The sequence below is a fragment of the Toxoplasma gondii genome, chromosome V (assembly GCF_000006565.2).
Source record: "Toxoplasma gondii ME49 chromosome V, whole genome shotgun sequence".
In the NCBI taxonomy this organism is placed as follows: Eukaryota; Apicomplexa; class Conoidasida; order Eucoccidiorida; family Sarcocystidae; genus Toxoplasma; species Toxoplasma gondii.
The window spans coordinates 1,476,317-1,532,580 of NC_031472.1; the positions used below are offsets into that span (position 1 = coordinate 1,476,317).

Consider the following 56,264-nt stretch of genomic DNA (forward strand, 5'->3'; position numbering starts at 1 on the left):
GTCACAGCTCGCGAGCTTCCGCTCTGACGATGAGAACGTGTTTGTAGAGAAAACGATATGCCCAGGGCCTTCTGGGCGTGGGGCAAAGAAGAGCGGCTGTCACAGCAATGCCCAGCGAAGCAGCGTTGCCCAATTTCAAGTGATACAATCAACCGCCACCTCTTGCGGCTACGGCCGGGTAATTCCAAGTGCACAAGATAGGACCCGCCAAAGTATGCTTGACTATCACAACAGCTCATACACTGTTTGGTTTTGCTGATATGATCCTCGCTGAAGCGTCCCGGCAGGTTCGATCACGTCGACCTGCGAGGTTGTGTAGGATTGCCAGGTGGTCAGTGACCCACAAGAGACAGCAACAAATGCGTAGGTGTGGTCGGCTTCCCGAGAAACATCCTAGAAGTCGGCATGCACGTGACTCAGTCTGGTTTAGACGAGGATATCCTGACAGGCAGTCCGGCAAGTAATACCATATGGTTTCGCGTCTTCGTCACAGCTCGCGAGCTTCCGCTCTGACGATGAGAACGTGTTTGTAGAGAAAACGATATGCCCAGGGCCTTCTGGGCGTGGGGCAAAGAAGAGCGGCTGTCACAGCAATGCCCAGCGAAGCAGCGTTGCCCAATTTCAAGTGATACAATCAACCGCCACCTCTTGCGGCTACGGCCGAGTATTTCAAGTGCACAAGATAGGACCCGCCAAAGTATGCTTGACTATCACAACAGCTCATACACTGTTTGGTTTTGCTGATATGATCCTCGCTGAAGCGTCCCGGCAGGTTCGATCACGTCGACCTGCGAGGTTGTGTAGGATTGCCAGGTGGTCAGTGACCCACAAGAGACAGCAACAAATGCGTAGGTGTGGTCGGCTTCCCGAGAAACATCCTAGAAGTCGGCATGCACGTGACTCAGTCTGGTTTAGACGAGGATATCCTGACAGGCAGTCCGGCAAGTAATACCATATGGTTTCGCGTCTTCGTCACAGCTCGCGAGCTTCCGCTCTGACGATGAGAACGTGTTTGTAGAGAAAACGATATGCCCAGGGCCTTCTGGGCGTGGGGCAAAGAAGAGCGGCTGTCACAGCAATGCCCAGCGAAGCAGCGTTGCCCAATTTCAAGTGATACAATCAACCGCCACCTCTTGCGGCTACGGCCGGGTATTCCAAGTGCACAAGATAGGACCCGCCAAAGTATGCTTGACTATCACAACAGCTCATACACTGTTTGGTTTTGCTGATATGATCCTCGCTGAAGCGTCCCGGCAGGTTCGATCACGTCGACCTGCGAGGTTGTGTAGGATTGCCAGGTGGTCAGTGACCCACAAGAGACAGCAACAAATGCGTAGGTGTGGTCGGCTTCCCGAGAAACATCCTAGAAGTCGGCATGCACGTGACTCAGTCTGGTTTAGACGAGGATATCCTGACAGGCAGTCCGGCAAGTAATACCATATGGTTTCGCGTCTTCGTCACAGCTCGCGAGCTTCCGCTCTGACGATGAGAACGTGTTTGTAGAGAAAACGATATGCCCAGGGCCTTCTGGGCGTGGGGCAAAGAAGAGCGGCTGTCACAGCAATGCCCAGCGAAGCAGCGTTGCCCAATTTCAAGTGATACAATCAACCGCCACCTCTTGCGGCTACGGCCGAGTATTTCAAGTGCACAAGATAGGACCCGCCAAAGTATGCTTGACTATCACAACAGCTCATACACTGTTTGGTTTTGCTGATATGATCCTCGCTGAAGCGTCCCGGCAGGTTCGATCACGTCGACCTGCGAGGTTGTGTAGGATTGCCAGGTGGTCAGTGACCCACAAGAGACAGCAACAAATGCGTAGGTGTGGTCGGCTTCCCGAGAAACATCCTAGAAGTCGGCATGCACGTGACTCAGTCTGGTTTAGACGAGGATATCCTGACAGGCAGTCCGGCAAGTAATACCATATGGTTTCGCGTCTTCGTCACAGCTCGCGAGCTTCCGCTCTGACGATGAGAACGTGTTTGTAGAGAAAACGATATGCCAAGGCCCTTCTGGGGATGGGGCAAGAATGCGCGGTTTTTCGCTTCAACACGCAGACGGGCGGTGCCGCGGGGTAGGCGCTGAGGCAAAGAACCCGGTGCTGATGCAGGAAAAAGCCTGAGATGACGACGGCCTAGAGACAGCAACATTTCGTACTCCTCGGGAAACGCGAGAGCCACACAGCCTCTGGGTGCTAACACCAACTGCACGGAGATGGAAAGCAAGCGCATGAATGCGGCGCCGTGATCGATAGCCGCATAGGTCCTCGTCAAGGCGTGGGCTCGTGCTGCGACGGAAGTGGAACGTTCAGCTTGTCATGCCTGCCGCCTTGTCGTCCTCGTTGTCGCGCGAAAAAACGCCAGGGAGATAGACCCCTCGTCTTATGCAGCCGCACGCCTTCGATATACCGAAAACAGAAGGGCTCTCCCGCGATTTACCTCAGCCGCACAGGCGTAGTCCCTACATGTGTCTCTCTCCAGCGATTCAGAAACAAGAAGCCCGCTTGTTCCCTCAGTGTGTGAACCGCAGGGGCAGGTACGCCAAGCAAGGAACTTGCTATGGGGGTATACGGCGTTGGTGATCTCCGTAAGCCGGCGTATATATTGGAATAGAGAACGCACTGCATGGCGGTATAGGTCGGCCGTGCCTCACAGTGTTGAGGCTGGTGTCGCGAGCAGATGACGCGTTGGCACAAGACCTCGTGGATACACAGGGAAGACGGGGGCGCACAGAAAATCACAATCTGCCTTGGCGCCTCGTAGCACAGGCCATCTCACGTGCCGCCATCACAAACCAGGCCTTGCGCCGTGTCGTGGTCTCGGCGGCTGTTATCTTCGAACAAGTCTCACTCCAAGTGGGAGTAGTCGGCAGACTTTTCGGCACGCTAACAGACATGGGCGGAACATTTACGACGCTGCGCAAAAAAAGATATCCGCGTCTCTTGTTCGCGTCGCGCCACCCGTGGTCCCCCATCCGCCTGGGAGATCCCAGAACACGGCTATAGACTTTGGCAACTAAGACGGTGCTGGTTTCACAGTGTCAGGCAAGAAAGTGTGTTCCTGGTAATATCCCTTGGACGAGTATTTGTGAGGCGGGTATTGCCGTAAAGGCGATGGGGAAGGGCAGAGCGTGCGGCAGCTGGTCAACTCATCGAGTAACGGCCTGCTGCCGGGAGCAGACCCGACGACGCTCCGCCTGAACCCGCGCGGAGAGAGCGAACTGTGCCAGATGCACAACTCAAAACCATTCTCCTCCCAGCGGTATAATAGCGTCCTCTGTTGGAGATTTGCGAAAGGGTCGTCATATCCTAGAGGCACCTCTACAGAGACGGACAGCTTGATTTCTCGGTCTTGGCAGCGGACTCAGATTGGCTCGCATGACTCCGTTGCCGGCACCAGACGTGGAATGGGAGAACAGTGCCTCGGCTGTCTTCCTAACTGATCGTCGTCAATCGCTGAACAGGGCGGTGTCCCCCGCCGCCAGGCAGATGGTGATCGAGCGTGGTTTAAGATCCTTTTCCTTCTGACTGCCAACTATAGGCGAAGAGTGAGTCCATGATATTGCAGGGCTAGGTTTTTGAAATATATCTATCTGAAAAACGAAGCTGATGGCGACAGGGTGTACCTACGACGCAAAAAGTGAACACCGTCCGGCACGCGGTCTAAAAGAACTGCGGTGTGGGTAAATAAGTTTTCCTCCACGCGCTGCAGTAATAGCGTGCCACAATGAAGCAGACCTCTCTATCAGCGGCCCGTGCTTGTCGCCGACTAACGAGCTGAAGTCACGTAGCTGAGTGGGGTAGTGCTTGTGAGGTTGCGCTGAACTGAACGCAAAACCGTTAGTGCGCCTGGTGCTTGCAGAGGAGCACAAAGATGACGCGGAGGTTTTACGAAGCTCTCCAGCTTCGCCAGAAATTTGACGTTGTGTTATCGTCCTTAGCCGCATCTTCGCGGGAGTGAACAGCTACAGGGAATCGTATTCAGCTGCACGTCCGCAAGTTTGCGTTCGACATGGGCCGGATCCCCCCACCGGACAGTGCCTCAGCCGTTGACACCGTGGTGGCAGCAGCACCGTCGCTTCTTTTGAGCCACGCTCCGAAATATAAGGCCGCGCTGTCCAGCGCCTGACGTATTTCCGACTGCGGTTGACACCAGAGCAAGCGTGCGTTTGACGTGAGCGCGGCTGAGCCACGGGACGCCCTTGCGCGTAGAAAGAACGCTTCATGCTCAGAATCAACATCTCGTAATGATAAACTAACCTGTGGGGCGAACGAGCGATCCAGCTGCTTTGCGTGCGATGCGCTGCTGATCGCGCGCACGCATTCAGCAGCTGTTGCCAGCCTGTTGTGCCGATGACAGGTTTCAAAAATATCGACCAGCAAAATGGAAAAACACTACGGATGATCTTGTGATGGTCGACTACCTCACATACAGAGTGGCGGTGACACTCACCCGAAATCACTACCGTGCAAGCGTATGGCAGAAAGAACGACCCGTTGAGCACTGTTTCCGGGGTACCCACAGCGGCAACTCCACCGATTCGATGTAGAAGGGCGCTGTGGGTTCCAGGAACATTGTAGAGAGGAGGTGTCACGAAACACACGGCAGCAGTTAGCCTTTGGTCTTCGTCCGGCCCCCTCCCTGCATACCGTCACCTGGCATCACCGAAAAAGCCTACAGACGACAACAAGGTCTCAGGGGCGAGTCCCTGGAAGTCCGTTATTCTTTTGAGCTTAAACGTAACATGACAAAATCGGCCGAAAAGCGTCTCAGCTTCACATTTTACGAAACTCCAATACAGGGGGTGTAGTGGATCGGATGCCTCGGCTGCCGCTGTTCTTGGTTGCTCACTGTCATCCGCGTTCCACATTTCCCGGTGAAAGGAGCAACTGGCTCACCAAAGGTGTCTCTTTCATTCGCCGGAGCCTCGGACTACTTCGACCAGAGATGGCTTCTTTTTGATAGGGCCACTAGGAGCCGAGGTGCGGTTGGTCCAAAGTGCTGACCAAGCGCCGTGCGAAAGTACGCGGCTTACACGGGGATATGGCTTAGGTTTCTTTTGTAAAACCGAGACGGGATTGCTTTCTACTTCAGACGCTGTTCAGGCAAATATCAGAGACGACTGTCTTCGCAGCGCCTGCCATGCTGTGAACATCTTCCGGAAGACGAAGGCTTTTGGGGTTCAAATAAAGAATTTTTTTTTTGATGAACAGGCGCTCACGATACCTCCCCAGATTCCAGAAGTCCGAAATGCAGCTGGTCGGTACATGCAGGAGGGTAGGGTGACGGTGTTACTTTGGTGTCTACCATGCTCAGCTGTCAGGGTTATCCGCGTGTGCGACGAAAGGGATGGTGTACCAAGCAGGATCTTCATCAATGTTTCTGCGACACAGCTTTCCCACAACAGACGTTCTGTGCTTTCCTTCCTGTACTTCATCAATGCTTGAGCCATAGTGTATTTTCTAGGGCACTGTCCATATTAGACCACGAATCTCTCTCTGTCTAACGTGATTGTCCGAGACAGTGTTCGGCTCTATAACATGCCACATGCCTGTGCCGGAAGACGCACGCTCCTCATGCTGGTTGCGTATTCCCTGCTAAACAGGGCCACATTGAGCCATAAGTACGAGCAAACCATTCACCGTCAGCTACTGCCTTTAGCAACATGAAACTGAAGCAGCATCAGCAGCAGGGATCTGGTTGACAAGTGGTTGTATGTAAAGCAACATGGGCAGGAAACCTATGGCAATCGTTATTGAGAAGCGAAGCTTAGTTCCAGGCGTACAACACTTGTAGTGACGCTGAGCGATACAGTATACCAGTCTCCTGTGCCTTACTGTGCGCCTCCCTTGTGCATGGCGACTCTCATCTGTTGTATACAAGTTCATTTTGTGTACAACATTGCCATGATTTCTTACAGCGCTGAAAGGCTGCAGGAGGCTTGACGTTTTCTGGTCTTCTGACAGTAGGAGCCATTTCTCAAGCGTGTGAAGTGCTCTTTTACGGACTCCCAGTGTAAAGGTGCAGTCATTTTTAAGCCTTTGTTGCCACCAGAGATGGTTGGTCACCATGTGGCACCCTGCGGGTCTTGAGCAGTCAGCAGAGCCTCAAAAGCGGCCAGTCTGCAACAAGCTTCCACAAGATTGATTTCCTTAAAGCCTTTTGTTCGTGGTATGCCACTGCACACTCTTTTTCCAGGGCGAGCGCTGGTTCTCCTGCTGACCGCTCCCATTCTTGTCGGGTTGTCGGGGGTCGTGTCCGTAGATCTGCCATGTTCGAGAACCTCCTCTTACATCAGAAAAGCCGGTGACTTCAAGAAATGGGTATTTTCCTTCACGGTCTTCCTGTGATAAAGTGTGCCTGCTGTCTGCACATTCGGCAATATCGCCAATTGCTTGTGGCACTATTCCTTTGTGCCAACATATCTAATTTGAGGTGCTCGTCGCTTGCATATCCTCTCCCTTTTCAGCTGTGTGTCAACTAGAATCACAAGACCCCCAGAAATTCCGTCTGACTGAGGCAAGAAAACCACCAGGAGAGCTTCGGCTGGTTTCCCGGCGGGGATCACCGCTCGTGCCTGATGATGATTTCGCAGAGCAACTCGTCAGCTAGGGCCCTTAAGAGTACGGAAAGACTGGGGCTTCTGGCAACCCATTTAAACACTTCCAGTACGGGGTGCCTTGTACGGATTTAAGGCCGTGAAGCAGACGCCGCAAATCCGAGTTGCTGCCTGTGTCATTTGGCAGCTTGCTTCTTCGGAGACTCCGTTACAAGGTAAAACACTACCCGATTGTGGACGACCTGGTGCGTCAGGCGCCATCAGGATGATGAAGTGATACGAGACGACACGATTCCAAAAGATGTTTTTGGTCAACTGGGACTCCCCATGCTGTAGGACTTACTCAAGGACTAATCAAAAATGGAGGCAAAACTCTATGTGATGTCACTGCCACTGTAAAGACGTCGACTCTTCGATTGTGGTTTGTACGGGTGACGAACACAACGTCACAGTCTGCATCACCGGCACGGGAACAAACAATAGCTTGCTTTCACAGAAGTGAGGAAGAGGAGAAGATCAAGCAAAACGACCCAAAGCACTTTTTCGTGGAGTATCTCAGGGACGTATGCCGATCTATTTTCTTGAACGCAGAGCCTTTTGGAAATGGGAAGGGACCCTTTCAAAGATTCTCTACTGTGTCTCAGGCAGGATATTGCCATTTCATCTTGCGAGGAGCCTCGTGTCCAATTGCTTCGTCCCTTCTTCTTAGAAAATGGAATGTAGGCAGGCGGCATAGGTGGGTGATCCTGCCTGGTAGGGGAATGTTTGGTGAATAGATCGAAACGTCAGCTACCGGCAAGTGCCACTGAAACTGTCAGGAGCCTCAGATCCTTCTGTCTGCAAGCGATTGTGCGGCATATGGGATTCTTATTCGTGCACGCAATACTTTGACTTGGACACAGAGACTCTGTCTCGGAAGGGTCATGCATAAAATGATTTGTTTGAATACTTCAGGCGCACCACCCTTGAAGGACTCGCAACACCTGAATGTGGCTTGGGACTGCATTGCTTGTTTCATTGAAAGGTGATATCACTCTCGTCCTTTAGAATTCGAAGGAAAGGTGATGTGAAGCAGACCAGCCTGCTGAGTGCCCTGGCATATCGCTTCAGCAACAGTATGCCCAAACAACGAATTGAATTCTTACTGTTTTCTTCAGGGTGAAGGACGATTGTGGGTCTTCGTATACCTTTTGTGTGGCAGGTGGTGCACGGGCAAGCGTGCCAGACACTGGACATATGAACTATAGGCTATCGTCCGCAGCTTAATAAATCGCTATCCTGGCTTTTACTGTGGATCCCGAACATCCAGACACTACTCGGTTCAGCCAGATGGGTTTTGTCACTATGGGGAAGTGCCATCAGCTGATTTTGATCCCAGCTGTGCTGTTCTGAATATCGAGGATAGGACATACAATGTTAGTGCAAAAGCAGGGAGTGTTCCCTTCGAAAGCATAAGAACTGGGGGTTCTTGAGGCGACTGGAGAAGATATACACACGCCTAGGTTGTGTAGGACCAATTCCCCACCGCGTTGTTTATATGGTGGTAACCGAATGCCGATGACGTTTATTTCCATTTTATAACCCTAACTTGATTATTATTATTTTTTTTTGGTGCATATTTTTGGTAAAGGCGCGCTGAGGTATCAATGGGAAAACACATCAATCCAGCTGGGTCGGATATTGCCCCGTTTGGTGACACTCGTCATACCAGGTCCTGTCCAGCACCTGTGGGCGCTCATTGTATTGCCGATTCTCCTGGTCTGATTGCGGAGTCCTTCTAGACGAACATGAAGACAGTCGACTCGAGGGAGCATACGGCTTCGAAAATGCAGCAGCTCAGACGAAAAAGTATATTATGGTGCATCGTAAGTGATGGTGACCGGTGCATCCTATACTGACTTACGTCGCCAGCTGCTTGGTGGGGATGGGTGCGCGGACATGCGGGATTATGGCCGGTATATCCTGCCAAATAGTGTTACTCAGCGCTCTTCCGTCTGTAGTTCATACGTTTATATGTCAACGTAAATTAATATATGGCCCACTGTTTGGCAGCTGGATCTCCCGATTACATGTACCTGCCAGCAAAGGATTTCACATACTCTTGACCATCCTGGGTGTCGACGATTAATATGACTGAGTCCGCTCCTGCAAGGGTGTCCCGTTTTATCAGTTTTGTATGGTTTGCGGACTGAGGAACCCTTTTGCAAAAGCCGTTTGCTCCCAATCGAATCAACCCTCCGCAGTCGAAGATGTCCAGACGATTCACACAGCTCCTCCCTCAATCACCTGCATTCCCGCGACCGCTACGATTTCCTGTGACAACGCTGTTTTCACTTCGTAACTGTCTCGTTTGAAGGAATTTGTGTATGCCATTAAGACCACTGAGAACCATTCTCAGTCATCGCTGGAAAACGGGCATTGGCAGACACAATTCCTTCAAACGAGACAGTTACGAAATGAAAACAGCGTTGTCACAGGAAATCGTAGCGGTCGCGGGAACGCAGGTGATTGAGGGAGGAGCTGTGTGAATCGTCTGGACATCTTCGACTGCGGAGGGTTGATTCGATTGGGCGCAAACGGCTTTTGCAAAAGGGTTCCTCAGTCCGCAAACCATACAAAACTGATAAAACGGGACACCCTTGCAGAGGCTGACTCAGTCATATTAATGATAATGTCCCTAATGTCACAGTGGGGTCAAGTGCTGTAAAACAATTTGTGGTGTGTGATGCAGGGGTCCTGTCGGTCTGTTTGTTTGCATTTTTTCATGATGCTGACGGAACCTAGTTGCCGCGAAGAACTGAGAACGACAGTGGATCATCCACAGTCATACTCCTAAGAATCAGATGACGTCGGTGTGTCCCTTTACACACTAGGTCAATTTGCACCGATGTAGAAGGGCCTACGAAGGGTGTGAAGTGCGATAGGAATGGACCTTGATGGCTGGAAGCTCGGATATAAGCTAAGTACTAGCGTGCATTGCCTATTTCTACCAGCGGAACTACATGCAGCGGACGTCACAGTGACCGTGAGTGAAGGCGTACCTTGTCATTTGAGGCTGCCTTTTCTTCCCTAGACGCCTATCTATAATTGCTTCGTTGAAGCCTTAGCATCCTGCTGTGCCGCAGACTGACACTCCCGGTAGAATTCCCGTGGTCACCCCATATAAGCGGTTTTCTCGTCAGAGTTCATTTCTTCACTGACTTGACATTACATGTACAGGCGTTTGACGTCTTAGACAGTGCGTTTCCACGCACACAGTCCACTTCTTATGCCAGCTGCAGTGTGCCTAAGAAACCGGCGCTGTATCTCGTTCAAAGGCGGCAGCCTTACACGCCAGCATGGACCACCAAACTGTGGCATCGAGAGGAAACCGGGTAACATCCGTATTACGGGTTTTATATACCTGAGAGTGATACATTATAGGCTGCCACGAAAGCACCATCACGTGGAGAATGACGGCTCTTGATAATGCTGAAGGTCTCTCCCATACGCAAAACAAATGGCTGGTCTGGAAACCTGGTGTGAGGCTATACGCCGTCCACACTGTGCTAGCGCCGTGTGCCACGATACAGTGGCAGACCTGTGCCACGGTCACGAGAGGAAACGGTCCCCCATCCGATATTGACTTCGTGAAGAAAGTGAGTAGGAAGTCAAATCACAGAAGTGGCCTGCGCTCTATACGAGGTGCGTACGAAAAAAGAAGTTCTACAGGTCTACAAGGAGAAAAATATGCTGGGGTCCGGTTCGAAAGTGAATCCTCCACATATCGTACAACCCTAAAACAGCCACTCCCGGAGGGATTCGCGCTGGAATTGACCATTTTTGGCCTGTAGATGGCAGACGTTAATTTTTGACTGGAGGAGTGAAAAAACCTTCGCGAGCCGGTGGAGGGCAGCGTAGAAAGATGCATGCAGAAGAGCCAGCGTCGGAACAGGGGGTAAGTCAGAGCCAACTTCCTCGACAACTTCAGGAGTACTGCTGCGAGCCTGGTGAGGAATTTGCGTCTCGCCGACGGTGAACGCTACAGGGAAGCAAAAATTTCGACGAGCGAAACTGGGGAACTGACCTGTTGTTACTAGATGGCGACAATGAACCGAACGTAAAAAGCCCAGTCACGCCGTCGGTTCACGCGTGTCCGTTTCTTGTCTCTGTCGGGCCCCGCGGGTGCATGCGCAACCGCTCCGGGCAAGACACACGTTTCCATTGTTGCTGGTGTTTTGCGACGATTTCACCAGAATCATCGATCCATGGAGGGCACTGTGTCTTTGTATGCTTGAGGCCATTCAGACGACTTTTTTTTTATTTTGTGGGGCGGGTTCGAGTACACTCACTGTCGTCCTCCCCTACCTTCTTTCGACGCTGTCTAGTTTCATCGCGCTGTGTCTCCGTCGTGTGCGGCGATGGCGTCTCTCTGTCTCCACCGGAAGACTTCACAGTGTATCCGGGAGAGAAGTTTGAGACAGACAACACTTTGTTGCGGCCGGCGCATGAGTGGTTTTCGCTGTTCTCCAGCAGAACCGCCGTGTTGCGGAGCTTCCGGACATGCGCCGGAAGCTGCTGCCGCATCAAAAATGGATGTTTCACGGAAACAGTTTCACGCCGCCGACATCCCAATGAGTTCCCCTTTTCTGCGCCATTCGTCAAGATGGCCATCCGCTTTCTCCGTTCCTCCACTTATCCTTGTTCTGCTGCTTACCGCCCTTCTTAGCCTGGTCGCTCCTTTTTTTTCCTGTTCGTCTGACACCACTGCCGCCATCCCATCGTCTATCAGCAGCGTCCTGTTGCCTGGTTTGGTCACTGCTGCCGATGGTCTTCGTTTGTACACGGCTCCAGCAGCAACTTCTCTCTCGTCTTTCGCTCTCCCTTCCTACCGGTCGGTTAACTCTTATCAACATTCGTCGTCGAGCACCTTGAGTTCACCAGCTTTCTCCGCCGCTTTTAACAGGAGAAAATATGGGGGATGCTTGGGGGCCGCGTTGTTCGATGCCACTGGTCCTAACGTTCTTGATATGTTCACACCCTCTGTTACTTCTCTATCCCCTTGTTCGCATCCGGAGGTCGGTCAAAGCTCTGCTGAACACGAAGCTGAAGTATCGACCGCCCGTTCTCCTTTACTGACAAGATCGATTTTTCAAAAAGGTGTCGCGCGCTTTGAAGTGCAGGAGCAAAGTCGCACATTCAGTCCTGTCCAGAAGGCATCCGTAGAGGCACGCGAGGCGTCTCATGTTCCAATTCTCCCGCTTCTGAAATCTCTCTGTGGAAATCTCCCTCTCCCCTTCTCGTCCGATGACGTCCAGAAGGACGGAATGACGGGTGGAGGTTCGGACGCACGTGAGGATGGGGAGAGTCCTGAGGGGAAAGAACAAGGTAGCGACGGCGACTCGCCTTCAGGAACCCCACTAACGGAGGAGACTCTCGGTATTCCGTGCACTCACCTCGTCCATCCGCTGTATATTCACGATGCTGTTGGAAAAAGAGTGGGTATTCGGGCTTCTGTCGACGCAGCGGTCGGACTGGCTGCTTCAGACTTTCTTGGGCGTATCGCGAAGATGACGGAAGCGTTGCAGAATTTGAGTGAAACGCTCCTTCGCAAAGGTTTGGGACAAGACAGCGGCGGAAGCGAGCGGGAGAAGCACGGCAACAAATCGGAAAAGGAAGGGAGCGTGTTCCTGTCGTTGGCGAGCCTGAAGCTCCCTCTGGAGGGTTCGACTGCCTCAGATATCATCGACGCAGCGCGACAGAGATTTCGAGCTGTAGCCACCTCCTCGATTGCCAAGTCTGCAAGGAGTGCTGAGTCTTCGCAGCCCCCGCAGGAAACTGAAGTGGCAGCTGCTATGGCGGAGGGAGAACAGCGGCTGGAGTCGATCCTCGATTCCTCTCTCCGGGCAGTGTTTCAACAGCAAATGAGCCTTCTGCTTCTGCACATACTGCAAAGGGTCAATTCGTCCACGTCTGCTTCGGTAGGTTTCGCCGGAGAGAAATCCACACTGCGACCCCAGGCTTCCCCGAGCTCATTTGATAAGCAGAACGCGCTTTCGCCTTCAGCCCAATGGATGCAGGAATTTGAGGCCCTGCTCAGACGTGCGGTTCCTAATGTGGATCAGAGACGGCGGTGGGGGGCGAACACTCTGCGGGCGCAGCTGCAGAAACACCTTGCGGATTGGGAAAGAGAGCGTGATGCCGAGAACAGCAAAGAAATTCGTCGAACGCGAAGTCAGCAGGCTCTCCTCCAAGTTCTTCAAAGACAGCAAGAACAGGTGGAACAGCTTCAACAACACATCCAGCAATCTCAGCAGCCTACGCCATTCTCTTTCGGCGCAGCCTACCGGGTACCTGACACCAATCTTCAGCTAGCTGCGGCTGCTAGACAAGGGAAACTACACGTCAATGTCAGTTGTCTCCCTGATGAAGCAGCAGCCGCTGGAGCAGCTGGAGGCATTCTGGGAAACCAGGGCTTTGTCAAGGGTGTTGAGGCAGCCGGTAATTTGGGGCTCAGCGTAAACTTTGGTATGTAGTGCCAGAAGGGAATGCGAAACACAAATAAAAAGGCGACCGTGGGTCCACACGTAATATGCGACGAAACATGTCGTGGGAGCAACCTGAAACGAGACACGGTATCGGACAGTTGATTGTGGAAGCAGAACGTTACACGAGAGCCAGGCCGTTGAAATGTTCCAAGCACAACGAAGCAAACTGAAGGCGGACAACAGAATGTAAAAAGGTCAGATTGGATGCAGCAAAATGAAGCCTGATATGTTTTATGCAAGGATAACTTGGATGGTTTTGAAGCGTGATGTCGATTGAAGGGCGCCATTCTTTCGCCAGAGATAGATTATCTAAAGTCATGCTTTCTCGATGTCCGAAGACATTTGGCCTTCGGCGTGAGCTGGCTTCTGAGTTGGTCTGCTTTTGACACCATTTCGGCTGTTTGTGGAGGAACCGTGGTATGGGTGTATACAGTATCGCTTGAAACTTTTGGATGAGGGCGGGGACGCTACGGCGATGTCTGTTGTAGCCAGTTGGTGGTATCCGCTTCCATATCCGAAAGAACAGGAGATGGTTGTTGGAGTGTTTCTGCTCCATCACTGGAGAGTGCTCTATATCTTTAGAGGACGTGTTTCTGAGGAATGAGCCTTTGGATGTCTTGCCCCCTCTTCCACACACATATTTCTGTCGAGAGCTGCGGGAGGGAGGCGTCATACAAAAGAAGCGTTTTGATGTATAACGTAAGCCTGCGAATTATTTGTTAGCCAGGCCACCAGAAGCTTCATCCCCCTTTCACGGAAAAGAGGAGTCACACTCTGTGTTCATGCTAAGCAGAGCGCGACAGCAGAAGACGCACAATGAACAGTAATCGACTACCTGTTTGACCGCCGTCCTAAAACGATGAAGACGACTGTTATGTGACCGAAGGCTGCAAAGCGAACATATCAGGCAGAGGTTGTGGATATTCTGACCTTAATTTCTAGTAGGTAACTTATACCCAGCCTTCTCTGAGTGAACGGCGATTCAGGGCATTCGTGCAGAATATGACACCATGCCGCCGCAGTTACGCATCCCGGCGGCACGCAGAAAAATAGGCATCTGCAACAGATTGAATGTCGCCTGCGTCTACAATTAGTGGCAGAAGCAGTTGCAACCGAATTGCCAATTTGGTTTTGCTGTTATACCGAACTCTCGATCCTATGAACCCCAGAAGCGAAATGCTATCAGAAGCGCGCTCATTGCTGGGCCACCCGCAGAATGTGTCGCATAAGGAAAATTCCGCATGCACTTTAAAAAGGAGGAAACTTGCAATCGGACAAGTGCGCGTTGCACATCAGAGTAAACCGAAAGCAAGAGTCTAAAACCATAGCCATATGAATTTGAAAATAAACCCGCGGAGGAAAATGCCTCTCCCGCTAATGGAGTTCTACTACTCTTACGTATTCGCTCAACGTAAACTGATCTGCAGAGCCGAAAATATTTTCCACCACCGAATGGAGAATACCGCCACCCAGATTTAGGTGAAACACGAGCAGGACAGAGCGAAAACTACAACATCCACCAGAAGTACACACTTCGATGAAATTGATGACTCCTACGTGCATTCCGGTTCCTAGTGCTTCCTTTTCTCAGTTCACACCGGCCAGACAAGGCTCACTACATCCTACAGCCACCAGACAGAGAATATAGATGCTGCCATAGCGGTACATACGGGAGAGCTACATTGACGCAGCAAAACGCAAATGCTTTATGCTTGTAACACTACCCTGTCAAGCGCGACTGCCGGTTTCCTCATGAAGCAGTAGGCGACTTCCACACAACAGCCTCTGCGTAGATGAGGAAGACAGTCTTCACCGAAGGCGAGACGACGACGCTTTTCCTCTCTAGCTAGCTCAGATCCAGAGTGACGCGGACTAACGCACTTTAGACAGGTATGTTCTTTAATCTCGGAAATGACACACAATGGTTGTGTTTCTGCACACCTGCGTGCTTGATTCGCTCCAGGCCGCACACTGGAACTCGAAAGCAACAATGGTGATATTGCGCCCTGGCGCGCGCCGCTTCCTTAACTATCCCGTTTACTTTTTGACAAGGATGAGAAGCAAAGCCACTGAAATTCCAACAAAATAGAAAAACACGGTTTTTGGCACAGGCGAATTTGCCTCTTCCCTGCTTTCGCCAGTCGCGAAAAATTCCGGTACCTGTCTTATTTCCAGCCCACGGTGCACTGTGGACTAAAAAAGCTACGTGAAACGACTACAGAAAGAAACGTGAAACAACCCTCTGATCCAAGTCTAGTCGCTGTGCGTCGCTACCCTTTTCGACGATGCCGCCGACCGGCCCCGCCTGTTTGCAGGACTCCTTTTCATTCATAAGGTATTTTCCATGGTACTCCGAAGAGCCGAGAAAATCCAGTAACTTCTAAAACACATCTCTGCCTCTGACCTATGCTGTGCGAGTTGCAGCGCGCAGATCAAGTGCCTCCGCACCAACTGTTCACGGATAGACACCCATGCCCAGGATGGCAGAGCGTCTTCGTTCTCCCACTGAGTTGCTTCCATTTCCCCCTCGTTTGCAAGAAACGCATCTCCTGCCAGAAAGCCAAAAACTTCCGCGTAGTGACGACTGCTCAAAATCCTCAGTTGTTGACAGATCCATGCGCCTTCAGAGCGGCACGCACATGAGAAGTGGTGTGTCTTGTGGAGCAGCAGCAGCCGTAGAATTTCGCTCTTCGAGAGAGCCTCTCCGTTGAACTGCTCCCCTTCGTTAATAGCGCTGACAGGTTCTCGCTGCACGCAAGCGTCAACGCCGACTGCGAGACTTGCGCCTGTACTTACACTTGCGACGGCGCTCGACAGCCTACTTTTCGTCTTGAGGCCGAGGAAAAGATCCCTCACTACGAGTCTCTGCTCTCGGATCGCAGGTCGCACAACATCCTGCCACGCTCTATCTTCTCTACATTCTCCCAGTTCATGCTCATCGTGAGGATCCCACGCCTTCTCGCTTTTCGCGGAATTCGCACTTCGCATCCCCTTCCCCCCTACCCGTGACCTCCAAGCAAAGCTGCAGCCAGCACTGACGCTCGCCGCCGCCGTCCTCTGTTCCCTACTGAAGAGACGACGTCCCAGCGTACTCGCGATCTGAAGCATTAAAGATTCGCTGACTGGCATTCTGACACGTCCTGTACTCCACGGGTCGACGGTCTGCTGCAACACCTCGTCCATCGTCCACAGGGTCGACAGACAGGTGAAAGGTTGCCCCGGCTGAGAGTCAGCAGACAGGTGACTGTCCTTTTTCAGGCCGTTCCTAGCCGACGACTGGAAGTTGCTCACTACCGCGGACAGAGATTTCCGAGGGACTCCTCCAAAGAGGGCTGCCTCAATGATGCGGCTGGTCCGAAGCCTCGCTGCCTCCGATTCTCCGGAACACTGGGACTGTTTCCCATTTCTCCCAGAATCCTGCGCCGCATCGACTGCATCCTGGCGACACCCACCGCACGCGCAGCCAGCAGAAGATCCTGACAGAGAGCAAACACCCTGACTTTCCGCCTCTGTGGCGACTAAGTCCGGGTTACCGCAAACCGCTTCATCGGGCGAGGAGCCGCCTTCTGGCGGTTCGCACATCTCGTAGAGAAGAGGCAGAATCGGCTGGGGGAGAGCATGGTGGAGGCTGATCGCCTCGAAGGCATCGTATTGGGAAATGGAGGAGAGGAATGCGGCAGTCACGACGTCTACGTGTTCTTGAACGCTCAGAAAAATGTCCTCTTCTCGCTGGCTCGCCGCTGCAGCTACTCGCAGAAGGCCACCATCTACACCGTGTTTCTCTCCTGCCGTCTCGCTGCCAGAAGCGGTTCGTCTGCCATAGGCGCTGCTTGACCGACCCTTTGCACCAAACTTCGAGCGCCCACAACCTCCGTTCGAAGGGCCTTGCAGTTCACACGACCCGTCGTCTGCGCCTCCGTGACCGCTTGCGACAAAGAATCCCTCGACAACCCGTTCTTCGACAGAGGCACATATATCGGAGTAGAAGGAAAAGGTGGCGAGGCAACGCGCCAGAAGATCCTGCTGTCTCTCTGTGTTGACGCGTGACAGCGGGGGTCCAACTGCCTCTCGGAAAAGAACCAAGTTGCTGTCGCGGTCATCTGGTCGCTGAGAAGTCATTGACTCGTGGCGCTGTTCTGGGTCGCGAGGGAGGTCGAGACCAATTATCCTTGCTTCTTCGCCCCCCAACTCAGTTATTTCCAAGGTCCCGAGCGTCCCCTCCACCCAGGAAGCACCTCCCGTCTCTTTCTCCTCCTGGTCGTTGTCAGTGCGGAGGCAGCACAGGGCGGGGCCCGGCACAGCGTTCCTCCCGTTACTCGTGTGTGTAGAACTGTAGCTTGTTCGAGGGGGCTGCATGTCACGTGAGAAGCACAGTCGGTTCCCTTCTGCGGGGTTGTGGTCTCCTTCTGTTTTCGATTCTGCCGCTCCTGTCGAATCCCCGCGAATTCCGCGTCCGTCTACCATTCTCTGAACATCCAGATCTGCCTTCGTGGGCGTCTGCTGGAACTGCGGGGACTGCTGCCATCGACCGGTGAGGATTTTAACAAAGTCTTCACTCGCCTGCTGCTGGGCAGAGAAAACTGCCGCAGCGGTGCGGTAGGCAGCTGAGCCGGCTTGCGTTTCCAGGTTGGTATCCCTGGCGAGGTCTAGAGTCGGGTCAGCTGTCGTCCATGGGAACAGCGCTCCATTCAGAAGGGAACTCCTCGTCGAACTGGCTGCCGTAGGTACAGCAGCCGACGACGAAACAAGGAGCTGTCCAAAGTCGGAGCCTCGAGAGGAAGAAATATTGAGAACGGCATACGGCGCCGGCGCGGCCACAGCAGCACCCAAGGACACCAGGGGGGGGCCGGAAGCGAGGGGGGAGACTGGACTTCCGATGAAGGACCCTTTTTTTGCCGAACTGGCTCCTCTTGAACCCAGAGTGGAAGGCTCCGCCGCAAGAAGAAGAAGGAAATCTTCGAGACCGGACAGGTTGTCTGGGGGGTCGGAGAGGAAAAGTGGGGAACGAAGTGCCGACTCGACTGCCTCCAACGAAGCCTCTGACCTGCTTGGATCGGCGCCAGTCTCCCCTCGGCCGTCCTGCTGCTGCGGAGGCTGAGACAAAATACAAGAGACCTCGAAACCCACGAGGAAGTTGTGAAGCACGCAGAGTTTGTGGGGAGGCAGGAGACAGCGAGACGTGTAGATCCACAGGAGAAACGGGATCAAGCTCCCGAGGAAGCCTCGGACATACTCGACACATTCTGCCCAACTGAGTGTCGTAAACCGACAGCATCTGCACCTCACATGCGTCACTTTATCTGCCTCTCGCTCTCTGTCTTCCTCGCCGACAGATGGGTCCAGATTCACTCTCCACTCCTCATGTTCAAGCTCCTGTCCGTGGCTTCCGTCGCCGACGATCCTGGCTGCAGGTCCGCCTTCAGCATGCTCCTCGTCGCCTGTGTTTGACAGCCCACCACAGCTGGCGGAAGCGACCTGAGTCAGCAAATCCCTTGCCTCATCGGGGCTTCCCGGCATCGCGGAAACCGTCGCGAAAGAAGCTGCAGCAGACTCCAACGCATCAGCTGCAACGCCAACGGACTGTGCCTGGTCACAAAGTCTCCACCAGGAAGCCAGGGCCTGGAAAAACGTGTCCTGATAGTCGGCTGGGGACGCCAGAATCAGGAGGAGAAAAGCAGAGAAAGCCGTGGGGCTACTTCGCAACGCGCAGCAGAGGGAAACTGCGCGAGCGAGGCGACCGAGCACTTGTCGCTCCCGCCGTTTTCTTCGCCACTGCCTGAGCAGAAGCCGTTGGACTGTTGAGCGAAATGCCTTGGGCGACTTTGCTTTCCTCGGGACGGTGTCACACGCAAGTGAACTGTGAAACTCCCTGGGGCTGCCCGCTCGCGCTCTGTGTCCACCACCTTCCTTCTTCGACTCCAAATCGTTTTCGTCTACGAAGGTTCCAGAACCACTCGGATGTACCGACACCTCGCCGGGGGAATAGCCAGGCAGATTGTAGGACTGTACTTTTGGCGCAGGCCCTTCTGCTTCTCCGCACTCGGATAAACTGTCGGTCCCGGATTCGTCACTAGATTCTCCAGAAGTCTGCGACCCGAGTTGGAACTCCCGCTCCTGCACCTCTCGACACAGAAATTCTGTTTCCCTCAGGAACCGCATGTGCTCTGTCGGATGATGGAAGATGCAGTGGCTGTAGTCTCCGTGGTCCCGATTCGCGTGGAAATCTCGGGGAGCGGCTGCTTCATCTTCTGCTCCACAGGTGTGTCCTGACATCGGAGACGATCGAGGGAACGAAGAATCCGCCACGAGATGTACGAACCTTTGGTGGAGCTCACTCATCAAGGACGACGCCCGGAGGACGGGATTGTCTCCCGACGGAGCCAGAGCTTCGAACCCTCGAGAAGAAGATCGCTTTCCTTCTGTGCTAGCCGAACCCCCGGCAGGCCCTGACACCGCGTTGCCGAACAGTTGAATTACTGCAACCGAGGGGAACGGAGAGAACTCACCTTCGCTGGCGTTGTTTTGGCCTACCAGGGCAGATACCAGGGCGGAGGCAAAGGGGAAAAGCAGCCGCAGGAAGGCTCGGATTTCCTCCGGCTGGCCATCGAGAATCGGCAACGTCTCTGCGTTGGTATGAACGCAGTGGCCGCGAATCCTTCCACAATTTTTTCCACACTGGACAGAAGGCGACGCAAGCCACGAACAGAACGGACTCGGAGCGTCACCATGTGTGGGTGAGGGAAGAGAGGAGCGGTCGATGCTACCCTGGAGCCTGGTGCATGCATTTGAGCACGCCTGTTTCCTGCGATTAGTCTTGTCTGCAGATGGCGCCGGAGAAGTCACGCCGGTACAAGACTCCAGATGATTTTCGGGCGTGTCAGCGACACTAAGCAAGGACGCATCTTGGTCGCCGTTATGAGAGGCGTATGTGCCAAGCCCAGGAACGTGGGGAAACACCGCAGAGTCATGAGGAAACGACGCTTCACAAGAAGGCTCAGGAGATGGAACCGGTGGGTCGGCAGAAGAACGGTCACCAAGGACATTCATGGTGGTGACAGGGCGAAATTGACGAACGGAAAAATCCGTCACAGAAGCACGCCTACTGTTGAGCTACGGTAGGGACTGTGCAGGTGGTTGGTTTTTGCGAGGCAGCGTCACGTGGACCATCGTGTAAAGTGCACTGAGTGTAGTGATATCCAGAGAGTATTTATAAAACCACCAAAAAGACCACCATTCGGATACAAACTGTACAAATGCCTCCGCCACGCCTTTTCAAGGCCACCTGCACACTTGCTGTGGGCTTCTCAGTCCGTAGCATCGTAGGGTCGGATTTTTCTGAAGCATACCTTGGAATCGCTAGGGCGGCTCCACAGCAAACGCTCTGCTCCACCGGGTGTGAACCCGATTTATAGTCTCCACGAGCGAGGGAACAGAAGTAAAAAGAAATACCAGAATGCTGTCGGAAAACGGGCACCCTTAGGGGTCGCAAAGTTGGCGAGTCGATTGCATGGGAATGCAAGAAAACCAGAGGGAAAAGAGGGAGAAGGCGGGGAGGAGAGGCGGGAAAAAATGCTGTGGCCTTTCTCGTGATATCGGTATTTCCCTGTGCCCACGTGCTTTTTATCCATTGAGCAACAGTCTTCAAAAGGAAATCTTCGCTGGCTCACCGGCTGCCACTCCAGCTGCGGCGCGTGTTTCTCCGGGATACCACTGTGAAGATTGCAGAACGGAAAGTACTCGGGAATTAACACAGCCTAATACATCGAGTCACAGAATTCTGTGTCTACATGAGAATAGGGTAGGACCGGAGCTAATTCACCTATCAAAATAGGTAAAGGGCACGTTCTGCAGCAAGCGAAGCGTAAGCAAACAGGCTTTTTGGGCAAGTAAGGGCCCGTTCGAAGCGTTTTCCGAACATATTGGCTCTCTCTGTGCGTCTTGCCACGGCGTAAATACGCACGAGACAAAGTGCACACAGCGTTTGGCATTCTGCAGCTTTCGTGCATGCGCTCCTAGTGGTACAAAGCGCGAACACGGACGGATCCTCTTTTGCGTCGACAAATCCTGAATAACGACGGTGAGCAATTTGGAGGAGACATGCAAATGACCGGTTGTTACTGCCTAACTGCACCTGTCACTCGCAGCGCAGAGGCACTCGGTACCTGTTCCACCGAGAGAGCGTCAGGTACTACAAAGGAACGGCGAAGATTGCCAGCAGTGAAAGACTGAAAAACCCAAGAATCCGTCTCAGAGGAGCGTTTCCGTTCGGTTCTGCTCCGTCTTCCGCGTTCATGATCCCTTGGAAATGGCTCTGATGCGAACTACGCCGTTGCTCCTCTCAATTGGAATCAACTCGCTAGTCTTTCGAGAATCGTGTGCGATCTGAACGCTTTTAGCTGTAATGGCGGCTTTTTCTCGTCGCTTTTTTCCTAAACCAAGCTCGAAGCCTGGTTATTCCACGTCTAGTAGCAGTTAAGGCTTTTGTCCCGACGGTTGGCTCAACTGCACAGAGCTGACACTGCTCGTCACAAACTTTTCTAACAGCGCTACAGAGCACATCTACCTTACAATCATCACCAGATTTAAGCGGAGAGTCTTTTATAAGGACACGTTTTTTCGATTGACTTGCATTCGCTCTCCAGAACGGACTGACGACAGATATTATGCGTTCAGTGAGGGTAGCGTATGCAGTTTTGGAACAAGGACTGGCTTTTGGAAATGGACTGTGAAGCAGTATGAACTTATTACTGTGAGAAATGTCTGCGTGTAGGACTTCTTTGCTTGATAACATATAGAAATAGCCACCTTCGTTGAGCACAGAGGCGGTTCTCCTCATGAACGCCCATTGTATGCATCGTCATACCAGCGGATAGAGGCAACTGCCTGGGCAGCAGCCTAACCGGGAGCAATGTTGCAAGTGTTTATTAGTGGAAGAAATAATCTGAAAATCGATCAAAACAATTTTGTTGCATTTCGGACATCTAAACTCCGAGCAATATGCAAGTGGCGGGGGGAGGGTGCTGTTGTTTCACGCAGGGCGCCCGTGCGTCCAACAAACAGGTCAAGCAAACACGGGGATGCCATGCTGTTCTCCCTCTGGAGTCATAAAGACAGTTCGCATTGACAAACCGAACGCAAAAGCAAGACAGCACGACATGTACAAAACTGAGCTGCTGGTCATCCCGGAAAATGCAGCGTCCACACCTGGATGCAATCGTGGAAAAAATCTTGCCTACTGGAACGGCTTTCTCGATGGATGTGCGCTCAATAGAGATAGCGGACATAACCGTAAGGCGAGTTCCTGTATCCGTAGTAAGAGCTGTAGTAAGGAAGGGGGACGTGGTAGTAGCCATACCGGCGATGTCCCATGTTCCTAACTTTCCTAGATGCAGCCATGAACTTCGACTGCGCCGCTGCACTTTTATCGACAACTGCCGCACGCCGTGCCTCTTTGAGATATCTGGGATAAGGACTTCCCACGTAGTGCTTTGGGGTATAGTATTCTGCGGGGGAGTAATAATAGCCGTACGGGGCGGGACTGTGGTGGCGACGGTGAGACAAATCTCGCTCCCCTGCAGGAGGCGCAACAGGACTCATTTCCTCCTGGTCATCCACAGTCTGCATGTCATCTTCTTTGAAAGCCTTCTGGTTCACAAGATACCTGGGATAGTAGTGAGAACGGGGATAATACACCGGTGAGGGAAGTACGTAACTGGCGGGGTAGGAGTACCTCCGGTGATGAGACATCTCCCTTGTATCTTCTGGGTCCTCTATAAGGCCATAGTCTCCCGCACTGCTTGCGGAAATTGTGCCTGGTTCTTCCGACCGGATGAGCTCCTCGACGGACACGACCGGATCATCAGCTTGGGCCCAGGACAGCAATTGCGTAGACGCCAATAGCGCTACGCTGCACAGCACACGTGACCTTGTCATTTTATGTAGAGTTACGTTCAAAACGGTATTGAGGCGGCAGAGCTGTGCGATCCCTTTCTGGGCCTCTGGCAATTTCTGTCTTTGCTAGCTTACAGCACCTCTGGGGAGGCCCTTTTACCAAATCGAGGAAGCGTCAAGGGAGCTGAACTAACACGAGACGGAAAAAATTGATCTGATTAACAGCGGAAGCCTCGGGTGTCTTTCCACTGACAGGAATGCCGTCGGCATTGAGAGACATCAGAGAGAGTAGACGGTCCACCACTGACAACCACGACACGATGTCCCAAAAGTAAAATTGATGTCCGTCCCTCTGTTCAGCGGGGACATACCATTGATAGCACCGGAACACCATGGCGGGACTCGTTTATATCTCTTCATGTGTCCAGCAACCGTGAAGCAATTTGAACTTGGCTTAACGCGCAAAATTAACTGCGAAGAAGTGTTGATTCCGGGTTCACTCGTGTCTCACAGTCTTCGTAAGCCCCCGTCTCACGGCGGGTGATTGATTTATTCTGCAAAATTCGATTTGCTACGCACAAGCCGGTTCTTCGCTGCGTGTGTTACGCATATCATGCTGACAAGTGGACACTTGCAGAAAGGCACCCAAAGTTACCCATAGCGCAGCTTTTGGAGAACTCTGTAAAACAACTGTTCTTTTTCACGGACATTCGGACTACAACTTAAACAACATGCCTTACTGCTGCTGCTGCTGCTGCGTCTCGTTTCCGAGAAACTCGGGACCACAAAACAGCGTGATTCATCCACTGAGACGGCTTACAGAATGACTAATAAAGTGGTTGGGGTGTAGGAGAAAGCGTCTCCTGACCCCTGAAGAGAAGAGATGAGAGGAAGTGTCAGTTGTGAGTTCCATTTCTCCACAGGATCGAACAGCGACACAGGGGGAAGGCTTGTATCATGTGGCCTTCTGTGCTAGGTAAATGCTAGCCCTCACCAAATACGCGAACGCACCGTCATCCGAAACATTCATTCACGTGTGCGCACGTTTATAAACTTGCCTGCACTTGAACGAACGATTTCATCGAGAACTGCGAGAGATAGAAAAACGAAAACCGCGTTTGTTTACGCATGAGGCACCCTGACTTAGTGTCTTCCATGGTCTGTTGAGTTCGACGTCCTGTCAGAGAAGCAGCGCGGTAATGGACACATTAGGCAGTGAAACTGGCTCGTTTCTATTTGCCGCTGACCAAAATGACATGATGCTTGGCGCCAACAAACAGGCCCCACCGCTTGTTTGTGGCGAAAGCAGCTAGAGCGGCTGGGCTGTCCTATATTGCAGATGAAATTTTATCTCCGCCGATTGCTGGAGACTCAAACGTCTCAATCAACGAAAAGAGGTATAACGGCTTGAGCGTGCACACAGAAACAGTACCTTCTCTTCTTCGGGGAAACGAAGAAAAGCACGTCGAGACAGAGAGCCGTTATATAATAGTGTAACGGAAAAACCCAAGGCCAGCCAGTTTACTGCATGTATGGGGACCATGGAGAGAATTGATATGGCACATGGTATCACATTATTTCCGCGGAAAAGATAAAGAAATAGGGGAGACGCCAAACGTGAAGGCGAGAAGCCTCGTCATATCATCCACACGTAAAGCATTGGCGACAAAGGACGAGCTGAAATATTGGGAGGTGGGGCAACAACCACGTCTCTTGATCATGAGAAGCAACAATACAGGCTATTCTTTGCTTGGCACCGCCCTGTCTGCTTTTGAACGAAGGAGACAAGGACGCCGATATGCGATACACACGCGAGCACGTGAGGCGACGACTGGATATGTGGGCGAGGGACACGGAGTCAGTGGATTCCGTCGGAGGCAGAGGCGAAGAAGGGAATTCGACCTGGAGTTGTTCTAGAAGCAGGCAAATTGAGGAGGAAATGTATTTTGTTCTTTTCTGTTTTTTTTCATTCCGGTGTCGCTGTCTGTGGAGGCACATGGCAGCAAAGACGGAATCTGTTTTTTTGTTTTTTTATCGCCACTGTGGCTGTTGTTGGGAAGACGAAAGGTGAGGGTTGAACGGTGATACAAACTTGGGGCGCCGAAGAGGAGTCAAAGCTGGAGAACAGGGCCAGTAACAGAGAGACGGCGGTGGCTCTATTCGAGGGAGACGGAGGCACGGAAACTAATTCGGACTTCCCTGTTTCTGACGGCTAGAAACGAGAAAGCTGAAATGCGATAGAGACGCGAAGAGGCTTTGCCTGAGGTGACGCTTGGGGTGAGGCGAAGAGAAGCGACGAATGGATATGACGGACGGGGACAGACAGTCGGCGGTGGACCGGTTGAAAGGAGGCGGAGGACGAGAAAGGGATTCGACCTTGACTTGTTCTGGAGGCAGGGTCGCAGGGAGATGAATTTTTTTCTTTTTCTTCGTTTTTTTTATTCCGTCTTCGCTGTCTGGAGGCGCGAGGCAGCGGACCCGGATCAGGTTTGTTTTTTCGTTTTTTTCATGGCAACTTTGGCTGTTTATGGTGGCACGAAAGAAGAGCGGTTGAAGTGTCGTGGAGACGCGAAGAGGCTCCGGCCGTGATGACGCCGAAGAAGAAGCACATCTGCAGGAAGAGAGTCTCTCGCGAGGGAGTGAAGGAGCAGCTGGTTGACGGCATGTTCAATAGCCTAGGCAGGCCATATGTGATTGCCTTGAGTGCACTTGGAGATCCGGTAGCGTCATTTTTGGACGACGAAAGCCTTGTTGTAATCGTTGCCTTCGGATATCCTCCGTGAATTGGTGTCGTTGGAGACTTCATAATGTCCGGACGAATGAATGCCGTCACTGTCATCTTCGGACCCCGACGAAGTCGTATCGTCCCTGTCTCGTTGGGACTCTGACGAAGCGGCGCAGAGACTTGGCGTGGCGGGACGCTTCGTGTTGGTCGCTGTGCTATACGAGGTACATGAGGACGCGACGTAGTGCACATGGCGAAGGTCTCTGTTGAGGTCTTGTGCCTCTTCGTCGGCTTACATGGACATTGCGAAAGCCGTAGGAAGATCGCTGGCGTCTCCTTCGGATGCTGATGGAGCCGCGTCGTTCGCTTCTCCTTCCGACTGCGACAGACACGTATCTTCACTGTCTTCTTCGGACACTGACAAAAGCGGACCGTCGCAGTCTGCTTCGGGATCACCCTGTAGGTGCAGCGTTTCTCGGTGCCAGCCTGTTTACGTTGGAGCTTTATGCCCGGTGTTGCACGCGCACGCGAGACCCTGTTCGCTTCCTGTGATGCTTTCTACGTGGACACGGGACACGGCAGTTGCCCTCATTGTCCTTGAAATTGAAGTCGTCATCTTCGACCCGACTAAAGATGAATCGACCGCTGTTTTCCCGGTGGGGATTGCAGTTCCCGAGTCGATCCCGTCAATCACCCTGTCAGCGTCAGGCGGAGATCTGACAGCAGCTGGGCTTCGCTTGGGACCACCCTACCACGACGCGTCCGTGGACGCGTGACACGGTGGTCTCTAGGGATAGTCATCGTTGTGGAAAGCCTCTGTTCGTTGGTTTGACTGAAGGACCAGGGAACAACTGCTGCTTCGCAATCGGCGTTCTCCGACTCCGAGTCTCGAACTCCTCGCTTCTCGCAGTCGGCAACCAACAGAGATATCGTGTATCATGCGCTCCGTTTTCAAGGGTAGTCGCGTCTGGCGGTGCGCGTATACACGGTAGTCTACAACTGCACATGCTCTCCGTCTCCGTACAGAGCTCTCCTTCGTCGATTCGACTGACCGAGGAGGAAAGGACCACCGGTTCGTAGGGAATCATAGGGAATTCCCAGTCGATCTCACCACTCGTCTCTGTGGAAAGGAGATCCGGGAGCAGCAAAGGGCTACATCAGAGCGCGCTTTCACAGCCTGTGCTTCTACACGCGAGGGGGTCGGTGGCGGCGCTCGTTGATTGGAGAATCAGTGCTTCGTCGTGGACATCGCTCCAGAACGACGGAACAACTGCTGCGTCGTCGGCAGTCCAATCACACTCCGAGCCGAAGTCCTCGGTTGCCGCAGTCGGCGTCGCGCAGGTGTCCCCTAAATGCATTGCTTGGTGGCAGACCGTGTTGTCACGTGTCTTACCTTTACACGCGACGCGGTCGTTTGTTGCGGTCTTCCACTCCAAGTTGAGTTCCTCTTCGTCGACCCGGCCGAGGAAGGAGGGAACAAGCGCCCGGTGGTCAGAGACACTCACGTTAGGGGACGCAAGCACTGGCTGACAACAGCGCATCGGAGCACGCCAGCCACTTGAGAGCACCATAGCTGTTTGCTCTAGCAGAGAGAGGGGTAGCGGAAGCTTTTTGCAGGCCGTAGTAAGTCATCGTCTTGGTATCGGGAGCCAGCGGGCGAGCCACGCTTTGGCCTCATGACAGAACACATGTTCGAGGGAGGTGTTCCCTCTATAGCAGAAACAGGCATCTTCGTAGTCTTACAAAAAGGAACTCTGGTCTGAGACTAGGGGGCTTGCTGATTCACTGTATGAATTGTACGATTGCTGAGATTCAAAGAGTATATAAAGTTTTGAAGACGCCTATCCGAATGGTAGGCGGAAGCGTGATTGCAAATGGGTGAGAAATGATCGACCACCCTTGCGCGCTACAGTGTGTACCATCAGGAACTTTTGACCCCGATTCTCATTTTTCTGCTACGAGCAGAGTCGGCCGCAACGCCTAGACGCTGCCCGGAACACTGAACCAGCAGAGTAAATAGCGAAGGAGAGAGGGATAATTTCACAAGGCTAGCAATCGTGGTTGTGAAAAGAAGCATTCTTGGCGCCTCTAAATGTTTGGGCTCACAACCGTAGTCAGGTTTATGCAAGACCGAGCCAACCAAGCCGCGACCAACAAATCGGTGGTCCTCCGTCGTCAGCGATGAAAGCGAATCTGACGGTGCAGTGAGAGGTTTTGTACGCTAGAATAAGGTGAAGGTTCTCAATCAATGAGGCCAACCGATGTCGACGGCAAAAGATGATGAGCCATGTGGCAGCTGCTGTGAGGCTGCGTCCCTGAGAGGTTTCACTCTGGTTACGAAAAACGTATTGAATTACCCGTACGGCAAGCTGCTGCGTTTGCAAAAGAGTGCTGCACTTCCGAGGAGTGAGGAAGGCCCCATTTGCTCAGCGGAAAAAAAACAAAGTGTGTGGCGTTGCTCATGCTCCTTCGAAACACAGCTGCCTATTTGTGTCACTCCTAAATGGTGTTTCATAGCAGATGGCGCCGAGTTGAAAGAAATTCCATCGAACGCTAGTCGTTGCTACAAGTTATCTCTCCCCTAATTGATTTAGGGTTGCTCTGGGAGATTCGGGCGTTGAACACCCAAGTGCTGATTACTCAACAAGGCATGTCTTGAAATCTTGTCTGCGGATTGGCAACTGTTTTGGTATATAGTATGACCTTGATCAATCTAGATGGTGCTACTCCACAAGCGAGATACATCTTCTATGGAGATTAGCTATTGTCTCATTTCTTAATATCGGAGTGGATCTATGCCAACATTAAACCGACATTCGCGCCTCCAGGTGACTCAGTCTAGGTGGACTCTCCTGAAACTCCGTGCGAACGGAAAGGCTGTAGGCGACACGTTTTCTAACAAACCACGTTTTTTCGAATACGATCCTTGTGCGGCGAATCGAGTACTGGCACCCAGAACTTCAAAGCGGTCTCCTGTTTCCTAATACCATTAGTGAACTCATTTGGTCGTCCTAGCCCCTTTCGGCATCGCCACTCTCTGGACTGTCGTTTTTTTCTGGTCTCAGATGTGCTGATACAATATCTCCGGTTTTAGCCGTGCCTTTCATGTGCGGCCGTGATTTTTAACACAATCGTTGTCACCCGCTCGACTGCTTGCGAAAGCTGTAAGTGTTGGATTTCAATATCAGACGACATTATTCAAGCAAACATGAATACTGGTACAATGCTGAAGCTCAACGACTTTAGCTGTCTCAAGCTGTCTAGTGGGATGCTGGTGTACAGCAAGCATAAAGAACATGGTTCACTGTATCTCGTACGTGCTCCTGAATGCAACGGTACCAGCTGTAAACAGAGGACTCCCTAACTTAATCTAGGGAGTCAATTAGGTACAAACCGTACGGTGATTATTTTCCTGCATCTGTGCACCTAAGTTCATATTTGGTTATATATTTTAGACGTTAACTTCCTAGGGAGTCGGTCTGTATCAGCACCACTATGGCGGCTGTTTACTCAAGTAATTCCACGCAACACGTATTGTTTTCGAAAGCTGTACGCCTGCGGCGCTGCTTTCACCTTACACCTGTGATTTCCACCACAGCTTCCTCGCCCTATACTCACCATGCCACAGCAACTGTCTGCTGCCGCGTATCCGTTTCATCTAATATGTCTATATTTCTCATATTTACATGCGGATACAGCTATACGTGGAGTGTCGACTGTCGCAGCTCTTCTGTCACCGAGCCGCAGCGTGAATGACGCGCTGACGCAACATCCCATCGTCCTACACCCCACGTTCATCCGTATTTCCGGCGTAGCCTCATGTTTTCCAGCATTCTTTCCCGAGCATCAACTACAGGCCCCTATAGAGGACGTGGATGCAGGGGTGCGTTCCAGCTCTATGCGACGACCTACTTTGTTTTTACCCGTTGCTGCCACTCACGCCGTCCCTGAAGAAACAAACTGTACAGCCAGAGGAGGACAGAAGGGACGATGCCTCTGGACTCGGGTGCTAGCCGTCCTACGCACTTGCCAGCCGGATAGACTGTGGCGTAGAGATTTCCACCTTTTGAATCTGCTACTCCTTGCCGGTGCTCAAAATGACCAACTCTGCGCTTCTTTTAGGGATGCCGAGCGACGCACACAAGCATCAGCGCCTTGAATTCGTGCTTGCGAGTCTCCGGTTCAAACCATGTTGGTTACTGCGAAACTCGCTTGACGTCCGACAGCAAACTGCATGTCTAAACTCCGAAGTATTCGAGAGGCTCGAGTATGGGTTGGTCCCAAGTTGAAGCAGTGTTTTCCTACTTTGACAGACGTGATGTGTCTTGAATTTCGCTGGCTTCTCACTTCTCCAACCAGTTATCCCAGTGCACAGGATAAGCGGTTATTTCTTTACACTACGCAGACAACGACTCGATCCACTTATACAAAAAACAATTGATCTCCTCTCAGAGTGGATAAGAGGTTTGCTCATCTGAGGGGTTTTCATCTACATTCCTTCCTCCTGAAAAGAGTGAGGCCCTCGGCTGTTGTCGCAACCAAACTACATTGCGAATAAGTATGTATCTCTACATATAGAGATACGGCTCTATATTGCTCGTTTTGTCACGCATGCACCAGAAATTCATTCGTCACCCTTCAGAGGCGTCAACAACAAAAGGGACTACACACTGCCACCACTAAACCGACGATTACACAGATTTTCCCGCGTCATTGCAGAGGTGCTGTGCCGCCGCCGGGAACCTGCGACCCTGATGAAACAGCAATCAAAACAGTCATTAGTAACTTCTCCTCTTAGTTGCAATCAATTACATGCGCTGGCTTCCAGCAGATTCGTGAGCTTGCACTGGTCGCAGAAAACGTGCCCTGCAGATTCCTGCAGCATTTTGTGCCTCCAACCTTTCTTCAAACATCACCGACAATTCCTCTTCTGAGCATCTCCGCGATCACATCCCTCTTTCACAGACAAAGAGACATGAAACACATTTCCACACCGCCACGAAAAAATCCCCGTTCTAAAGAAGTCCGTCGCTACACGAGTAGTGCAATTTCTTTCGAGAACTTTGTCCACGTCTTTTGCTAGCAGTTGCCGCAGCGAGACTCCGCTGCACCGGGGCGACTTTATAACAGTATTCGTTCGCCACTTGCATTTCTTTCGGCTGTCATCCCAAGTCATTGATCCTCGTCTGCGCTTGACGGTTCATCCACTCTCGGTAGCTTGATCTCCCCCTCTTCGGAAAAGCATCTGCTGTCTGACCACACCTCACCCACCGTCAATCTTCGCAAGTATGATTTTTCTTCCATCGCACACAACGTGATCTCATCCCGCCCCACTTGGGGGAGGTCACTTTCATCTGGACAAGGATACAAAGAACGTGCTGCGTTTCTGCCCCCTTCAAGACCGGAACGCGGAAGCAACAGGGACGGGTTACCGCCTGCAGCGCCGCTCCTGGCACAAAGCGCTGACATACTAGTCACGTTTGACTGCCTTGTTGCAGCAACCGAAGTCCGTGACCCGCTGCCGCGTGGCGACTGATTCGCCAGGGGTGGTGAGTTGTCATCGTCTTCACTAGAGGGCTCTTCCACATACGGAAGAGGTGTGGAGTACGAAGTGTACGGGTACGGCGGCGTGTCTGCTGAAGAGGGACAGCAGGTGGAACTCCGCAAACTGCACACGTTTTTACCACGGTCACTTTTGCATTGTCGGCTCGAGAGGAGAACATCCCTGTGCTGCGTTTGTAAATGGGTGTGCTGCGTGGAAACGTGGAAGTGGCCAGAACAACGCGGTGCTGTTTCATCTTGTGGCGGTGACTGAGCAAGATAAGCTGGAGAGTTACAGACAGGGGAAGACTGGAAGGAGTTTACACTCGGAGAGCAGAAAGTTGGCGACGACGATCCCGAACGGGACTCCACGATGTGCAGACAAGAGTCCGCCTCTCGTTTGCGTCCATCATGTTTATTAGCTCCACCGTCCACGTGTTGTGCATCATCCTCCAAGAGCCTCCGACGCTTACGCACACCTCCGTCGCCTTCGGAAAACAGCTCTACCAAGCCCCTTTGACTCTGCGCAGCTTCGAACCCTGGCGCCATCCCCGCCATACTTTGTCCGCTACCATGCTGCATCTGTTGTTGAAATGATACCTAACCGGGAAAACCTCCTGTTCGTAGGCGTCTGTTCATACTCGGGAGCAAAGAAGGCGCGAGACGGGCAACCATGTTGCCCTGCCTGCAGGAAACGGACCGTTATGAAAGCTGCAGAATACATTTCACAAGAGAGTACCGGATGGGCAAACTTCACGTTTCACCAGTCAGTTATCCTGAACGCGAAGGTCTGCGAAAATCGACTACAACCGGAGACAATTGACATGCCGGTCCAGATATGCACTACTCAGTGATAATAAAACAAAGGCTGCAAATCGACACACTTCTGTACATTGATAATCAACGGATGAAGCGGTTCTTGGGACAGCGAGCGACAAACAGAACATGTTGCAGGAAACCTTGAAACACCGTGCTCAGTACAAAAGTGTAAAACAACAAAGAACTGGTGGATTTCTTCCACTCATATTGCCTGGCAATCTAGATGACGCGGTGTAGCTCAGCAATTAGCCGAAACACCAGCCTCAACGGTTGTTTGGTGAAAGCGTCCTCTGCCACGTAACATTGGCTGAGCATACTCACTGCGTCAATATATCGGCCGCGCCTCTATCGTTGGACCGTCGGCGTTAGAGCAGTGAAAGGTTTTTTCCGGGAGAAGTAGCTGGACATGCTCCTCGACTACATACGCATTTCCATGATCACTTTTGGAAGTTCCACTTCCAAAAGGAATCAGATGAAATGAGAGGAAAGGAAAGGCTCATGCGCCGCCGCCCCTCGACAGGGCAGAATCGTAAATCACGTGACACCGCACTTCTTGAGGCATTATGATGAATGCCGGCTCCATACCCCCCCTGAACTGCATGTCCCTAGCATGCGAAGATTTTCCGCATCATTCCGTTTGCACCAGAGTGTCTCGTCACTTCCAGACAAGCGGCACCGTTCCACTGACTTGAAAACGAAACGCGACCAACGCAGCTGGGGCAGTTCGCCTTGGGGAGCGCAACAACAGACGGCAAGGAGGCGGCACACACGTTCGGCCGACGAAGATAATTTCTTACAAGACACACGTATGCACAATGCCAAAGTAACTTTTCACTGTCCTACGTCTGCGTCAACACAACGACCATTCCCGATGCTACAACGACGCGGGACAGACACTATTTCACTCCTTGCCAGGTAACTGCTAGGTCGCATGCGGACGGTGATGGGGGAGGGATGCCTTGTGTAGCCACACGCGCAACTACACTGTGTCACACAGTCTTCATAGAAAAGTACTCCATCCATCGATCTGTCACGTCGACGAGCTCCTCTTATTGAATGAGCTACCTACTCCATGAAAACTCCAAATTCGCGTATCGGACAGAGTTTCCGCTGTACAGAGATGAACTTAACACTGAAGTGTGTTGGCTGCTAGCCACAGCTGACGAGTAACGGCAGTGAACAGCGTGCTGTGGTTGCACATGGCATGAACGGTATTGCATTTGATGCGTGACCCTGAGTTGTCAGTTTGTGGTCACCTTTTACGTTGTACTGTTGACCACGTTTGTTAATGTACATGTTCTGTGCTTAGAACCGCTTCTCCTGTCTCACTCAAAACCCCTGTAGGGCGTTGATATAGGAAGTGCTGCCATTACAGTGAAGCCGCCCTATCCATGAATATCAGTATAATGCATTGCGTGCGCTGACTGTTACATTGTCGAAGACTTCGGCGTATGAGGTGGTGTCAGGCCGGCCACGCGTGCAGGATGCTGATAGTATTGGAAATTAGTTGGAACACAAGAATGACAGCACAGAAATGCTTGTTGGATGCCAGTTTCTCCGTTTAACGGGTAGAACGATCCATGCATGTGCACATCTTACCTCAAATCGGACACGCGCTGTGCGTTAATAGGATGTACGACATAAAACAATTTGCAAGAACGGTCGTCAATAAGGAAATAAACAGGCCAACACCGCCAGAGACTCTGACACTGAAATAGACATATGCCAAGAAGACTCCTCACGCTCCGGTCACTTGCGAGCACACCGCGTGATAGGGGCAAAAAACTGCCCCTCCGCCGCGTCTGAAGGCGATAAGCGGCAATCGGAATGTCGGTGTTGTAGAGATTGTGCGGGACAGGAGATTCACTCTGACGTTGCCGTGCTTGGCTGTTTTAGCCAAAGGTAAAGGCTTCCCTGTAGTCTACATACTGTTTCCCAATGGAACTTCCTTGCGTTTACATACTGTGCCTGTTTCCCTCAACCGAGAAATTTGAATCAGAATTGCAGCCGTTTTTCAGAAGACGATGCCTTCCTATTGACCACTACAGAGTGCTCCACATTTTTAACTCCCTGCCTGACAACTAAAAGGTATCTTCGAGAGGAAAGGCGGGCAAACGGATACGGACAAGGCCGCTGACAGGAAAGTACGAATCAGAACACGGGAAAAAAAGGTATATGGTGGCCAGTGGTGGGCACATATTTCTGCTTATCACTGATCCTGTGCGACCGTGTGGTACGTGACCTTGCACTGTGAGGAAGAGGAATGGTCTGCGATGGACGCGCATTTGTTAAGATGCGCACCAGAGTACACCTGCGGGGCTGCTTCACAGCAAATCACGTAATGTTCAGGCCTCGACTGGTTCAAGCGCAAATAACCGTGGGGGTCATTTACACCAAACAAATCCTAAGCCACGTACACGAGAAAACGTGTCGGATATGCACGCTACCTGTGGACCGCGACTCCTTTAGAACGTTTACCATCGAAAAGCCAACCCTGGCAGCGACACTGGCCACTGTAGACATGCGAATCACGCTCGATGGTTGCGTTGGAACTGCTGTCTAAAAAGCGTATGGCGCGTTTCGAGAAATCAGTGCTGCCCCACCTCCGGAAACACAAAACATATTAAAGAAATTGACCTGCTGGTTTCGCTTCCACTGAGAGGGGCCGAAACTCCAGAAGACCGGCATCTTCAACAACTGATTCCCGCGCCATGCATCCTTTTCAAAATCTTGATTACAAGCGAAGCGAATCACAGAGACACAATCTGTTCAGCAGGAAAGCACTTCAGATGCTATTGGCGTAGGGTAGAACCACAACTCGGTGAACATATTGTTGGATCGCTGCGACAAAACACTTTGACGATGCATTTGCCGTCTAGAAGGAACCAAGGAACCCGTGCAGTTCCGCTTTCCAAAAAAGCTGAGACAAGCGTATTAGAATATCAAACGTTACTGCGGAACGTGTTTCCGCTGCTGCTAGCGGAAGCCTAGATAGTGGCAGATTAGAGTCCCATTTCCACCGCATCATCCTTAGCTGCTTGCTGCTCTTGCGGAGCCCTACAGTTGGGGCACACACCGCATTTTAACAACAAGCGTCCCCTGAGGTGTTTTAACGTGCACCAAATGCACAGGCTCTTGAAATACGAATGAGCATATCCAAGCTATGTCTTGACCTTTACACGCGCAGTTACGAGGCATTGACGGACTCAGCTTGAGAATTTTTGCAGTAGGACAACGGGCTCTAGCTGCGCGAAAGCGATAACGCAGAAACCTTCAAATGGTACACCCGCGTCCCTGTTTGGGAACAGCGGTGAACGCTCACCCCTGGATTCTGCCAAAAAATATAGGGAACTCCCTGTTTGCCCTTCCACACGAGAGACGGGCAAAAATGGACGTGTAACGACGTGTGACGCAAAGGTTGCTTACGAAAGCCACCTTCGTCCTCTCATGGCAGCAACAATGGTACGAAACAACCTGAGAGTGGCCGAGAGAATCAGCCCGACGATGAGACCATCTGTAAATGCGTTCTGCATGGACGCGGCGGTGACGAGAATCACCACATATTCGGCGAAGGAGACGATATTTTTACTCGCAATCAGGCCATCGTTGACCAGAACGACGCCTACGTGAAACATGAACACAGCCGCAGCGGGTCGGGGAAAATATGTCAGAATCACACTGGGGGAAACCGTGAGAAGCAGGGCAACCGTTCCGACGCCAACCAGCACAGACGCAGCATGGTCTTTGATGCCACACTTCCAGAACAGAGTGGATGTTGAGTACGTGATGTAGCACTGGAGTCCACCAGTGACCGCGGCGGCCAGACTGGCTAGGCCGTGGACCTTCAGCTCGTAGTCCAGAGTCGAGGGAACTCCCGTCGTGAGCGTCAGGGAAGGCACATTGATGGGCGCATGCAGAACTGAGAACACCACTATGGCAATCATGGACGGCGCCTGCGAAAAAACGCAGTGCCAATCCACACAGCCAATCGAGAATTGCGAGTAGATGGTCAGTTGGTCAGAGCTGTGGGTAGGCTCTGCATTCTTCCCCCACGCACTGCGGCGCAAGTCATCCAGTTCAGCAAACGCGTTGGCACTGTAAGTGGAGGTTTCTAGGGCAGTTGCCGGCTCCACATCAGATGGCGTCGCGGCCCAGCCGAAAATCCATCCGGCCTGTCTCGCTGTATCGACGGAGATGCCGAGAAGAAAGAGCAGCACGTAGAACATGGCCGGGAAGGCCAAGAGGAAAATGGGTGTGAACGTGGGGCTGGAGTACTTGACCTCGGCGAGGATCAACACCACCTCCACAACCAGCGTGAGGCAAATGCGCGGAAAAGCAGACGCCGATAGAACCGCGGCCAGCGTTTCAGCGTTCCACTCCCATTCGCAGCCTGCGGCGACGCCCAGCGCAGCGGTCACCATGAAGAGCCCCATCCCCCCGATGCAGCCGAGGAGCACTGTGTGTGGAATGTAGTCCGCGACACGGCCCAGCTTCAAAGCGCCCAGCGTGTAGAACGTAGCGGCGGTCAAAAAGGAAGCAATCATCCAGCACATGAGAATCGTGCTAACGACCCAGTCGTCGTTGAGACCTTTGGCGGCCGCGTTCTGGATCGCAGCCACGCTGATGGATTTGAGGAAGGGGACGTTTTCAATCGTGAACGCTCCAACGGCGAAGGGGAACACGGAGAACAGCCCCATCACAATCTGGCTTGCAGCAGTCGTAGTTAGAATGGCGGTTGCGCCGAGGGAAACGAGGTATGCGTGGCTGGCCGGAAACAAGAGCGTCGCGTAGGGCATGTTGTCCAGGACCGCGATCAAGATCCCCATCACAACCAAGTGCGTCTGTTTCACTAGCGATACAACTGCATGCGTCGCCCTTTGACAAAGAGAAAGGTTTTCAGCCGTTCGACATTCACCCCGAGTGCCTTCAGAGTCCGCCTCTGCGCTTGCCTCCGCCGGAGGCTGCCAGCCCGTGTATTTAAAGCCGGTTTCTGGCCCGACATCTTGCGTGGCGTCGTCGTGGCCTTCGTCTGAGACTTCCTCGGACTGCAGCTGAGCCTGAGGCGCATGCAACCGAATCGCGCTTGAGGACCTAGCGGACTTGCTGTGCAAGCCTCGCGCAGAGGCGGGCTTTTGGAAAGACATGCGGCGCGGAGAACTCGCAAAGTAAGAATAGTGCGATCGGACAATGGTGTGAGAAGGTCCAGGCGCCAGCAGCGAGGATCTCGCATCTGTCACAGGGTCGTCTGCGTGACCACACGCAGGCCACGAGACGTGGGCTCGCGCCGGAGGAAAAGATCGGAGTGGGACTCCGCGAGAAGCCGATCTTGTCGGTCCACGCGACCTTCTATCCCCTACCTCCGCAGGAATGGACACATAGCACGAGTCTTCCATCATGGTGGACGTCGTGCCACAACTCCAGGTGAACACGGGCTTCCGCAGCAGGTGCATACGCCGGCGTCCCCAGGCGCGAACGAGCAACTTACTTGCAGCCCGTTCTCCGACAGAGAGCGAGAGGGAGTATGAAGGCCTCAAAAGATCTCGTCAACGACCGATGAGAGGGCAGTCGTCGAAAGACAAAGCGCTGTAGTGAAACCTGAGAACGGAAGTCCCTGTTTTTCTCTGCAGGGTCTGCAACGGAAAAAAGCAGCAGCGGAGGGGCGACTCACCGAACTCCACGGAAAGTCGGTGACTCATGAAGTGGTACCAACCCGGCATACAGGCTAACAATGCCGAGCGTGAGTGTCCACGCGTGTTCCGCTATTGCACGAACACTGCGTTCGTCGTTACACCCAGGTCACGGAACGAATCTCGCAACGGCTGACACCGTTGCTGCAGATGTTGGTTTGTGTCACGTGAGCTTGACATGCGGCTCTGCGTTTGAAGGTGACCCACGCCGAAAGAGAAAATTGAAATTCTGTGGTGACGCACGGTGAAGGAGAAGGTGATTCCAACCTCCGACAACTCATTCAACATAGCTCACGGGAAATGTCCCTCTTTTTCCCGCATTCGAGAGCATGCATGCGCAGCGGAGCCCGACAGACAGCGTCCCCTCGACTAATACCAGCTGCGACAAGCGTGCTGTCGGGAGACGCCCCTAGCAGAGACTAGGACGTACTCAAACGGACAACCCAGGAAAACAGGCGAAACAGACGCAGCAACTGTTTTTTGTGTGCCAACAACTGGGCAGACACAGAATGGACATTCTGTACGGTTCCATATAAGGAGGAGGAAAAAAGAGTCAAGACACGAGAGAAGGCACTGCCTCACAAACCTGCAGTTGCAAGTTCTCCCTAGCGTGCCACACGTCTTCGACAGGCTTAACAGCTCCACCAAGATACGACGCTTGGTCGTATTGGTTGTCACCACCGTCTGATATTTCTTCTGCTGTGGTGCACTACGTTTTGAAAGGCTGTTCACAAGACACAACTCGCGTCGTTACTCTTCCCCAGCCTGAGGGCGACTCTCTCATTCGAGGTTCAGCAGTGTGCCTGTCGGCCTGTTGCCCAGTAGAACTTGGATTCGGTAAACAGAGACACTCAAGAAAATGAACCTGTGGGCCTACTAGTAGTATATACTTTATTAGAGAGGCAGGGCTTCGATTCCACTTTGAGCTCGCCCTGCTTGCGGTCAAAGATGCCCGTTTAGCACAGCGACTGGAGAATGCGGGAATGCCGCTCTTGCCCAGCAGGTGACGCAGGACACGACGTATGCAGCACACGTCACATTCATGACACAAAACAGGGGATCTTGTAGAGTCCTCTTGACAAGCGATCCACATGCTTGTTTCGCCGCGGCCTCCTTAGGGGCTCTTAGTTCACAGTAAATTTGACAGTAGTACTCTTTGATATGTTGGGCGCAAACTTTCAGGCTGTGAACAGATGGGCAAGAGAGACCTCAGAACGGTGAAGGCAGGATGCCTCCTCTCCGTTGAAGCTCTGAAGAGTGAAAATACCGCACTTCCTTTATGTGAACCCGCTGGTAGGATTCTGAGCCTGCGTAAGCGGGACGCAAAAGGCCATTCCCCTCTCGTGGAGAGGTCGATTTGAGCTGCCAGTGAAGACTTTCTCTGACGACTCCTTCCATTTCTGACGCTCTTGAACGAGGGGGGAAGGAAAGAGTAGGAGCACATGCTGCACCACCGGTAAACACAGCTAGCCACGCAGAAGGCGAGAGGGATACCGTAATGTTGATTTAAAGCGGCCGATGACTGCTTCTTGGAACATTCCCAGTCTCGGAGTCCACAATACATACGCCATTTCCTTGAGGTATTCGGGGGCAGCCAGCCTCTTGAAAGATCGCCAATGTGAAGTTCAGGATCCATTATAATAATGGGGGTATAATAAACAGCATGCCTCAACAATTGGTTCAGCCCTTCAGATGACCCCGAATCGCGTGGGCTTACGGAACGGAAGCAGAATCACTGATGGCATTTTACTGTCTGTAGCTGATCAGTTCGCCAAGCTGCAGTTTCTCTCTGTGTGCGCGTTGCTTACAAGCTGGTGGTACATGCTGCTCGGAAGAATTAGTTAAGCAACAGCATGACATTGAGGTTAGTCACGGGCTTCCTTTTGCCCACCTAGCAGCCCGTACAGGGCCCACAAACAACAGAAACGTGGGGAGGCCGGGTACGGTTATATGTTTCACACGTAACAATACCTGGGTACCGAAATCCAGCGGCGTTCTCAGTAACAACCACTTCCGCTATTTAGCCGCTGCATTCCCTTTACAAATGAGTGACACACGGAACGAGATCAGACGTTGCTAAATCGGCACGACCCCTCTTCTGTCTCAACAAAGCAGTTCAGAAAGGACCGTGAGCAGTCGTTTGATTCAATGTTCCCTGCGTGTAGGGATATATGTCACTGGTCAAATGCGGGTCCGTGCTTCTTCATCGTTTTGTCTCCCACAGCGTCCGTGCTCTGGACCTGTAGCATTGGTCCATTCGAGACGTGTCCACACACAGTTCACCGAATCCAACGCGAAACTATTTCTTATGGCTGTCAAAAAAGACTTTGCAAAGAGAAAGCATCAGTCATAGGCTTTCGAGTGTGGTGTTTCGACGCATCTACGTTAAAATACTTGATGTCACACAAAGACTACCAGACATGCTATTTCCTCTGGTGTACTCTTGAACCTGTTGTGACCGAAGTCACTGTGGAGAGCCCTACTGGCCTTCGAGTGTGTCCTCTCGACAAGAAATCAACAATGGAGACATCACACGCTGAAAATCAGTATTGATCTTCTGGTTCTGCCTACGAGTATCTTTACCGCCACGTTTCCGGCGAATGACTACAAGTAATATGTGTACCTCCATCTTCATGACATCCACCCAGTATGACAGGCTCGAGCACTACATTCGTTGGCTATTCTATACTGTAAAGACCAGCGCCACATACGGGTCACACAACGTGCTGGATTCTTGGCAACACACCCGTGGGACACTACCGTTCACCACACACAGCTCACGCACAGCTCCCCACAAAAGACGAGAACACATCACCGGACTAACGTTTTGGCGTGTTTTTGCCCCCTTTTCCCCCTTCAGCGAACTGCGTATGAGGCGATAATCTTTCTGTATCAACCAGTCTGAAATTCGTTGAACCACGGCCACAACAGGTGCTGCCTCGCTTCATTTAGGTAGTGGCACCGAGACGCATATTGACGAATCTCCTCAAATTCTGAACCATGGTAGGAAGCACAGGAGGTGTTCGACTCTCCTTTCTTGGAATACACCTTGTGGGACCGGAAGATTTACTCACGAGGCACCGCACCTCTACTAGGAGTTGAGACAAGGTGTGCTGCCAGTCGCCGCGTTTGCTATCAGTGGCGGTTCCACATGAAGCTGAAGAAACGCATTGTTCGCGCCTCTTCGCTTCCCCATAAGACAGGAAAAGTGTATGAATGGGCGAAGTGTCTCGAGAAGGCATGAAACGCGAACAATCAACACGAGTCCAGCGATACGGCAGTTTTTTGTTGAAAGATGAGTCCCTCATCCAGCGACGTGCGACTCTGCAATGCAACGGGTGCCAGGCCCTGTTGTTGCCCATATTTTACCGCATTTAGGCACGACATGAGGATCGGCCAGTCACCCATATGGGCCCTTACTAAAATCAAATGCATCAATTTCGTCGCAATATTGTCTCCTTTACCCTTTCGTCCGCATTTATTCGTGGATGGAGTATTCTTTGCTCGCGCAAGGCAGCTATCTCAGCGCCACCACTCATCGCTAGTTCTCGGTTCCTTGTATCGCCGCATGCGCTGTCGATTGGAGGCCTCGCGCAGCAGTAAAATCGCCGACTGTAGAACGGAAGCGTCTTTAATTCTCTTTGCTTTCGTGAAGCATTCGCTGTCGGTGGATCGGGACCCGCGTCTGATGCAGATGGGCGTTCCCAGAGCAAGCATCTGGCGGTCAAGTGCCTGGCCGGTGACTCATCCGGGTGCTTGGTGTGATCCTCACACTTTACTCATGTTCACCGCCCCGCAATTTCACGGATGTCCTACAGCATTTCTTCGTCGCTCACCGCGTCTAATAAGAAGAATGAGCTGCAAAGTCTCGATTCAGCCAAGCAGGGATTAATAAATTCGCCTCCTAGGGACCGTCTTCTCCTGAACTTCTTCCAGTACACCGAGCCGCGTGGCCGTCGAACGCCGTCGAACGCGCGTGGATTCGCCGGTGAAGAAACCCTGTGCTCACCAACTGACTTTTTGCTGTTTGAGACTGAGCGTTCAAGGTGTTGCTGCCGAAGAGGGAAGACATTTGGTTGTCTGCCTGATCTGCCGGGAGTTGCTGCACTCATTAGCAACGTGGGATGTGCCCCGCAGAGTGAGGTGGCCGGTTTTCCCCCATCCGTTTAACTTGCTTTTGCACACCGAGTGAAACCCTTGCATTTCGCGTAAACTGCAAACTCACTTCCTTGCTTCCGTTGGCAACATAGGGATAGACCGACGGTCTCTTGCGGGTTCTGACGGCGGGATGAACGCCTGAACTGTGTCTGAAAGAGACCAGCAGCGTTCCCTTGATTTTTTTATAAAAGCGTTGGTTGTGTCAAAAACGCTCCAGTCGGAAGGACGCTCAGATTCCCGTGTAGGAGCAAAGATCAGTATGCGCCACGCGGGAGTGTTTGCGGTTTGTGGCCGACAGAACAGAGAAGATGGCAGCAGACATGAGCAAATTTGTGTGGCGGGCCGACGGGAAACAGGATGGCTTTCTGTACACGAAAGCGGCACTAAAGGAACGGGAAAGTGGAAGCCGTTGGCGGCGAAAGCAAACTAGAAGGACTGAACCTACGCCGGCAGAAAGAAGAAAACGGACCGAAAGGCGCCATGGGGTGGGCGTGGCTTCCGCTCTCGCAGCCGAGATAAAACGGCGATGTCAGCCTGGGTTCTTCGTCCCCTGTCGATATATGCTGCCGTGCCAGCAGTATATGGACCTCTATCAGCGAAGAAGTGAAGAGGAACATCTGTGGCCTCACGCAAACACCGAAGGTTGTCAGCGTCGAAGCAGTGCAGCAGGAAAAGAATGTGGATGTAGAAGGTAAGGATGAACTCTGGTTCTTCTGCACTGCAAGTTGCAAGGGAGATTCTGTTTCAACAAGGCCTAGAGTGGCGTCCATTTCGCTGCGCCTGCTGTAGACAGTTAGGGACAGTCCTTAGGAGACGTCTCTTCCGGTGGACGATTTCATCATTGCCTTTCAAACAAACACAGCCGGCGAATGAGGAGGGAACCAGTTTCTCTATAAAAACAATAGAGTGCTGTGGAGGTCTCTGTTGTCTTGCTCGTTTACCAGTGAATTCCACAACTACTCTCACTACAACCTGCGGAGCATGTTGAAGCTGCTGTCAGTGTCTTCCTTTTTTTTGCCAGTTCTTCTTTGTGCACCATCTGTGTCATCGTCAGTTCTCTTGATCCTTTTTCAGCGGGCATCCGGATATGTGCGGCGTTTGGGAGTATGGCGACTGCTCAGTAAGTTTAAGTATATCCCACACGTGCGATTGATATGTTTCGACGTCCTGATCAAGGGATGTTTAGAACATCGCCAATGTGGAATAACCGTACTGCTGTTTTTTAGAAATTGAAATACAACAGTTTCAGCTATCTGAAGCAATCCAGTGGGGCGGTGGTGTACAGCGGTCACCAAGAACGTGGTTGTCTGTGTCTCTTGCGAGAACGTGCTAGGGTGGATTTTGAGGTGGTTGCGAAGACAGCCGTCACATGAGGGACGTTGTTGGAGAATAGCTGTTATAATCCTGTGCTGATAAGAGCCGTTGCCTGGTGTTTCACTGTTCAACACTTTTAGATATCCGTCGATGTCCACATGGCGGCGGGGCGTCTGGAATGCTTCTTTCGTAGTTGGCTGTCGTGCATTTTCTCGTTGGATGACTCCTCTAACTTGTCCGAGGTCATCTTCTGCACCTGCTGGAATAACATCCCTTCTAAGGGCGTTAGGCGTCGTGTCGCACAAACTAAGAGGCGCACCTTCAACTGATTATGTACTCCGCAGCGCGCTCAGGAATATGGAATATTTGTAACCACCATGCGCTTGGCGGTGACAGTGTCATGGTGCACGCGATTTCTGGATGATCGAAGTTGGATCTCATCAGGAAAACTGTTCGCACTTGGATAAGAATGGCAACACAACCGCGTCTTGTGATTCGCTGGCGTAAACTGAATCTGGTAGTTACTTTTACCCTTTTGTGTAACGATTGCTGCTGCAAAGAGCCCTATCAACGACAATGCCTTAGTAATTCGGGTTCCTGGCTCCTGCCATTTTCATGTTCCTCAGGTGTGCGACCCGCGTTCCGCGAGATTTGGAGACGAAGACGCGGCAGTTCGGGAAGACAATCTGATGTCGGGTCAGACTTCAGGCCGAGGCAGAGCTGAGGGTGATCAGGAGGATACGAACGGGGCCAACGTATCGAGCAGATCGAGGAGAGGGTCGGAAAGTTCTTGGTTGACATCATCACAAGGACAGGTCCATATCAATGTAGATGAACCCGCGGGAGGGAACGACGATTTGCAGGCTTCTGAGAATGACGTGCACTCTCCGGAAAACCAAGTACTGCCTTCGATCTTCGATGACGGGTCGCGATCCCCTACTCCGAGGAGTACGGGAAGACAGCGTCTGTCTGCCGTGGACAGCGTTACCTTCGGATTTTCTCCCGAGTTGCTGGACTCACCCACAGGCATCCCTAGCCGGACTGGCGAACATAGTGTCCATGGAGTATCGTAAGTTTTTTTGAGTTACCTTACAGAACCTCTGTGACGCAGAGGGACTGTGCACTAGTTGAATAACTGTACCTCCAGCTAGACAGTCCTCAAGTCATATGAGTTAACATACACAAGAGCACGAAAGAGACTGCTGTACCTTGCAGCAACCAAAATTTTCATCCTGTTGCTAGTTCTCCAACAGCTTGCTGAACGATAGCAAATCCACGATACTTCTGAACTATAGCTAAAAGCTGTGTTTTTACAGTACGCTTTAGATAGGCAAACTGTCCTTCGGTGTGCCGTTGTAGAACCGCTGATGGGACGCACCACCGTAGGAACGGTAGACAGCGAACAGCAGTAGCCGGCAAGATGTCAGCTAAATGAGAACCAGCATCTCAGCAAGGTTCTTTTCCTCGGTCACGGAGCGGAAGAAAATGTCCAATCATGGATGCACTAACGACAAAATCACACATTGCTGATGTCCAACTCGTTCAAAATAACACTCGTTTCTTCCATGCTGATGGGGCTGTTCGGAGAAAGGCAAGCGGAGTAATTTATCGTGTGGGCGGTGGAGATGCAGCCCAGAACGATTTGCGCAGGCAGACGTTTTCCCACCAGGAGAGACTTAGGGACTGTCTCGCAGGCCCTTCTTGACTTGATTTCTGTTTTCCAGGTTTTTTCTAACAAAAGTACGTGCGCGTGTCTCTGTCAATGTGAGATCAGACGCTACGGCCACCTTGCTGCCATGAACAAATACATGGCCAGCATGCAGCAGACGGATTTCGACCGTTTTTTTTCACTTCTTCTCTCATGCCGGCGGTAAGTCCGGTCGTCGCGGCCCACAGCAGCCACTACAGAAGTAGTCCAGAGTGCGCCACTGCCGTAGAGCACTGTCAGATACAGGTGAGAGTTTCTTGCCTGATCGCCCTGAACACCGAAAGCGAAAGTTATGTTTCCATTTTTGCAGTCTCGAGAAGAACATTGAATCGCAGAACCTACAGCTAGAACTCTACGAGAAAGGTTACGGACGGACTGCAATTGCAGAGATTCTTGGATCTTCTAAAGCAAGCGCAGGGACTAAGGCGAAGAGCGAGCCAGCAGGAAAAGCCGGCGCACAAGGGGGAAAGGGTAGAGTGACCGAAAGTCCATCACCGACGATAACTCCGCTCGGAAACAAGACGGCGAACATCTTTCAGAATGGTGCTCAAAAAGCAGATGCTTCATTGGCGCGCCCACTTTTGCAGACTTCTCAAGCCACACAAGAACCTGGACACCCCCCCCTCCTTAAAACTCCTCAAGGTCCTGTAGTACGGAGTGAGAAACCCATACTGAATACAAAGGTGCCGCTGACGAATACATCAGCGAAGTTACCCATAGCGAAAACAAAGGTGCCGCTGACGAATACATCAGCGAAGTTACCCATAGCGAAAACAAATGTGCCGCTGACGAATACATCAGCGAAGTTACCCATAACGAAAACAAATGTGCCGCTGACGAATACATCAGTGAAGTTACCCATAGCGAAAACAAATGTGCCGCTGACGAATACATCAGTGAAGTTACCCACACTGAAAACAAAGGTGCCGTTGACGAGTACATCAGCGAAGTCACCTGCAATGAAAACAAAGGTACCGTTGACGAATATCTCAGCGAAGTTACCTGTGTCCGCCGCTGGCGGCACACCGGTGAAATCCGGAGTAGCCGCAAAGCCGAAGATCCCGTTGTGCAAGAAAATGGGCAAGGTGTCTGAAGGCTAATCTGAGAGGTTTCACGGTTCCCAGGAAGCGCAGTTGGTGTATTTTTTTCTCTGTTCTCCTGGTGGACAAGTTCGGTGCGCAGAAATGTCAGAGACTGAGACCAATTCGGTCGACACAGCCATAGTACAAAAGCTTTTGTTGGCCATGGCTTCCAGAAAGAGGACACCCTTAAAAACTCTTCCTTTCGGGTGCAGCAGCCGTGTGACAGGCTGAAGCTGATTCGTAGATAATAGTATCGAGAAGTGAGATTGTTCAAAAGCCGCTAGCCTGATGTGTTCAATTCAAGTGCTTAACTCGTGAGCATGAAGATGTAACGGAATCTAACGGCAGTGTAATGTGCGTGCCGACTGCGGCCTTTGATCGGTAGTAGTGCGCGAGTGCACATGTGTCGTGGAGGGGGGGGGGTGCCGAGGCGAGTTTTGAACAGAAGCCTCTGAAGAGGGAAAGACCTTACCCCCGCGTCAGGAGAAGGGAAAGGTCGTGTTTGCGAACTCGTCGAGCGAATGCGTGTTGTGTGGTAACAGGGAATAGTGGACATGTCTCCCTGTTGTCACCGGAACTTTCCTAGCACAGACGTGTTGAGGCAGAGAGTTAGAAAGACTGGGTTACCGCGTAATCTGAGGAGAAACAACCGTCCGGGAAGGCCTCCTGCCTGCGACCGGTGTGGATGTAGGGAACTGACATTTCAGACACGAGCGCCGTGTATTCGGATTCACTAGCGAAGATCTGTGGTTATTTGTTCCTTTCCCTTCCACTGTTTCGGTTGACCTGGTGGTGGGTGAAATGGAACCATCCATAAAATCAGGGATTCTACTTTCGGCCATTGCCTGCTGGTATTCACGTAGCCCACTGCAGTGGCAAACGTGTCAAGCGATAAACCTCCAACAAACCCTCTGCGTTCGAGCTTGTCTGGCGGCTACATGTGTGTTTATTAACAAGGATCTGACCGCATCACGTTACCAACTGACTAGTCCCACCCCAGATGCATCTGTGTGGGAAGGTCTCTCACGGAAGCTCGGTGAAACTGTGTGTACAGTAGATGACTTCCACACAGATCACTCAAACCTCTGACGTGCATTTCTGCGCTAGGGGCAACTGTGCTGTCCAGTGGTAGCAGATTCTTGTGCGTGTGTGGGTGAATTACACCGTGCATGATCCCCACCTACGAAAAAACATTGTGCTGATTTTCTTCCCGCACTACTTGCTGCTTGGATTGAAATTCAACGCTTTCAGCTGTCCTACACAATCCAGTGAAGTGGTGGTGTACAACAATAATAGAGAACTTGGTCCGCTGTATCTTCCGACATCTGATCGTGCTCGATGTACCGCTCTGCTACTTTACCATCACCACACCAGCCAGTTTTTCGATCTCTGTTACAGCGAAGTTCTCTCTGCTTTTCTGTTGTGCCTGCTGCCACGCTCTGTTCTGCACCCCGCAACTTTTCCTGAACTTTCCCGCGTCCTTGTCGCACCGGCACTCCAGACATTTGACGGGACGTCTGGTAATTTCCTTGTTCCGTGGATGTGGAGCGTGAATGAAGAAAGGCTACACTGTTGCAAGTGCCGTTGTTTTTGTCAGCCACCAGACAATGGATTGAGTATGCGTATCTGGAAAGCCGGACAGGCGGGTTCTCTAGAGTCGGTGACCACAAGGGGTTGAGCCATGACTTCAGCTCACTCTTGTTTTTTTCTGCTTTTCTCGCGGTGAACCCAAGGGAAAGCACACGTTTTGGGAACTTGGCAGGGCGGCTTCGCTCGCAGCGAAAATTGAAGAAACAAGCACTGCCGTTGGATGACTCAGATTCATACTCCTCGCAACGAAACCAGATAGGCACTTCGGCGCGAGAACCCGTTTTTAGAAACGCATATGGCCAGCAGGACTCTCTAAAATTCCTGCATTACTCAACCTCTCCCAAGTAGTCCTTGATTTCCGCGGGGGTCAGGATGCGGAACTTGCGGTCTTCGCCTACGACACCAATTTCGATGTTGTGCTCGTTCATCGCGCCTTCGAATCCTTCCTTCAACGTCAAGATGGCCGTGTGGATGGCATCTTCCAGCTCGATGTCTGGGTTGTACCTGCAGAAAAAAGAGAAACTCGCACAAGTATTCGTCCAAGTTGACCCTCCGCCGTCTCCTTGAATTACCCGCCTTGGAGGCTGATTTGGATTGAAAGAAACCCAGCTTCTTCTGGAACGTGTCCTACACCTTCCAAGTCCCCACTTCTTCCCCAAAGGTTTGCGGAAGAACCGGAAATTGTTTGTTTGACATTTAACCTCCTTCCCATGCTTCGGTGTGCAAACTTCATGCACGCAATTCAGTCAATTTGTAGAAGGCTAGACATTCTGTACCAGCCAATCTGAAACCGTGTCGCTTCTCTGCTGTCCATTTGCATGTAGAGGCCGTTCTGCCCACTCACCGCTTTTCCAGAAAGGTCTTGGCGTTTTGCATGTCACGGCCAATTGCAGAAGCCTTCCAGCCGAAATATGCACCGCTCGGATCCACCTGGTACAACTGAGGGCCGTACTCGTCGTATCTAAAAAATCCGAGAAGCAAGAGTGATTCCCAGTTTTTAAAAGTGTATGTATTCGCGTGTGCATCGCTGCAGACAATGCCATTAATCCCCTTGCACCAACTGTGCAGAAGTGTGTAAAACAGACGCGCGGCCGGGGAGAAGCGCCAGATATCTGGAAGTTTCTTTAGAGCATCCAGAACTGCTGCTGTGTCTCTGAGAGATTCCCTGCCTCAGAAAAGTGATCTAGAACACACACACGACGGAGTCAGCGTTCCTATATAGCAGGCATGTGCAACGCGGCTGTTCCGGCGAGAGACTTTTCTCAACTCTGCGCCAACTTTCACGAACCCTTTTTCGCCCACAAGTCACGCCGGCTACCAGAAAACAAACGACAAATCTGCTCTTCCACATTTGAGGGAAGAAGCTCTTAAATACGTGTCATCGCTGCATGCACACTCTCTTCTTCCCCTAGTCTCGTCTTGAGGCCTTTCGGGATAGTCTCTAAATTAAAAGGGGAACACTCCAGGCCACAAACTAAGGCCAGAACAGACGAGAATGACGGCCGCCACGCTACGTTGGTCGAGTGCGAGACTCCGTGCATAGTTGAAAAACGGAAAAACATCTCTGCGTACCCACACATCCTGGTCCCGAGAGCCTCCACGCACAGCGAGCTATCTCTTGTTTGAAAGGAAGTTGCTACGACCCCAGGTTAGTTCAACGACTCAGCGTTTTCCCCGAAAGTTGCGGCACTCATTCCACAAGATGCATGCGCCTACCCAGCAACAAGGAGAGACAGACCAAAAGGTCGAACACCTCCGGACTGCGTGTACTCCTGCATCACAGCCGCTACATCTTGAACCAGCTGGCTAACGGAAATGGGAGAGTTGTAGAACAAGTTGTACGCAGCAGCCTGGAGAGAAAGCAAAAGAGGAGCACAGCAGCCATCGCGAAAGAAGGCCAAACATGACAAGCACGGTGCCCAGCGGAAGCGACGCTTCCGCGTTCCCCGGGTAATCCTTTTCCTCCTTAGGTAAGAAGCGATTCACTTGAGCGTGGAGACTCGGCAGCGATTCTCTGGAAGAGACGAACTCGCACCCTTCTTGGCGTCGCTCTCCCGCGTCGCTGCTCCAGATGTATGAAATGCCTTTTCAGAGATGCTGCACACGACTGAGGAAACAGCTAAATCGCGTCTCTTTCAACATCTGCTGGAGGCCAGGGCACAGAGACGACGCTCTAGGATGCGAGCAGCAGCCCCGAGACAGCTGAAGTGCACCGGAGAGGTTTCAGGCTGCCGCGATTCGTTCCTGTCAGAGAAACTAGAAACGAAATCGAGGAAAAAGATAGACAGGCGACATGTCTCTTCCGAGACATGCGCCGCCATAAGGAAGGACTGACCCCAGTAAAAGGAGTTCAGAAACCTAGGGATCCCAGTTTTTTGCGCCACATGCTCACTGTTCAACTATAGACTGAACACCACTATAATTCACAAACCCAACATAACGGCAATGAAAGGCGCGCCAGGCTTCCGATCTGGTGTGTACCCACTTGTGTACCTTCAGTTCCTTGCTGGGCACTGCATGTCCGATGCAGACTCCGTGAACATCACTGCGAGCCGATACACGCTAAATACGCCCCCAGACACCAATGGAAGTGAAGAGATACCACTAGCGGTGAAACGAATTTGACAGAACAACCTGGGAGACTGAGTTCTATGAAAGTGAAGAGCTTTCACTGAGCATTTGAATCATGGCCGGCTCCGACTCGCGGGCAGTCCAACTGTCTGCACACAAAAACACCCCTCTGCAGGGGTGGCAAAAGCTGCACAAGAACGGCGTCGTTCCTACCTAGATGTTCAGAAACACAGAAGTCGTAGTAAAAGGAAGAATCTGTTGTGGTATCCTGAGGAGCCCGATCGCGCTCCGGTTATTTCACCAAACTTTTCTTACCTCTTTTCTGCCCTTTTTCATGACGACACGATAGTCCGCAGGCATCCCGGCGCAAACGCAGCCGATGTTCGGGGTGAAGTGTTCGACTTTCCGAACAGAAGACTCTTCGATGAGGGGCGTTGTCAGCTTTTTCTCTGCGGCAATCACCACTCCATTCTTGGCTTTGATTCCCAACGCTGGAGCGCCTTGCTGCACGCGGTTCAGAGCGTACTCGATTTGCACCAACTTTCCGCTGGGAGAGAAAGTGGTAAGGCTGAAGCTGTACTCGCCGTCTCCTGCCATGGCGTCTGCGAACTTGGAAACGAGGGAAGAGAGCTTGGAAACGGGGGATGTCTCTTCCGCCAGGGACTGTATCCTCGTGGAGTCGTCTCCACGCTAAAGAGTGAAACAAAACGGGGGAACCCGAGGAAAAAAGAACAAGTGGCCAGTCGACGAGTTAAGATGTTGGGGGGAGTACAAGAGACACAAGACGCTACACACACATGGAGGGACGCGTGACACACGCGGTCAAACGCGAGAAACGGGCAAAGGAGCGGTAACTTCTTTCGGTTTGGCTGAGAGAGAAGAAACGTGGCGAAGAAAGTCGAAGAACTGCCGCGTAGAAGTCCACCAATTGCCACGGGAGCGCTGCCAATTACACAAACGAGAAGGCGGAGAAGGGCAGCGACGACTCTGTGGCTGCAGGACAAAGACGTCTGAACTCGCGGGACTTTCCTCCGCTGTCCCGGGAAAAGGAATGTTCGAAGCGGGAGACAACGAAGCAGGAAGAAGTGGAACGAAGACACGCGACAAAAACGCGCGAGCTTTCCACCGGAACCGCTGGCGTCGGAGAAACTGGAGAAGGAGGACCGGGGTGTGAGTTGGTTTTTCAGAGTGGTGCATGCAAAAATCGCCTGCCCTGAAGAGGGCAACAGGGGAAATTCGCGAGCATCTCACCCGTTGGGAAACAAATAACCCGAGAAACTTGTCAGCACTTTCCTTCCTCGCTCGCGTCTGAATCCTCACGAAAGGTGGCCGTTAAACATGGTTGAGAAAACGGCCGTCTCGGCTGCTGTCAGGAAATGCTCAGCTGCTCAATGTGCCGGCACGGAAGGGTTCTCTCGCTGCTCGTGCTTTTAAGTACAGCCCAGACAGAAAAATGCACGTGAAGAACAGCTTATATAGGCTCTGAAGGAACTCTGGGATCTGTGGTGGAGGATGTTTGCCCCGATTTTTCACCTCTTTGCGACTTGATGTCGATATTACGGTTTAGGGGTAACAGCTCTGACACGATTGCAAGACACAAACAGCCACGTGAATGGTTTTTTCTCGGTGTTTTTGTCGCTGGACTCTCTCTGCGTCGACGGTGTGACATGAAGAAGGGCGTCCTTCAGGAAAAGCCTTCGAGTTTTATTAGGTCACGCCTCCTGGACAAGACCTTTCCAGAAGACAACACGCGCCCACGAGGAAGTATGATTCTAGGTGAGACTCTCAAGTTCTGATGTTGGCTGCTTGCAGAAAGAGAACCTGAATCGTCAGTTCACATCTGGACTAGTGACAGACACAGCGCTATCGGGACTCGAGTACGTCGTTTTAGCTCCTGTAAATCGGATTAAAAAACGGGCGAAACTTTGTAGTTTTTGCGGAATGGCGGATCCCGGCGACGCGTTTGTAGAACTTCTACCGCGGATTCACCCTGTCGATACATTGAACACTTGCTGAACCCCGAATGCGGTCTGGTTGTACTTGCTGGTATCCATCTGAGCGGTTCCGAGGAGATGCTCCACATATGCGTTCGGACCTTACGTGATGCGGTTCAGCATTTACTCAGGTTACACGGTTCACTGGTATCTCGAGAGCTGTGCACACCCTAATCAAAGGGTTCAAGGGAATTTAAGAAAGCACTGACAATAAGATGACTGAAGTGTCTACTAGTGTTGCCATTCTAGTGAAGAATCTCTCGTGCAAGCGGAGAGGCTTTCCCGGACGTAGAAAGCACTGGATCGCCTGCTTCCCCACTGGTGTGACGACCGGAACAAGACGTTCACGGGGAAGACCAGAGCTTTTGGAAAGTTTTCGCGGCACCCGAAACCTCGAACAAGCCACGGGGAGAACCCAGTGTCTGTGGTCATGAACAACGCACCAAGTCTTGGAGATCCGGTAAAGCGGACCTCCAAGAGCTAAACTTAGTGCACGTATAACACGGTGGCCGGGAGAAGACCGGTGCAACAATGATCCAGTAAACGACGTTCACACTTTATCTCCCTTCTGCGCTCGTATTTTAGGGCTCTTGGCGGTAGGCATTCTCTGGGGGGTGACCATCCCTCTGATGCGCGATGGGGGTCTGGCCGCCGACGGCGATAAAGCTCCTGAGTTCGACGAAAAAGACAAGTTGAGTTCTTCGGGAAAGAAACTTCGTGGAGGCATTGTCGGCTGCTTTCTCTCCCTGCTGCGGCTTCTCATCCAATGGCGAGTAAGCAACGGCCCTCGCACTGAGAGGCCCTCGGAGTCGTTTCTGCGACCGGATTATTTGTATCAGGGAGTTCCGCTTCGGTTCTTATCTGCTCGGAACACATTCTCCACAAAGGAGCTAGTTTATCAGCTGCTCCCCAAGAGTCAAAGTGGTCTCTCAGTTCCGTTTATAGACAGTCACCCGAGATCTAGTTATCTATCGGGTGCCTCTCGAGACTCTAGGCGTTGAAACGTCCAGCTGAATCACCCCCTGTGCAGTTTGCCCAGGTCGGAACCTTCACGGCCGTCTGCTGCGCACAGTGTTTGATTTGATCGTCCGCGATGCATCTTATGCTACAGTGTCTCTGGTGAGTTGAAGCAAGTTGTACTGCCATCTCTGTTTATTTAACTTGAGTTGTACCGGTGTGAACACATGAGATCATCGAATATAACGGAATGCTCCTCAACGTAATCGTACAAGCTGTTTCCTGCGTCCGGCAAACTTTTTCGTGCTTGTCTGCTGCAATCCCGCAGACGTTACCCATTCTGTTTGCAGGTTCTCGTTCCGTACCTGTTGAACCAGTGCGGATCACTGTGTTACTATTATCTTCTCGGAGAATACGGTGAGTTTTAGCTCCTGCAGGATTCCGCATCTGTGTGTGGCGATGCTGTCAAATGAAGTGGGCTGTACGTACTCTACTCCCCGTGCCGTCACACTGGACGCCGAGAGCGAGTGCGCTTGTTTATCGTCGTTTTCCTGTAGTTTTTTACGGAGCGAACAAGGGAACTCTCGTGAAGTGTGAAGATCCAAGGGCAGTGCAACAGTCTAGACAATGAAAGCAGCAAAAGGACGACCCTGCACAAGAAACGTTTCATCCGGAAGGGTGAACAGCAGTATGTGTTTCTCAGATGCGACCTCCCTCTCTGGTTCGAGCGTTTCGCTGGATGAGTGTTTGATGTGAACTAAAAACGATAGACCACGTCAACATCTCAGTTACCGTAGCTGTAAAGGACAGTGAATTCTAGAGTTTCTCTCCTAGTGCACTGCTTCGGTGTGTTGGATTCCAATTTCCTGCGACGTTAAGCTTATTTCACATCGGTTGCAGTTTACGCTCAATACGTTGGATGGCTGGTGTCGCGTGTGTTAACAGTAGAGACTCGTGGCTGCTGCCTACCTGGAACCTTCGGGGCAAGTCGACGTGGAGATACAGCGCGACAACAGAGTTCGGTGCATGTGTTGTTTCCTCGCTGCTGGTCGTGAGAGTTGGGGAACGCGTGAGCACAGCAGCTGTGTGAAGAGCTTTTCGTGCCTTGAGAGGTGTTTCATGCTGTCCTTACCAAGTAGGTCGTGCTTCCTCTTGAGTTATCTTGAGTAGCGTTGTGTGTTTATCATTGCTGGGATGCAGATCTGTCGATTACCGCCCCTCTGGCGAACACCCTGGCGTTTTTCTTCACTTTCCTGACTGAAGCCATCATGAAGAAGGCTCTGCCCTCAGCCCGTGAGCGTTTGCTGTCTCGAGGAAGGATGGCGAGCAACTGCCTTGCTTGTGTGCGCTTTTGGCTCGTGTGAGAAGACAACAACAACCACTTTGTCAAATATGAATCAAGTTTTCCGGACAAGCTATATGGCGTCTCTAGAGCGTCACTGACACGTGCTGTGGCCTACGGGAGGAACCGGCAAATGGGATTTCTTCATCCTGCACAGTGCCTTTTGCTTGGAGCATGAAGACCATCGGCTAGACTACTGGCTTGATCGAGAGTGCCTCGGCCTACGGTTCCAAGCTCTCGTGCAGACAACCATTAGGAAGGAGACGACGAAAGGGGATGCCATGCTACCTGTACAGCTTGTATGCAACTGTTGGTTCTTCAGGTAGATGCTGAACACCACTGTACCCCATGTGTTCAATGAGATGGCCGCTGTGCTCTTCGTGATCGCCCTGTTAAGCAAATTGAGTGTTTTCCGAAGGACACCCGAAAGATCGTTTTTTTGCGGGATCCGCTCCGAATAAGTCTACGGTTTTGATTTCAGCTGTTCGGACTGTCACACGAAATCTGAGGGTTTCCACAACATAACTCGACTGGGCCTTTGGGACGTGACCTGCCGTGATTAGCGGTCAGTCACACCTGGTAAGCCTGCGAGACATGTTGTTTCCCCGCATCTTTGCTCTTGGATGCAACTTTCTCTCTTTTTTTCTGTGTACAGAAGAGATTGTAGGCTGCGCCTTGATTGTCTTCGGGTTCGCGATTTGTGTCAGCGACTGAGGTTGACAGTCTGGCTCCTGTCGAAGATTTCCAGTACCTGCTGTCGCTCTTCCTTCTTCCTACCTCGTTCCTCTGGCCTCTGGGTCCCTACACCTGCAAAGAGAGACGCCCCAACTTGTCAAGAAAAAGATTCGTCGAATCAGAGAATAGATGGACTCACTTCTTTACTGATTTACAATGGTCTCTGGCTTCCCGTTTTCGTCTATTCGTGGAGGAAGCAGCTCCTTGAGACTGGTGATAGGTCCAAACGCTGCGGTGAAAGGACTACGACTCGACTTGCCGCACTTGCAGGTTCGACGCCCGCTGCCTTTGTTGCTTGTCAGTGCTGAGTGTTCCCTAGACAGCCCACAGACGGCCCATGCGTTTGTGAGAGGGTCGATTTCTTCAGCGTTTTTGCGCTTCTTGTCTCGAAATCCAGCGAGTTCTGTAGAGGAAACGCATGCTGCCGCTCTCTGGAGCAAACGCCGAGAACAAGAGCCCTCTCCCTGGGTTCCACACAGCAGCTGCAAAGCTTGGGTGTGCACGACCGTTCGCCACATGGTGCTGGCACAGCCGTGGGGTCAAGCGGGCACGTGGCGAGAGTCAACTTTGAATTTGCTGAGACTCTTCGCAGCGTCCCCAGCGTCTTTGGTAGCTGTAACTGGATCTACGCTTTTGTCTCCAGGCCAGTTTGCTGTAGAAGCGGGGGGAAGCGGAGGCAGCGAACGCGGTTGTCCGGTTCTGTGTGAACTGGAACAGACTCTCGGGTCAGGAGCCTTTCTGATCCTTCGATTCGGACTCGGAAAACCGCGGGAACCTGCGCTGCTGGAGGGTTTTAAGCGGGAAAGATTCTCCGAGAAGGAGGCACTTCTTCTGGAGAGAAAAACGTTCCCCGAAGCCAGCGAGCTGATACAGAGGGTCCTAGTTGGGGATGCATTCGCCAGTCAGGACAGACTCCGGTTTCGATGTGATTACCCTCTGCAAGAGGGGAAAAAGCCAAAGGGTGGGGACTCAAAGGCAGGACGAAGCAAGAAGAACTTTCTCAATCGCGTCCAGCGGCACCTCAGGTGACCCGTGGGTGGTCTGCTTTTCGCTCTGGACACTTTG

The 56,264-nt window shown here is 52.0% G+C and overlaps 9 protein-coding genes across 9 annotated transcripts; 4 read left to right on the forward strand and 5 right to left on the reverse strand.

Annotated features, from left to right (window-relative positions):
• Positions 1-10,691: 10,691 nt before the first annotated feature.
• Positions 10,692-13,931, forward strand: TGME49_287270 (hypothetical protein). Its single transcript, XM_002369282.2, has one exon. It carries the CDS (start codon positions 10,959-10,961, stop codon positions 13,071-13,073), a length of 2,115 nt encoding a protein of 704 aa, XP_002369323.2. The 5' UTR covers positions 10,692-10,958; the 3' UTR covers positions 13,074-13,931.
• A 697-nt stretch (positions 13,932-14,628) lies between these two features.
• Positions 14,629-20,960, reverse strand: TGME49_287260 (hypothetical protein). Its single transcript, XM_002369281.2, has one exon. It carries the CDS (start codon positions 20,130-20,132, stop codon positions 15,414-15,416), a length of 4,719 nt encoding a protein of 1,572 aa, XP_002369322.1. The 5' UTR covers positions 20,133-20,960; the 3' UTR covers positions 14,629-15,413.
• A 729-nt stretch (positions 20,961-21,689) lies between these two features.
• Positions 21,690-25,979, reverse strand: TGME49_287250 (hypothetical protein). Its single transcript, XM_018782005.1, has one exon. It carries the CDS (start codon positions 23,016-23,018, stop codon positions 22,350-22,352), a length of 669 nt encoding a protein of 222 aa, XP_018637761.1. The 5' UTR covers positions 23,019-25,979; the 3' UTR covers positions 21,690-22,349.
• On the forward strand, positions 23,597-27,096 carry TGME49_287240 (hypothetical protein). Its single transcript, XM_002369279.2, has one exon. The coding sequence runs from the start codon at positions 25,998-26,000 to the stop codon at positions 26,475-26,477; it is 480 nt and encodes a 159-aa protein (XP_002369320.1). The 5' UTR covers positions 23,597-25,997; the 3' UTR covers positions 26,478-27,096.
• On the reverse strand, positions 26,482-28,913 carry TGME49_287235 (hypothetical protein). The gene has a single exon (XM_018782004.1). It carries the CDS (start codon positions 27,270-27,272, stop codon positions 26,859-26,861), a length of 414 nt encoding a protein of 137 aa, XP_018637762.1. The 5' UTR covers positions 27,273-28,913; the 3' UTR covers positions 26,482-26,858.
• A 1,266-nt stretch (positions 28,914-30,179) lies between these two features.
• TGME49_287230 (inorganic anion transporter, sulfate permease (SulP) family protein) lies at positions 30,180-37,957 on the reverse strand. The gene has a single exon (XM_018782003.1). The coding sequence runs from the start codon at positions 37,509-37,511 to the stop codon at positions 35,484-35,486; it is 2,028 nt and encodes a 675-aa protein (XP_018637763.1). The 5' UTR covers positions 37,512-37,957; the 3' UTR covers positions 30,180-35,483.
• Positions 37,958-41,401: 3,444 nt separating this feature from the next.
• TGME49_287220 (hypothetical protein) lies at positions 41,402-47,543 on the forward strand. Its single transcript, XM_002369277.2, has 5 exons — positions 41,402-42,597; positions 42,981-43,026; positions 43,847-44,289; positions 44,995-45,090; positions 45,239-47,543. The coding sequence occupies exons 1-5, from the start codon at positions 42,215-42,217 to the stop codon at positions 46,026-46,028; spliced, it is 1,758 nt and encodes a 585-aa protein (XP_002369318.1). The 5' UTR covers positions 41,402-42,214; the 3' UTR covers positions 46,029-47,543.
• TGME49_287210 (proteasome subunit alpha2, protease of the acylase family and NTN hydrolase fold, putative) lies at positions 47,115-53,480 on the reverse strand. Its single transcript, XM_002369276.2, has 4 exons — positions 50,487-53,480; positions 49,317-49,450; positions 48,445-48,561; positions 47,115-48,104 (listed from the first exon to the last, which is right to left on the reverse strand). Exons 1-4 carry the CDS (start codon positions 50,766-50,768, stop codon positions 47,927-47,929), a joined length of 711 nt encoding a protein of 236 aa, XP_002369317.1. The 5' UTR covers positions 50,769-53,480; the 3' UTR covers positions 47,115-47,926.
• Positions 51,444-55,368, forward strand: TGME49_287200 (hypothetical protein). The gene is made up of 5 exons (XM_002369275.1): positions 51,444-51,947; positions 52,751-52,938; positions 53,473-53,539; positions 54,323-54,415; positions 55,120-55,368. Exons 1-5 carry the CDS (start codon positions 51,719-51,721, stop codon positions 55,176-55,178), a joined length of 636 nt encoding a protein of 211 aa, XP_002369316.1. The 5' UTR covers positions 51,444-51,718; the 3' UTR covers positions 55,179-55,368.
• Positions 55,369-56,264: the final 896 nt, after the last annotated feature.

What these genes read in the sequence shown, in the direction of transcription:
- TGME49_287235 (XM_018782004.1), bottom strand. Translation starts at nt 27,272, where the DNA reads ATGGTGCTCTCAAGTGGCTGGCGTGCTCCGATGCGCTGTTGTCAGCCA.
- TGME49_287230 (XM_018782003.1), bottom strand. Translation starts at nt 37,511, where the DNA reads ATGCACCTGCTGCGGAAGCCCGTGTTCACCTGGAGTTGTGGCACGACG.
- TGME49_287250 (XM_018782005.1), bottom strand. Translation starts at nt 23,018, where the DNA reads ATGACAAGGTCACGTGTGCTGTGCAGCGTAGCGCTATTGGCGTCTACG.
- TGME49_287220 (XM_002369277.2), top strand. Translation starts at nt 42,215, where the DNA reads ATGGCAGCAGACATGAGCAAATTTGTGTGGCGGGCCGACGGGAAACAG. An exon ending in GGGAGTATGGCGACTGCTCA is followed by an intron (nt 43,027 to 43,846) that starts GTAAGTTTAAGT and finishes CATGTTCCTCAG; the next exon opens with GTGTGCGACCCGCGTTCCGC. An exon ending in CATAGTGTCCATGGAGTATC is followed by an intron (nt 44,290 to 44,994) that starts GTAAGTTTTTTT and finishes ATGTGAGATCAG; the next exon opens with ACGCTACGGCCACCTTGCTG.
- TGME49_287200 (XM_002369275.1), top strand. Translation starts at nt 51,719, where the DNA reads ATGTCGATATTACGGTTTAGGGGTAACAGCTCTGACACGATTGCAAGA. An exon ending in GGCTTCTCATCCAATGGCGA is followed by an intron (nt 52,939 to 53,472) that starts GTAAGCAACGGC and finishes TTCTGTTTGCAG; the next exon opens with GTTCTCGTTCCGTACCTGTT. An exon ending in GAAGGCTCTGCCCTCAGCCC is followed by an intron (nt 54,416 to 55,119) that starts GTGAGCGTTTGC and finishes TTCTGTGTACAG; the next exon opens with AAGAGATTGTAGGCTGCGCC.
- TGME49_287210 (XM_002369276.2), bottom strand. Translation starts at nt 50,768, where the DNA reads ATGGCAGGAGACGGCGAGTACAGCTTCAGCCTTACCACTTTCTCTCCC. An exon ending in TGAAAAAGGGCAGAAAAGAG is followed by an intron (nt 49,451 to 50,486) that starts GTAAGAAAAGTT and finishes CTTTCTCTCCAG; the next exon opens with GCTGCTGCGTACAACTTGTT. An exon ending in CTGTCTCTCCTTGTTGCTGG is followed by an intron (nt 48,562 to 49,316) that starts GTAGGCGCATGC and finishes CGGATTTTTTAG; the next exon opens with ATACGACGAGTACGGCCCTC.
- TGME49_287260 (XM_002369281.2), bottom strand. Translation starts at nt 20,132, where the DNA reads ATGAATGTCCTTGGTGACCGTTCTTCTGCCGACCCACCGGTTCCATCT.
- TGME49_287240 (XM_002369279.2), top strand. Translation starts at nt 25,998, where the DNA reads ATGGACATTGCGAAAGCCGTAGGAAGATCGCTGGCGTCTCCTTCGGAT.
- TGME49_287270 (XM_002369282.2), top strand. Translation starts at nt 10,959, where the DNA reads ATGGCGTCTCTCTGTCTCCACCGGAAGACTTCACAGTGTATCCGGGAG.